We start from the raw sequence: 72,089 nt of genomic DNA, 5'->3' as shown, positions 1-72,089 counted from the left end.
ATAATTCTCAATTACTATTATAAATAATATCAAACAAAAACATATGGTCCATTCTGTATAACAAAGTATATCCTAAGTCTTTTCTAGTATGTATTAGCAATTAAATTTGAACAATTTCTCATCCATTTATTAATTATCAACTATATACTGATACTTAAAAATATAAATTCCTCTCCAACATTAATTAGGGTCTACATATCATAAAAAAAAGGTTAAGAATTATTCTTCAAAATATGAACCCAATTAATCATAAGAACAATAAATGCAATATTTGTTTCTAACATTAATTATGGTTTGAAAATTTTGCAATATGCAATATTAAATATGAACCCAATTAATCATAAGAACAATAATTATGAAATATTTGTTTCCAACATTAAAAAGGTAAGAACAATAATTATGCAATATTTGTTTCCAACATTAAAAAGGGTTGAAAATTTTTCTTCAAAATACAATCCTAAAGAATCAGTACAATGATAATTGCAATATTTATTTCCAACATTAATTAAGGTTCAGAATTAAATAAAAAAGAATCGAATTTTTTTTTTTTATAAAATCCGAATCCAAATAATCATAAGAACAATAAATGCAATATTTATCTCCAACATTAATTAGGGTTCAGATACCATAAAATATATATAACCTTTAATAGTGGTTCAGATCAGAAATAAACTTATAAATACATCAACAAACTAAAAAAAAAAAAAAAAACAAACCTAATATATTGGAAACGACTTTTAACTTACAATATTGAAAATAAGTAAGTCTTTATCTTTGTAAACCCAAATAATTTACGCCGGCCACTTTCGAAGTCTTTCTCTTCTCTCTCTTCCTTCTTATAACTTTTCTTTTCCAGCAATTCATGTACCCGAGAATTCACAGCATGAACCAGTTGCTCTATTTCTTTGGAAACAATTATCTATGGAAGTAAAAAAAGAAAGAAGAAGAAATTTTAGGAAAGAGATGAGACCTCTCTCTTGTTTTGGTAACAAATAAAAATCTGATTCTATTTTGGGCTTTGGGAGAAGAAGATACAATAAAGGGTGGGCTTTTGAAATTTCAAATTTCAAATTGGATGTAACACTGTTCTGATATATGTATATATTATGTGTATAATTCATATATATTCTGTATATAATTTATATTTTCATAAATACAAATTTTAACTTTTTTACTTTTTTACTGCTACTAAAGTGAAAATCGGCCAGAACAGGAGCACTGTTCCAATTGAGAGGATTTTGGTCCCATCGGCATATCCCATGCATTTAGATTTCATGACTTGGCATCCTATCATATATATAGGGAAAATTACACATACCTCCCACTGGGTTAAGGGTAATTACAGGCGGTATCTCTTACGTTTAAAAAATTACACCGTTCTCCCTTAAGTTTGCTCCGTCGTAACATTTGGCCCCCTCCGGTGAAAGTCAACGTCTGTCGATGGCCATTTTTGATGACATCAGCCATTTTTAAGCATGAAATACCACATTTTCCCTAAACAAATTACAAAGACATTTTTATTTTTATTTTTTACTTAAAATTACTTATATACCCCTAGTTTATATGCCCTCCACCACCACCCACCTCAAGTAGCCCTAGATTTAGACACTCAACCACAAACCCTAGAAATAGATCGAGACCCAATTCCGTTGCCGGCAAGCTTGCCATCGCATGAAAATCAGCATAGCCACCGTATAGATGAGATAAATAGTCAGCTCAACTTCTATCGTCGGTAAGCTTGTCGGCCGCACAGCCATCATAGATAGAGCTTATGCGCTGGCCCTGTAATCCGATCAGTCTGCATCAATGGTGGTGCTATTGATTTTGCAGGGCCGGCGATGAGGGTCCATTAAGGCCGGCAACGACATGGTCTCCAGTGGCGGCTTCATCCTCTGGGCCCAATGCGCCTTTTACACATATATACATAGCTGCAAATCGCCGCCGCCACCGGAATCTATGGAAACCCCTCCGCCAATAGAGCAGCTCTCTTCCTTACCTTTCTTAGCATACCAGCGCACATGTTGCTATCAAGTCATTCAAGTTCTTCATTAATCTGGACTTCGCAATTAACCCAATCGACAACATCGCCTTCTGCGAAATTGTCATCCCTACGACGATGACCAAGATGAACTCAATGAGTACCAGAAGAGCCACTACTTCAGCGTCATCAAATCGTCGTCATTTCACAAGTCTGGCAACTCTTAGTTGATCGGCAACTCGAACCGCTTCACCAGTGAGAACCGACCAAGCTTGCTACAGTTTTTGAATTCGGATTCGCATCCGATCTAGAGTTTCGACAGGGGCGACTTCGCCGGTGAATATTATGGCAATCACGTCCATGTCGGCGAAGTCTAGGCAACAGATTTTCACGTTCGGATGAGTGAATCTATGCCAGAGATGGTAGCTCTACTCTGCCCTGTCCATACATCTATATATCTATACATAAGTTTGATCGGTTGAAACACTCTCAAAATTTCTTAGATCCACCAAGTTTTCTTTTTCCCCATCTCCTTATTTTAGGTCATTACCATGGTTATGGCTGTAGCGCCACCACGGTCACCACCTGTGGTAATTGTCTATGCATGTATTGTACATGTAAGTGTATATAACTTTATTTTTGGACAGCATAGTAATTTCACAAAAAAAATTTATGTCATGTTATATTTATAAAATATTAGAGAGTATTTTATTCATTTAACATGGCCGAAATATAATACTGATTAATTTAGAGGGAGGTCAGTGTAATTTTTTAAACGTAAAATATACCGCCAATGATTACCCCTGACTACAGAAAAGGTAAGTGTAATTTTTTTCATATATATATATATTCATGACTTGATAGCAACACGTGCGCTGGTATGCTATTACACTCTAGAGGAATGGTAACTGACTGCAGTTCCACAGTCGCTACGTGTCAGCAGCCTGACTTTGGTTATTTTATTTTTTTTGTTTTTTGAGCCGGTCATGCCCGACAAAGGTCTTGTCTACTTTTCTCTCTGTTCCCCCATCTCTTTCTCCCTACTTGAAAGGCTTCGGCGACCGGCAAATAACATGCCGTTTAGACCGCCGGTCCTCTCCTCACCATATATGGCTCTCTCTAATCTCTCTCCTCACCATGGTGATTGTAATTTAGAAACTCAGTCGGTGGTTCTGTTCTACGACAATTGCGCTGAAGCCGTTGATGAGGGGTCTGCCGTATCCCAACAGATCTGCAAACCACCCTCCGGCGAACCACCACCTCCAACCACCAACCACCGCATCATTTGATTTTTTTTTTTTTTTTTTTCTTTTTTGGTCTCTCTTCCAAAATATCCATCCAAGATTCAAACTCAATCCAATTGGTTTTGGGTTCTGATTTTCCTACAATTTCTTATATAGGTTTGGTTCTTTCTCCACGCCGCACACATACTTGAGCTCCAATTATGGATTTTGGGTTGAGAGGGTGAGTAGAGAGAGAAAGAGAGCGGAGAGAAAAAGGAGACCAGCTCAAAAAAAAAAAAAAAAAAAAAAAAAAAAAAAAAAAAATATTAACAAAAGTCAACAGCCAATAGACTGTTGACACGTGTAGCGACTGTGGAACTGCAGTCGCCTTAGCACTCGTCTACACTCTAACTGTACATCTAGCTCTATGAATAGGTTTTCGCGAACCTACTACACTCTATACACATCTTTCTAGGCATTCAAAAATATACAATACATGCCATCATATCTCCTGACTCCACCAAGTGATGACTTTTCGTTAAGATTTGCATAAATCTCTTGCTTTTATAAGCTTAATTACTATATCTGTTTTTTTAGATGACAGCTTCTGGAATCCTTCTTTTAAGATATAAAGCCTTCCATCTACAACTTTCTACGCAACTACGGTATAAAATTAAGAAGTAATACAATATCATGGTTAGTCCCATCAAAGACCAAGTCATATTCACTTCCATGATATATGATCAACTCACAAAAGCTACTATTAAAAGGGCCTAAAGGTTCCTTTTATTTATTTTGCCACAAAGGTGTATAGTTCGTTCTATAACTACTTGTTTTATACTGGGGCCCTTTCTTTGTTCGCCCTAACTTAGAGCTATCCATGCACCTATATATATATCAAATGAAATATTTACAAAAATAAGTGAGAAAAGATAGGGTTGTAGCTATAGCCATGTCATTAACAAGGTACATACCATGTATATATATCCATCCACACAAAAATCTCCATTGATGACCCATGCTTGACTGGTCCCATCCGTATCTTATCTTCTATGTATGCTCTTTTTTAATGTTACAAACAGATGTTTCAATATTTAAATGCCCAGGAGTGGCTACCACAAATTCAACATATGCATTTTTGTAAGTCTCCATCCCTCGCGCTTATTACGCAATCGTAGACATAGAATAACAACTTGGCTTGCATACGTACTCGTGTCGTTGGTACTAATGGACCCAAATGTATATCCCACACTCCCCATCTACCTTTCACTTGGCTCGCACACCATCAAGGCCGCGTGATAGATTTTTCTCAATTTAACTCCATCTCACGTTGCAGTATTGCATGCCCTTTCACTTGACGTGGCATCCTAAATTTTTTTCTCAATTTAACTTCCTCTCATTTTTACAGTGTCGGTTGCCTTACCACCATCGAGGTCGCATCATATATATATATATATATATATATATATATTTCAATCACTTCTTTTTAGAAGCCAGCCACCCGTCTCGGGCAACCACCCTGTCTTGGGACTACCAGTCTTGTCGATGATAAATAGAATATTTCTATCACACTTGCTTAATGGAAGTGTTCTATTTGAGCAACCATCAACCTCAAGGAAATATTTATTCATATATTTCTACATGGAAGTATTCCATATAGCATTACATATACAACTCAGGATATATAAAAGTATCTTACAGCGCACACTTTTTTTTTTTTTTTTGATAAAATACAGCGCACGGTTTTTGTTATAGAGTAATAGCACTTTCTCTGATACACTGGTGCTTACCACTAACGCATTTTTAGACCTACAGGCCTCTCTACTTTTCTAATGAACACGTGTTTCAAAGAACCACAAGAGTGGGGCAGCTCTTTCAATACAGCTCTATTTATTTGTTGCACTCGTACTTTGACGCACAGTAACCAACTCAAAATAATTCGCCCCTCGAAAGTATTGTCGACGCCACATGAAGGTCGACATCTACCGAATCTCGAAGGGACAAGTAGACAATCTACTCTCCCTCACAGGTCGCGGCTTCACAACCCAACACCCTTCTCTCTTAGCATGAGCTATATATATATATATATAGTTGGCCACTGTCTTTCAGTGCCCTATGGCAACCCTTGCCATCTCCTCCATTCTGACTAAGTACTACCAAATCGTTCTCAACGATGAAACCTTCGTCATTGCTAGCCTCGCCATATCACTGGCGAGTCCTTCATCAACTACAAGCTCGTCGTATATATGGAGATCTGGCATATTCAATCCAATGACACTACCGAGCGCACGTTCAAAGAAGTCCAATCCTCAGCTGTCGCGGTCTCATGTCACAACCATTAAACTATTGTGAGGGAAAATATTAAATGAGCACACTTCACTATACGGGTATCGGCCTTACCCATTTTGTCCCCATCAAAATGGAATTATTCACACCCTTCTCTTGGCTAAATTCCAAAGCTTTCAGCTGCGCGCATGCATTTACATTACTATAATATCAGCCACTACCTTCCAGGCTCGACCCAATCATTTTGAGGAAATGTTTATCAGGGCAAAACAAAAGGTTGTCCATACAATTATCAATTGTTCCTCACTCACCTCGTTGGCACCATACACTTTATTTATGCACGCCTCACCTTTTACCACTTCTTCATAGCTCATCTGTATTAGGGGACTAATTTATATATATATACACAAACACACACACACACACACACACACATTCATTACCTTACTTGGTTCGCACATCCTATTTCTTTGACATACTTTGCACGACCCCCATCATTCCAAGGGACCTCTCTCGTTCCACACGATGGAGAGTACCCTTCCTTCGCTGGAAATTTTGGCGCTATATAACTTGTCTTCTCAAACTAGCTATCATTATTTGCTAAATTTTGATAACTAGGTGGACTAACTTTGATTCCTCTTTATTGCTTTTACACAGGCATCGTCAAGAGATCCAATGTTCATTTCTCCTGACAAAAGTTAAATTTGTTTTCCTAGAAAGTTAAGTAATTATTTATATCATTTCAGTACATGATTACTTCTCGCATCATAAGGGGATTTAGGTACATTACCCAAACCCCTGATTTTGTGGTCCATCCATTGTATTCTCGACGCGTTAACTCCCACACCTCGACTCAACGGGAAAGGCCAATTACATTTGGCGCAACCCGGCATCTGATCTGGCAAAACGCCATCCTCGCATGATTTATTTAAGCACTTTTTAAAATTCAAATTTTGAATTCAACTTTCTATATTTACCTACAAAAAATGTAAATGATATAATCATTTACGTTTATCACTCCAAATTTTTCTTTATGCATATACACAATCCAATTTTTTCTTTATGCATATACACAATCCATATGCGTACGTATGCTTGGTACAATATCTCATTTCTCATCTTTGTCTCATTATTTCAAAAGCAATTAACTCAAAAAGAGACGCAACCATACATGAGGATGACTTGGGTATTTATTACCCCACTTCCGATTTCAAAGTCAACGTTCTGGCATTCTAAAAAATAAAAAATAAAAACAAACAAACAAACTCACCTTTTTTAGTGACAGATGCCTCCTACTTGACTCTCGCACACACCATTGCATTCGTCTCATAGAAATATTTCTCAATTTAACTCTCACCTTTTGCAGTGTCAAATGCCTCTTACTTGGCTAGCACACGCTAGCACACACACCATTTACTTTCTCCCCCCTTTACAGTTTCAGATGCATTCCAGTTTCAGATGCATTCCATTTGGCTCGCGCACTCACTTCGCAACATAATTATTATTATTTTATTATTATTTTTTATTTTTTCAAACATGCTATACTGTCCCCTCGATATAGTGTCACACACCTTTCCACTAGCTTACGCACTCATCTGTTCAAAACTTCATTTGTGCACGCCTAACCTTCTACAGATTCTACAAAAATCATCCATGCAGGGCGGCTAAATATATATATGCATTATTTCAACACGTTCAAAATGAGTAATTATCATTTAACAAGGCATATGTATGATATACATACGCATCATATCATATTATATATATATTACTTGTCCAAAATGTAACTGATGGGAGGCAAAAACCCCTTTTATGTATGAACATACTACTAACGCGTCCCATCACCTGTTTGAATTACATGCTGAATTCAACTAGTGAACTTGATATGCAAGTGACATTAAGAATTTCACTATCTCCAGGACACATTCAAATTCGTGGAAAACACTCTACCTCCTTGACACAAGGCACAATTCACTCGCACTCTTACATGTCAACACGAACCCACTCATGTCTTAATGTCTCTCGCCATATATCCACTTGGTCTGCATACTCACACGTACTCAAACTCTCGCACTCGCTTATGCAAACATTAACTTGAATTTAAACTTTTACACTCGTGCAAGACTCATTCACACTCTCATATGCCAACAAAAACACACTTGTGTCTATCATTTGTGTCTCACTCAATCCCACTCTTTTGTGCTCGCACACTCTTAGTCGTACTTATCACTTGCGTTGTTGTGTCTCACATTATCCGCTTGGCTTTGACATTCTCTCAGGTGTTTAACTCCTGCATTGCTCGGCCCAACACTTACTCACATTAATTCATAAACCCTGGTATCACGCCTAGGTATCCAAACCCTAGCATCCCACCCAGGTCATCAAACCTTGGCATCACGCCTAGCTGGTACCCAAACCCTGGCATTGCCCCCAGGTCATAAAACCCTGGCATCACGCCCAGGTACCCAAAACTCTGGCATAGTACCCAGGTCATAAAACTTTAACATCACGCCCAGGTACCTAAAACCCTGGCATCATGCCTAGGTACCAAAACCCTGACATTGCACCCAGGTTATCAAACCCTAGTATCGTGCCCAGGTACCCAAAACCCGGGAATCGCGCCTAGGTACCCAAACCCTGGCATCACGCCCAGGCACCAAAAGCCCTAGCATCGCGTTTTGGTACCCAAACTCTGGCATCGCACCCAGGTCATCAAACCCTGGCATCGCGCCCAGTTCATCAAACCCTAGCATCACGCCCAGGTCATAAAACTTTAGCATAATGTCCAAGTACCCAAAACCTTAGCATCACACCCAGATACCCAAAACCTAGCATCGCGCCCAAGTACCTAAAACCTGGCATCGCGCCCAAGTATCCAAACCTTGGTATCGCGCTCAGGTCATCAAACCCTAGCATCACGCCTAGGTATCCAAAACCCTAGCATCATACCCAGGTACTCAAACCCTGGCATTGCGTCCAGGTACCCAAAACCTTGACATCGTGCCCGGGTACCCGAACCCTGGCATTGCGCCCCGATACCCAAATCCTGGCATTCTGCTCAGGTACCCAAAACCTTGGCATCGCACTCAGGTCATAAAACCCTAACATCATGCTCAGGTACCCAAAACCTAGTATCGCGCCTAGGTACCCAAGCCCTGGCATCGCACCCAGGTCATTAAACCCTAGCATCACGCCTAGGTACCTAAACCCTAGCATCGCGTTCAAGTACCCAAAACCCTGACATCGCGCCCAAGTACCCAAAACCCTAATATTGCGCCCAAGTACCCAAAACCTTAGTATCACACCCAGGTCGTCAAACCTTGGCATGGCACCCAAGTCATCAAACCCTAGCATTGCACCCAAGTACCTAAAACCTGGCATCGTGCCTAGGTACCTAAACACTAGCATCGCGCCCAGGTACCTAAAACCCTGGCGTCGCTCTCAGGTCATCAAATCCTGGCATCGCGCCTAGGTACCCAAAACTTTAGCATCGCGCCTCGGTAACCAAACCCTGGCACCGCGTCCAAGTCATCAAATCCTAGCATCGCATCCAGGTACCCAAAACCTTGGCATCGTGCCCAAGTACCCAAACCCTGGCATCGCGCCCAGGTACCCAAACCTTGGCATCACGTCCAGGTATCCAAAACCCTAATATCACGCCCAGGTATCGAAAAACCTAGCATCGCACTGAGGTCATCAAACCCTGACATCGTGCTTAGGTACCTAAAACCTTGGTATTGCGCCTAGGTACCCAAACCTTGACATCATACCCAGGACATAATACCCTGGAATCTCGTCCAGGTACCCAAAACCCTGGCATCGCGCCCGAGTACCCAAAATCTTGGCATTACGCCTAGGTACCCAAACCTCAGCATCGCACCTAGGTCATAAAATGTCAAGGTACATAAAACCCTGGCATCGTGTCTAAGTATCCAAAACCCTGGCATTTCGACTTGGTACCCAAATCCTGGTATCACACTTAGGTCATCAAACCCTGGCATCGTGCCTAAGTACATAAACCCTGGCATTGTGCCTAAGTACATAAACCCTGGCATCGCATTCAGGTACCTAAAACCCTAGCATCGCGCCCAAGTATCATGTCCAGGTACCCAAAACCCTGGCATCACACCTTGGTATCTAAATCCTAACATCGCACCCAGGTTATCAAAACCTGGCATTGTGCCAAGTCATCAAACCCTAGCATCGCATCCAAGTACCCAAAACCCTGGCATCACGCCCAGGTACCCAAACCCTAGCATCGCATTCTGGTCATCAAACCCTGGCATTACCCCCAGATACCCAAACCCTAGCATCACACCTAGGTCATCAAACCCTAACATCATGTCCAGGTCATCAAACCTTGGCATCGCGTCCAGGTACACAAAACCCTAGCATCGTGCCCAGGTATCCAAACCCTAGCATCACGCCTATATACCCAAACCTTGGCATCGCGTCCTGATACCTAAACCCTAACATCAAGCACAGGTACCCAAAACCCTAGCATTGCGCCTAGGTCATCAAACCCTAGTATCGCGCTCAGGTACCCAAAACCTTGGCATCACGCCTAGGTACCCAAACCCTGGCATCGCACCCAGGTCATAAAACCCTTGCATCGCGTCCAGGTTCCCAAAACCCTGGCATCGCACCTAGGTCCCCAAACCCTGGTATTATACCCAAGTCATCAAACCCTGGCATCCCATCCAGGTTATCAAACCAGAGAATCGTACCCAGGTCGTCACACTCTGGCTTCGGACATTGTGCCCAAGTCATCAAACCTTGAGAGGGCAACCACTCTTGAGTCATTTATGCACAGGTAATCTTCTACGAATTCTACAAAGTGCGCTCGCGCAGGGGGACTAAATGTTGGTGTCCAAAATATCTTAACTCGTATTGCTTGGTCAAACGGTCAACGAACCACACCACATCATCAACAATGGCCCACATAGTTTGGTTAAACAATCAAGGTCAAAATTACATGGCACTTACCACATTATCAGTATACCTCGAACAGAAGATAAAAGACTTGAAGACTTGAGTTGGGAGCAGGACTCAGGATTACTTGGGATCCGAGGAGGTTCTTGGCTTGGTGGATAAAGTTCAGGGCTTGTCAAGTTGACCCTCGACCTGACTCATAGAGAGAGATACCATTTTGACTCCTGTACATTTTTTTACCCATCTTAATTAACATTATTTTATAATGTTAATGGGCCCACATGTGTTGTCATGTGACATCACCCAACTTCTCACTTGGCCTATATAAGGAGGTGATCCAAGGCCATGTAGAGGGTAGGGCAAAAAGGGAGAGGAAATAACCTCTCAAAAAGAAAGAGCTCTCATGCTTTCTCCATACATCTTCATCAAGGGAGTCAATGATATGCTAATATGCACTGCTATCTTCACCCTCTCTTGAGTTTGCTTGTACTTCCACCTCTCTCAATCCACCTCGGATTCTATTATGTCGTCTAGATCACTCAGATTTGTGTATGATATCACCATTTATATGTATTTTATTGTGTTACAAAAATGAACCCCTACACATTTCAAGTGAACACAACCAGCTCCACGGACCAGTAAGTGTGCCGTCCATTTTCGGTGCTTCTTGCATTATTGGTGCAGTCACTCTTGCTCATCGGCATAGTTCCCGTCTCTTTACAGCCATCCTTGCAAAGTCACCTACGTTCCGAGCTCATCTTCGTCATCATCGGTAATTTCAAATAGAGTTCAGTGCTGATATCCTTGCTCAGTTTAGTGCACTCCATTTCTAGTAAGTTCAGTATACTCTATTGTTGAGCTCACCATCTTCCTTGCTCACCGGTGGATTCTTCATTGCTTCCTGGTGAGTTCTCCGTGCCTCGATTTATCCTCATCGGTAAGCTCATTTACCGTAGTTCATCATTGCTTGCTGGCCATCCTCGCTAAATTTAGTGCTTGCATCGCTGCCGGATCCTTGTTTTTTGTTTGTTACTGTCGTTGCCAGAATCGCGACTATTATAGTGGTTGTTTGCTTGCCACCGGTTTTGTTTGCCCCATGGTCGTCCCCGTTCTGTGACCTCCATGCTCTCTATGGATGTTGTGGGTTTATTACTCATTTAGGAACATTGACAAAAACAAGAAAGAAAACAATTTTTATTTTATTTTATTTTTCATAGCTGTAACGTAGATAATTTTTTCTACTGAGAGTATTATCGTCATTTTAGGTCTCCTAGGGGCTATTTGCACCAAATTAATATTATATGGGTGTTTTACACTACACATGGACTATTTTGCACTATATCGATAGTAGAGGTTTCTTTGCACTTAATTCTTTCATTTATTACAAAATAGAAAAGTTATGCAATTATAATTATAATTATAATAGTAACAAATTTAATTTTCTAAGGGGAAAGTCTGAAAAACACCCCTGTGGTTTTCAATATGTGTGAATTATACCTTTTTAGTTAGATTTGTTTATATAAATCCATACTAACAACTGTGAACCAACGATAGGGTTGTGAGCTTTTGGCTTGTTTCATGCATCGGATCTAGGAAGTGTACAACAATGAAATGGAAAGCTCTAATGCACTCAAAGTTACAGACAGAGACAATAATTAATATTATATATTTATAACTTACTTTACTAATCTAATATGATACTACGTATATCTTATACACACACACACATATATATGTTTGCAACTTTATACTTAAATATATTTTGATTTAGCCCACCCCATTGAGAAATCCTGGATCTTCCCTTGTTCATAGCTTTGTTAGTCAGATGGTTGTTTGAGTGATAGCCAGCTTGTGGTAGGGGGATGGTGAGAGGAGGGTGGCGCAGAGGAAGAGGTGGAGGAGGCGGGGTGGGGAGGAGTCATTGAGGATTCTGGTTCATACAGATAAATGTAATCCTCTTCCTTTCTAGTACAATGGTCAATGTCTGAAAAGTCTAAATCAAGCCTTTTAACTCTCTTTTCGATTGCAAAGTCAACCCAATTGTCAATATCAAATCTACAAGTTTCATCGAGATCAAATTGAACTCTGAATTCATCTAAACTTAAACCATTGTACGATTTCAAGACTTGATTTATCCAACTCAAATACAAAGGCCTTTCTACTACAAGTTGCTTATCTCCCAGTTCCAGTCCATATATAATATGTGAGGCATCAAAGTTCAAACCTTTAATGTAAGTCCAAATATACCTCCATCTCTTTGATAGGAGACTAGTTCTTGCACCCTCTTTCATGGTCAATAGTGACAATATTGAAACAAGTAAAACATCCAGAAGTCCACTAATGCAATCCTCCAAACACAATCCTCCGTTATCAACCTTCACACTATTGTAACAAGAAGAAAAATAAAAAATTAAATTAAATTAAAACAAAATGTGATAACAAAAACATCACAGTACTGTTCAATTTTTGTAATAGAATTTCTCTATGCAAAAATAAAATAAATAGAAGTCCTTCTCAGAGGGAGTAATAAATTTAATGGTAAATAACCTTAAATCCAAATGCTTATTAAAAAAAATAACCTTAAATCCAAATAAATAAATAAATAAATAAATAAATAAATATATATATATATATATATATATATATATATATATTTTAGATAAATATATTTGCTTTCTGAATATGTATATTTTTATTGATTTCCTGTGAGTATGGTGGTGGTGGGATGTGTGTTTCCATAAGGATATTTTGGTCCATGCTCAACATTGGTTGCCCTTTAGGCTCATCTTTGTATGGTAAATAATGTGTGTATTGTAATGGATGGGTTATATTCCTATAAATATTTATATATATATATCATTTTATATATTCTTCAGTGTGTTTTCGTGGGCTTCGTACTTTGTAGTGCTGAAAGTGAGATGTGTTTGGTAAATGAAAAGAGGGAATGATCAATTGTTGGCCTTTGGGCTGATGTTTATGGGAATGTAGGTGTGTGTACATGGATGAGTTGTATTTCAATTAAAAGATGGATTTATTGGAATGGAGGTGTGTACACTAAGATACATATTGATGGTATTAAACATTACAGAGTAGAGACATGTATTGAAAGGTATGTGTGTGTATGTGATAATAACATCGTCCAACCATTGTTGACTATGTGTTTGTTGTGTTATTTATTTATTAGTTTGATAGGAATACCATTGTTATTATGAAATTGCATGATTAATTTAGACTTCTGGTTTGAAATGCCAAGTTGTAAGTGGAAATGCGAAGAATATTCCAAAAGATACATCATTGTTTCAATTGATTTGATGTTTGGGTCTGAAATTAAGTTGTTGTTAACCTCATTTCATTTTCCCTGGGATTCAATTACTTTAGAACTCTATAATATGTTTCATGATACATTTCATAGGGGAGGTTTTCTCCTCCATTATAATAATACAGGATTGCTTATAAACAAAAAATATTAAGAGAGAGCATACATGAATTTATATAGAAGTAAGAAATAGTGTTGGATGGAGGAGCAGAACCCAAATCATAGGTGGGTGGTTGGAGAGAGGTCATTGGAGATGGTTGAGATGCGTGATGGTTTGTGGTTCATAGCTTTTTTACTCAGATGGTTGTTCGAGTGATAGCAAGCTCGGGGGGTGGTGGTGTTGATGGTGAGAGGAGGCGGAGTGGGGGGAGGAGCCATTGAAAGTTCCTGTTCATACAGATATTTACAATGGAAAAGTTATTTTTGTACCATAGGTTGAAATCCATGGTGGGTTTAGAGCTCTAGTTTTAAATTCTAGCCCATGTATCTGATCCAACTATAATGCAGCAGCTTGTCACTGGTAGTGAAGATCCATATTGAATTTCTTTTTTCTTGATTTATATTAACATTATGAACCTTACTTCTCTGAAATTCATGTACAGGAATACTTGTAAATAGGCAGTAAAATCTGTCTGCTTTTAGGAAACTAAAATGCAAGCCAGGTTTTGTCAATTTTACAGAACGAATAAATGGTGTGAACTGGGTTCAGGGATAAATGAATTTCTCTCCTGTTGTGTGCAAGGTATATGAGGTTTTACATTATAATAGTGACGCGGTTGGATGAGAAGGAAGAAGAAAAATTTTGAGACAATAAGACAACTAAGAAAGGAGTTGGATAAACAAAGAGCTATGCTCTATAATTTCATTACAAAATATAAATTCTAGTTCTGTAGCGTGTTCACTCCCAGCACATATAAATATAAGGCTATGTTTGGTAGGGTGGGTTTGAAGGGGGAGGATAACATTAGTTACGACGGAAAGGGAAGGGAAGGGAAGGGAAGGATAAGTTTAATCCTCAATCGTGTTTGGTTGATTAATGAAAGAAAAGAAAGGAAAGGATAACAATCATGTTTGGGAAAAGAAAAGAAAGGGAAGGATAATAATAAATTTACTATTATACCCTTTTATATTTTAAAAGATGAATTTTGAGATTTAAATATGCAACAACATTTTTGCCCCAAGAGGAGCCGGCTCAAGTAAAAGTGGAAGAGGCTCCAATATGAATGGAGCCGGCTCAAGTAAAAGTGGAGGAGGCTCTACTTTAAGTAGAGGAGGCTCCAATATGAGTAGAGCAGGCTCCCAAAAATGGGAGGCGGCTCCTTTCAAGAAAAATTGTTCTGGGAACCAATTTTAGCTACTAGAATGAAGATCAAGTGTGTGTTTTTTTTTTCCTTTCAGTTTCCATCACTGTTCCAGTTCGGGTTCGCCGTCGCCATCCGCCTCAAAAAATCAAAACCCACATCTTTTAGTTTCCATCGCTATTCCAGTTCGGGTTTGCCGTCTGCCTCAAAAAATCAAAACCCACATCTTTCAGTTTCCATCGCTGTTCCAGTTCGGGTTCGCCGTCCGCCTCAAAAAATCAAAACCCACATCTTTCAGTTTCCATCGCTGTTCCAGTTCGAGTTCGCCGTCCGCTGTTCGCAAGCTTCCCGCGCTAAATACATGTTCAATATCAAGTGCAATTTTGAGGGTAAAAGTGGCATGACAAATATTATATGAGCCATTGCCTTCCCTTTCCTTCCTTATCCTCCCATTTTTGGAAGGTTAAAGAAATTACTGTACATTGTTATGAAGAACCCATCCAAACCCTTCCCTCTCCTTCCCTTTCCCTCCACTCACCTTACCCAAACACAATTTTTTTATAACCCTCCATCACCTTCCCTTCCCTTTCCCTTCAAACCCACTCTACCAAACTGAGCCTAAGACTCCAACTTCAACACTACATTGATGAGGCTTCAACTCCCAACTCAAAACGCAAGACTCAAGATTGACAACTTTAAATTAAACACACCTTCCAATACCCAAAATACCAAGAAAATAAATATAAGTTGTTGAGGAGAACAAGTCATTTTCCAAGACATCTCATGATCTTCCAATTAGCCACTTAAGCATCCGCATGTTGTTAACAAGGCTGCCAAGTAGGCACTGCATCATCCTCCCCGGCTGAGAAAGAACTCACCCCCCAATATCCCGACAAATCTCGAACATTGAAAGTAGGATGCAACCAGCTCTCCATGATATTCCGACAAATCTCGAACATTGAAAGTAGGATGGGTATGAATATTGGGGGGAAGTTCAACCTTGTAAGCATTGTCATTGATTTTCTTGAGAACCCGACATGGACCAACCTTCTTCTCCTTGAGCTTGTTGTAAGACCCAGTTGGACATCTTTCTTTTTTCAAGTAAACCCATACAAGATATCCTTCCTTGAAAATTTTAATTCGCTGATGAACATTAGCAGCTTCCTTGTACTTCTCATTACTTTCTTGAAGTTTCTTTCTCACTTCTTCATGAACTCTTGACATGGATGTAGCAAAATCCTCAACCCTCTTATTAGGCAAAAAGGGATTAAGGATTGGTGCAAGGTCAAGGTAGTGTCTAGGAGCTTGCTCATAAACCACCTCAAATGGACTCTTTCTAGTAGAATGATTCCCCACATAATTATAGGCAAATTCAGCTTAAGGAAGAAACATGTCCCGTTGCTTAGATCTCTTTACTGCCAGCCCTCTAAGCAAATTCCCCAAGGTTCTATTCACCACTTTAGTTTGTCCATCCGTTTGAGGATGATAGGCTCTATAAAGCAAACTAGTACCAATCCTCTTCCACAAACACCTCCAAAAATCTAAGAAATTTGGTATCTCTATCCGAAACAATGGACTTGGGAACACTATGATGTTTAACCACTTCATTAAAATAAAGATTAGCAACATAAGAGGCGTCCATAGTCTTCTTGCAAGGAATAAAATGAGCCATTTTAGAGAACCGATCAACAACCACAAAAATGGAGTCATTTCCTTTTTGTGTTGTTGGTAAACCCACCACAAAATTCATACTAACATCTTCCCATGGAGCCTTAGGAAGTGGTAGTGGACTGTAAGCATCAATATTTTGTGTTTGCCCTTTACAAGTTTGGCATACCCGGCATCTCTTCACGTAATGGGTCACATCTCGATAAATGGTAGGCCAAAAATATTTTTCCTTCACAAGCAAGATGGTTTTGTCTCTCCCAAAGTGTCCTCCCAAGCCTCAAGAATGAAGTTCTTTAATGATATATTCTCTAAGTGAGCATTTTGGAATGCACAACCGAGCACCTTTAAAGAGAAAATCATCTTGGAGAAGATAATCTTGGTGTCACCCTTCTTTATAAAGTTTCCAAATTTCACCAAAATCTTCATCTTTGGCATACATGTCTCTAATGGCATCAAACCCTTCAAGTTGAACACTCATGGAATTTAGAAGTGCCACTCTCCTGCTAAGAGCGTCTACCACTTTGTTACATTTGCCACTTTTATGTCTCAACACAAAAGTGTAATCTTGTAAGAAAGATACCCACTTTGCATGTCTTCAGTTCAAACTTCCTTGGTTGTTGATGTACTTGAGAGCCTCATGATCAGAATTCAAAATAAACTTCCTTTGAATTAGATAAGACCTCCAATACCGAAGTGCTTGAACAATGAATAAAATTCCACATCATAAGTAGAGTATTTCTTCCTAGCTTCATTGAGTTCTTCACTAAAGAAGGCAATCAGATGACCTTCTTGGCTAAGTACCTCACCAATGCCCACATGAGAGACATCATAATCAACTTCAAAGATTTTTTCAAAGTCCGGCAAGACAAGAACAAGTGTGCTGGACAGTTTTTCTTTAACAAGCTGGAAACTTTTTTCGGCCTCAATTGTCCACTTGAACACTCCTTTCTTCATGCAATCAGTCAAAGGGGCTGAAATAGTGCTGAAATTCCTTATGAATCGGCGATAAAATGAAGCAAATCCAAGGAAACTCCTCACTTCTTGTAAGCTTTTTGATGTAGGCCAACTTTAGACAGCTTTGATCTTTTCTTCATCCACTTTTATCCCTGTAGAAGTCAAAACAAAGCCTAGGAAAGCTAGGCAATTTGTCATGAAAGAACACTTTTTGACATTTACATACAGTTTTTCTCCTCTCAAAGTGGTTAGAACAGCCCTCAAATGCTCCATATGCTTACTTTGATCATGACTATAAATAAGAATATCATCAAAGTAAACAACAACAAATTTACCAATGAAAGGTCGAAGCACTTGATTCATTACCCTCATAAAAGTGCTTGGAACATTGGAAAGGCCAAATGGCATGATAAGCCATTCATATAAGCCTTCACAAGTCTTAAAGGCGGTCTTCCATTCATCACCCGGCTTGATACGAATTTGATGGTAGCCACTTCTAAGATCAATCTTGGAGAACACCTTAGCACCGGCAAGCATGTCAAACATGTCATCAATTCTTGGGATGGGAAACCGGTATTTGATGGTAATTCGGTTAATAGCACGACTATCCACACATATATGCCACGTCCCATCTTTCTTTGGAGTTAACAAAGCCGGCACCGCACAAGGACTCATGCTTTCTCTAACATACCCCTTCTTTAACAACTCCGTGACTTGCCTTCTTAATTCTTCATATTCTTTTGGGCTCATCTAGTAATGAGCCTTGTTAAGAAGACTAGAACTGGGAACAAGATCAATTTGGTGTTGAATGTCTCTAAGTGGAGGAAAACCATTAGGCAATCATCAAGTGTGACATCTTGAAACTCTTCCAAAAGAGGTTATAGCTCACTAGGCATATCAATGGGTTGTACTTCTTCTTTAGAAACCAACATATATACAATACCAGTTTCATCACTGTCTTTCATAAATTTTGACAGAGTTAGAAAATTACTACCCTCCTCTTGTGAAGATTTGGGAGTTTTTTCCTCTTTACTTGGCAAGAGAACAATTTCTAATTTACCCATTTAAAGGAATAAGTGTTCTTACGACCATCATAGGTAACACTTCTATCATATTGCCAAGGTCTTCCTAGGAGTATGTGACACATATCCATAGGAACAACATCACACCACACTTGATCTTTATAATTTTTGCCCATAGAAAATGAAATAAGACACCTTTTGGAGACTTTTACCTCATTTCCTTTCTTGAACCATGCAATCCGATAAGGCTTTGGATGAGGCTCAGTTTAGAGCTTAAGCTTGTTCACCATTTCTTGTGAGACGATGTTTTCATAACTCCCACCATCAATAACAATTGTGCACACTTTGCCTTGAGATTTGCAACGAGTCTTGAAGATATTAGATCGAAGCTAATCTTCCTTGGATTCAACTCTAGGAGTGGCAAGTGCTTTTTGGATCACCAAGCTTTCGCCTTCTTCGGGTTCAATCTCCTCACGTTCAAATTCACATTCTTCATCATATATAGGCTGATTTGAATCATCAAAGACCCTATCATCAATGTTTTCATTACCAAAAGCCACACGAGCATCAACTTACCTCCTTGGACATTCGTTGTAATGATGCCCAACTTGGCCGCATTTGAAACAAGACAGGATTGTTGTTGCGACTAGATTGAGCTCCAACACAGTTAGTAGGGGCTTATTTTCTAGAATTTTTACTCGTGTCTCCAATCTTGGAATTAGTTCCTCCACCACGAGAAGATTCTCTTTTAGAACATCCACAAACTTTTTGCACCACCACGAGCTTGTTTAGCCTCAACTTTCAAGGCTAATTGGTAAGCATCATTGACCCTCCATACTCGATGGATTTCTACTTCATCGCGAATTGGAATTTTCATCCCACCAACATATCTTGAAACAAGTTGTTCTTCAGTTTCTTGAATGCCATTCTGGGCCATGAGTTTGTAAAATTCTTCGGTGTAATCTAACACACTCTTTGAATCTTGGCGAAGGTTGTTAAACTGAGAAAAACAACTTTGCCCAAAATCTAAAGGTAGAAATTTCTCTTGAAGCCTAGACTTCATTTTCTCCCTGTAAGTAATTTTAGGCTTTCCCTTGCGAAGCCTCATCTCTTGAACTTTGTCCCACCATGCCGAAGCATAACCCCAAAGCCTTGTTGCCATAAGCTTCACTTTTTTATTCTCGGGTGTTTCTTTGTAATCAAAGAATTTCTCAATGGCACTAAGCCAATCAAGAAACTCTTCGGGCTAAAGACGACCATGGAACTCCGGTAAATCAATCTTCACATATTCAGAATCATGATAGAACCTTCCCAACCATAGGCCCGCACGATTGGCAAAAGGGTTCTCATCGGACTTGTCACTAAAAGATCCACAACTTGAGCTACCATGCTCGTGACGAGCTTCTCGTTCCAGATGCAAGGTAAGTTGCTCAACTTGTCTTCGAAGTGCTTAAAATTCATCATCTCTTTCATCCCTCAAATCTCCCATCATACGGTTGCCATTTCTTCCTCTACCTCTTCTAGCCGCCATGAAACAAGAACAATAAAAGTCGGCCCGAGAGCGTAACACAAGCTCTGATACCAAATGACGCGGTTGGATAAGAAGGAAGAAGAAAAATTATGAGACAATAAGACACAACTAAGAAAGTAGTTGGATAAACAAAGAGCTATGCTCTATAATTTCATTGCAAAATATAAATTCTAGTTCTGTAGCTTCTTCACTCCCAGCACATATAAATATAAGACTCCAACTTCAACACTACATTGATGAGGCTTCAACTCCCAACTCAAAACACAAGACTCCAGATTGACAAATTTAAATTAAACACACCTTCCAATACCCAAAATACCAAGAAAATAAATATAAGTTGTTGAGGAGAATAAGTCATTTTCCAAGACATCTCATGATCTTCCAATTAGCCATTTAAGCATCCGCATGTTGTTGACAAGGCTGCTAAGTAGGCACTGTATCAAATAAAAATATGGCTATTATGGCTCACCTTAAAAGCACATTAGTTTGCACTTGTTTTTGTAGTTTTGAGAGGTTAATGTACGTTCTTAGGCTGAATACTTAAGTACTGATTCCATTATATTTTGATATAGACCGTCTTTGGTTGACAAATTTTTTTTTTTTTTTGGTCAAGGATTTTGAACAAATTCTTCCCTTGTTTTGACTTAAATTTGACCTGCATATAATTTATCTGTTGATGTTAAACTTTGTTTCGTTTCTTTCAGTATGGATCCAGAATTGTTGCACGATTTTTCAGATCTCCGTTCTGAGTTCGAACAAATGGGGAAGGCGCTGAAAAAGCTAGAGAAATAATTAAAACGTGCAAGGCTGAAAAGAAAAGGCTACAGTTAAACTTCGAGCAAAGGTAGAATGAGCATACCCAGTTGAAAAACACCTTTGACACTGCACTCCAGTTATTGCTGGATGAAGCAGTATTGACTGCCGCAAATGATGAAGATGTGAAGGAGGTTATATATCTGAAATTGCAGAAGGTTGGCACGGCAGAGTCAACCTGTCTGCCGGGATACCACGATGGACAGAGGAAAAAATATTGAAGAATTTGGCTCGTTGGAAAATACACATATATTGATTTGCTCTTTCATACTCACACGGAGTTAAGAATATATACTGATTGATTGATATAGGGGTAGATGTGGAGGGAAATCAGTATACGTGTATTTTCCAACGAGCCAAATTCTTCAACATTTTTTCCTCTGTCCATCGTGGTATCCCTGCAGACAGGTTGACACTGTCGTGCCAATGCTTCTGTAATTTCAGATATATAACCTCCTTCGCATCTTCATCATTTGCGACGGTCAATACTGCTTCATCCAGCAATAACTAGAGCGCCGTGTCAAAGGTGTTTTTCAAACAAAAGGCTGCAGCTCAACTTCGAGCAAAGGCAGAATAAGCATACCCAGTTAAAAACACCTTTGACACTGCGCTGCAGTTATTACTGGAGCGGTATTGACCTTCGCAAATGATGAAGATGTGAAGGAGGTCATATATCTAAAATTGCAGAAGTATTGGCACGGTAGTGTCAACCTATCTGCAGGGATACCACGATGGTTAGAGGAAAAAATGTTGAAGAATTTGGCTCGTTGGAAAATACACATATACTGATTGACTAATATATAAGGGTAGACATCCCACACCCCCAACCCCCCCCCCCCCCCCCCCCCCCCAAACAATTATAACGCACCACGTGTCAGCAAAATATTGAACTCACCTTATGTTAGAATGCCAAACAAGGAAGACTTAAGAAGGTCAGTTCGGCCCAATTAGCAAGAGAAGATCCGTTCAATTGCAACGGACCAAGGAATGGCCTTTAATCGGTCCATTCAAATTTCCGTAACGCCCACCATGAAAGAGAGGGCCGCCTTTTAAGGAAATCATAAACACCCACGTTCAAAAAAGAAAATTGCCAATAACGGCTCCATGTAAATCTCTGTACGAGCTAATAAATAGAGCATGAATAATAGAAGAAGAGGGTTGAATTCCCATCATTGTTTCTCTCTTGCAGAAATTGTCTATTATCTCCTCCATATTTCATATAATTTAAGTGTTCGGATATGACAAATTGCACCTACAGAAGACATGCTATAGTAGTTAAGGGAATGTATTAGGAATCTCTATTTTGCTAGTGAAGACAGCAAAGATCAATTTTTTTATGGAAAAATGAAGCTGACCAAATATCCTGTCTGAGATGTATTGCCTGGGGCAGCACAAAAAGGTCATAATTTTGACTGTTTGCTTTTAGATGTATTATGAATTTCAGGTTGGGATCTAATTTTGAATTTCAGGTTGGGATCTAATTTTGACTTGCTCTCTCATACTACATTGTGTGTTTCATTATTATTTGATTAAACTTGCATGCATGGGAGTGATTTGTTGCAAGCCATTGTGTCATTCCAGTTCTGTGTCACTTTTGTGAGAGATGTAATTTTGTGATGGCAAATTTCGTGTCCAAAATAAGTCCGATCCAATTGAAATTTTCATTTTATTTTAAGTCTTGATGTGAGTGGACCAACAAGTGCAAGCATACTTTGGTTTAAGGAGTATGCTATATATGACAAGTATTTTGAGTGAGGACACCTTACAATATGTTAAAGTTTGGTTGGGATTGCAAAATTAGAATTTTTGAATAAAATTCTGAAAATTTGCAGAGTTCGATTGGTTGCACTTTTTGCAATGGGTTAAACTTTCTCAGTGGAATTCACTGAGATTTAGTGAAGTTCAAATGGTCGGACCTGTCCTCAATGTAGTTTCCTCGATGACCCAGTGCATTAGTGCCCCCGTAAACATTGAAGTATCATTTTGACTCTCTGCATCTAGTAATCTATCATCTAACACTTCTTGCCTCGCAAAAAAAAAAAAAATCTTATCCCAAAAAGAAAGGAAATTGTAGTATTTGTAAATTTGACCAAACTTATAGCAGATATCCTTAAATAAAGGAGCAAATTAAATATATTCAACCTATTCACCCCATCTAAATTTTGTGTTTTGAATTAAACTTTCACAACCCTTCCACATAGTGTAACTCACACTTGGTATCAGAACAGATTCCTGGAATAATGAGTTGGTTCCTTTTGTTAAAATTAAAAATCATTTTTCGTTTTAACCTTATATGAAATATTCAGAAAACTCCTTATTAGATTGGTCTAATTATACTTTTCGGAAAGCCCGAATGAAAGTCTTTCTTAAGTCTCAAGTAAAAAACTATGGGCTGCTCCAACTACTACCATAGGTGTAGGGGCTGTTGAGCTTTTCCCTCTTATCAAAATCCATTCAAATGAATAACAAACATTAAAAAGAAATTTATGTACAAGTACATATGTGTGTGTGTGTATATATATATATATGGATATAGGTACACCAAATCAAAACGTTTATTAGAGAATTAACCATAATGTTTTATGTAGAATCCACTCAGCAACTCATATGGACTATTGAATGTGCTGTAGTAGTACAGATTTTTTAAAGTTCTCTATTGTTTACGAAACTGAGGGTATGTTTGAGATTTCATGATCGACAGATGCATCGATAATTCATACTTGTATTTAGTTCTATATGACTTTTCCAGGCTGTCTCGCCTGTCAAGTTTTTAGTGTGAAAAGTTAAACAATTGTAATGCTTGCTATTTTAAATATTAGTGTGACATATATATATATATATTTGTACCAATTAAAATGTGTATGACCTTTGGGCTTCCTTTGTTTCATCGTAAAATATTTTTTGAAAATTATTTTTTTTTTTTTTGGATCTTTGGAAGGCCCCAAGTTTAGAAATTTATTACTCATGTGACCTAGCGATACAAGGCTCTTACTTTTTAAAGGGAGGTCAAGAGTTCGAACCTAGTGGAAGTAGTGTGTGTGAGTCCCAACTAGGAAAAAAAAAAATTTATTTTTCATATAAATCATTTTATCCACAAATAATTTAAAATGATGTAAATAAAAAAAAAATTTCACATGCTACCATGGTCATCTAACCATTTGTATTTTTATTGAACCGCTTCCTCTAACAACTAATTTTTTTTACCCATAATCTAAAAATCTAATCTTTTAATCTTCATACATTGAGAGAGATGAGAGAGAAAGAGTGTAAAAAGAAAGAGCCACATAATTTAGATTAGTCAAGGAACAGATTTAGATCTAAATTGGTCAATAAACAGATTAAGATGGAAAGCATATTTTGATACAGAGAGAGGGTGGAGAGAGATGGTCTAGAGTAAAGAGAGAGTAATGAGGATTGAGGAGAGAGGGGAATGGTTTAAGGAGTACTATTTTCTAATTAGTAAAGAACACTGACAAAATATAAAAAAATAAAAATAAAAAAACTTAATTGTGCACAATAATTGATTTAAAAAATATTTCACGAACAGTTACCAAATACTGAAAAATAAAAAATAAAAAGAACATTTTACATAAAAATATTTCATTTAGAAAATATTTAAAAAGAAAAACATTTTACAGCCGAGCCGCACGCAACTAAACTAACTCAACTCAAAGAAGAGAAAATAAATAAATAAAGAAAGAAAGAAATTAATTAATTAATTGCATATGTAACCGCCCAAAAATATTTCTCTACTTCACCACCAATGGGCAAGAGAGTATATGTACTTCCTTTTTGCAATTAATGCTATACCAAATAAATTTGTAAGGACGTATAAACAGAGAATTAAAGGATTACAAAAGCTGCTCCAGGAGGAAGTTTTTTTCTAAGCTTCTCGGCGCGTTTTTTGGCTGCCCTTTTTCCCTTGGTCTCCACAAACTCCGATAAGATTAGGTGTGCACGGATCAAAAGTAATCTTCTCAAGCATCACAGCACTCTTAATTAAATAGATTGCAAGTTCAATATCAATTGGACGCCCAACCCATCCAATGAATTCCACCACCTTAAGGTACTGATGGGGACAAATTTTAACACTTTCCAGCTTTCTTTTCACAATGGGCTTGGACCAATCCAGCTGCAACAAGGAGGGATGGAGAACCATTAGTGCACAAAATCAAAATACAAAGCATCAAATCATAATTGTTCAGGGTAAGTTAGAATCTTGACATTGCTAGACTCAATGGAATAGCAACCGCACGCTCCAAGGAGATCGAAAGATGACTCAATGAGATAAAAATATATATATATAATAATTTATGAAATTAGTCAGTCTGTTTATTGTCAACTGACAATATAAAGATTGAGAGGGATACAATTTAAGAGACATTTAATTGATCCATAAATTTTTTAATTTTTACAAAATCAAGACAAGTTTAAATATAGCAGGCATAACAGAAGAACAATAGTATATGTGTTGTTGAATTTCTTATGGCAAATTTTAAACATAAAAAAGTATACCATAAAATATCTATATTTGTATGTACCGACCATATTTTACGTTAGTAACATCGCCAAAGTGTCCAAAATAAATAACTGAAGATCCTGAAAGATAAATTAAACTTCTGCTACTGCAGGGCACTCACGGGAAGTAGAAGAAAGGGGATGATTCCTATAGTGTCTCTTGGCTTGCATTCCACGGCATTTTTCATCTTCAAATCATGGGGTCAAATTTCTTACCGGGATTTCTTAGTTTGTTAAGTAGATTTTAATTTATTGAAGGATCCTTGTTCCTTCTCCCTATTGCAATCTCAATTTCTCCTTTTTCACAACTTTCTTCCCTTACCAATAGAATTATAAGGAAAAAGAAAAGATAACATAGTTGCCTTTGGACAGTGTGCCTTAAAACATTTCTTCGTGCGTTTATTAAATGCATCTACACTTGGGCCTAAATAACATGGAATCAGTCACGACCTCAATAAGCAAAAATGGAATATAACGCTGAGCAATCACTAAACAATCTGATTAAAGTAACCATATTAAAAATACTTGAACAATCAGAAGAATAGAGCAAACTAAATACTATAAGAGAATTTTCCTATTACTTGGTGATATTGTAATTTGTAATACCATAAAGATGCAATTACTTGGGAATAGTGAAAGCGTTTAAGCCGAAGTCCAAATGAATCAAATTTCCATTTGAAAATTCAATTACAAAAGCAATAAACCTCACGGTATTAAAATGCATGTTGTAAAGTAAGACTTACTACTTGCAACACAAATTTATTCAAGAATAGACATGCCTCTATCAGGGGAACAAAACCAGCAAGGCTTTCATTATCGCCTGCACTAATTATCAACTCCAGTTGCTTGAGCTTATTAAATACAGGAAATTTAACATCTTCAATACTATTCTGAATAAACCAAAGAAAAAGTAAATCAGCAAAGATAGATAATTATGTTAAAAAAAGAATAAAATAAAAAAAGAAGGGGGAGATAAAATGAATTAGTTAAACTTACTAACCTCATCATAGTAAGCCAAGTGCAACGTAAGGCTCTCAAGCTGAGAAAGATAGCTTGCAATCTTCAAAAAGTTACAAATTAAATTATCGCAATACTCACCCCCGATAAACATTTCCACTGGTGGCTGGACATTCTTGAATGGCAGGCTAAATTTTGGTCCGTAGTACTTAAATGACACTAGATTCATTGCAGAAATCTAAATACTTTCCACATTGAAGCAGTCAGTTATTGACAGGCGCTTCAATTTGAATGATAGCTCTGAAACTTTCAGATTGACGAGACCATCAGATTTGTGCACAGTCAATTATTCCAAAAATGGACAGTTAGTTAAAAAGTACTCGAGAACTTGTCCAGTTACATTCACGTATTTCAGTTGGACATTGGTCAGGGAATTGCAGCTAGTAAATCCACGGGGGTGATTCGTAATATGATAAATGTAATCCTCTTCCTTTCTAGTACAATGTTTAATGTCTGAAAAGTCTAAATCAAGCCTTTTAACTCTCTTTTCGATTCCAAAGTTAACCCAATTGTCAATATCAAATCTACAAGTTTCATCGAGATCAACTTGAACTCTGAATTCATCTAAACTTGAACCATTGTACGATTTCAAGACTTGATTTACCCAAATCAAATACAAAGGCCTTTCTACATCAAGTCGTTTATCTCCCAATTTCAGTCCATATATAATATGTAAGGCATCAAAGTTCAAAGCAGTAATGTAAGTCCACATATACCTCCATCTCTTTGATAGCAGACTAGTTCTTGTAGCTTCTTTCATTGTCAATAAGGACAAGATTGAAATAAGTAAAACATCATGAAGTCCACTAATGCAATCCTCCAAACACAACCCTTCGTTATCATCCTTATCACTATTGCAACTAAAGAAAAAATAAAAATAATAATAATTATAACAAAGTGTGATAACAAAAGCATGCATCACAGTACTGCTCAATTTTTGTAATAGAGTTTCTCTATGCAAAAATAAAATAAATAGAAACATACAAATCAATACATAAGTAAAAAGATAGTACCTTGCGTTTTTAGCACAACATATTGAGGCGAGTCTTGTTGTTTTCTGCATGGAATTTGATTTCACAGTTTTCTACAAAATCAACACATAAATCTACAAAGCATTTTTCAAGAAAAGGGAGAGTGAAGAAGATTAATGATATCTTATGTCATATAGAGATACAGAAGCGGCCACAAACCCTAGATTACCTAGGGATCTCACAAAAGAGACGATATTGAGAAGGAGTTGCAGTGAAGAAGACTAATAACAGATTAGAGATATGAGATAGAAAAAGAGAGCAAATTTATATACATGTGCGATAGATGTAAATAAGCTAGGGTTTCTCCGAAGTTGGAAGGTACTAGGATTTTTGTTTGTGTCTTACTAGGATTTCTCTCCTTGTGTGGGATTTCTTTCCTTATGTCTTTACTAGGATTAAGAAACTTGAAATTTGGACACGGACTTGGAGACCGTCTTAAAGGAAATCCGGTCCAATTTTTCCTACTGCAGGCCCAATTGGCTGATCGCCCAAGCCCACTTTTTTTTTTTTTTATAGAGAAAATTGAAAAAAAATAAAAATAAATAAAATTAGAATAATCCTTTAACAAGGAATGTTTATTCAGTTCAAATTAGTCTACTCATTTTTCTTTTTCTTTTTTTGAAAATTCAACTATATGGATTTCAATAAAAATGATAAAATTCTTTACGAGTATTCTTTTAGACAATGAATAGTCCCCCTCCAATAGTTCAAATATGATTTAAGATAGAGCCTTAATCTTTAGCCTTGTGAATTTGAAGAGAAGCCTTCTAAATTTGAAGAGAGACACTAAAGTAGTGCATACTCAGGGTGTGAGAAAGTACAAAACACTCGAATGTGACATACTTTCAAAAATTTTAAAATGTATTTGTTTCAATTTTCGTAAAACAATTCTTAAGGACTAAGAAAATAATTTTTTTTTTTTTAAAAAAAAAAAAAAAAAACTCTTTTCAAAGAACTATAAAATAAAATTCAAAAATGATTTTTTTTTCCTTTTTTTTTTCGGAGTTTTCATACCAGAAAACTGTGGCATATTGATCTTATATTCATAGGCCAAGTGATGTTGCGCGTCTACAATGAAAACCTAATAGTTCGATCTCTTGAGTGCAAAGAATTCCTTAAGGCCACATCCACCGTTGAAAGTCCGAGCTTTACCCAACCCATGTAGAGGGGCGCATATTATGCACACACTCCCACAGTCCCACTGCCCTAGACTTAAATATGCTACATAGACCTAACATGAACAAGAAACAACAATGCATCTCCACATCTAGCATTTTATACCTATTAGCTGAATCAATTCCATCATTTTTACAAATGAAAATTTTTGGCACTCATTAAGGAACATTTCCGCCACTAGATTGAACCCGTGATTCCCGAAAATTTTAGGCACTCGTAAAGGAACATTTCCGCCACTAGATTGAGCCCGTGATTCTAGGAAGAGTCTCACTACTGGGAAAATGAGAGATGGTTCAGCCATTGCACTATTTCCATAATCTCCGCAAGCTAGCCTCTTAGTCACGGGTGAGACTAGAGAAATTCCGCTCTATAAAAGGATTATTCCATGAAGGTGTTCGTGGCTGGCGTCACAAAGAATGGCTTACTGTAGTCCCATGCTCGCACAATGCAGGTCAGCAAGCTGTCACACAATCCCCCAGCAATCTACAGTAGAACACCATCATATCATCCCACTCGCGGAGCTCATGTGAAGTTGCGACTGCTCTTACTTGGATGGCAGCAAGTAGAATCCGTGGCTTTCTTGGAGCAGCATTTACTTCTATTTACTCCCTTTATGCACTTACTGGATCTGAGTATGCCATAACCTATTCAAAAATCCCAACGATTTTCTTATGAGTTCCTGACTTGCAATCAAACCCGAATTCCTTGTTATCATAATCAATTTAACCTATGTACATCAGCGTATGTCTAACATATCTATATTACCACTGGACATTGAACAAAACAAGACTCAATTCTTAGTATACTCTGACAAGTCTTCGTATATGAACCCTCCAATTCAAATATTGAAATTCTTGGAAAGGCGTGATAAATCTGGATCACCGAATTTTCCCATTCTGAACCAATTTTTTTTTTAGTGGAAACACCTAATAGGCTTAGGGTTCCCCCACAAAATCTAACTGTCAGCGTAAAAGAAAATTTTGGTAATAAAAGACTTATTGCATATTAATTTGAATTTCTGAACCCTCTTTTCTAGAAATCACTTCATTTCATAGGATATGTAATATAGAAATGAATGATGTATTCTCTCTCTTCCAAAAAATAACTGTGGATCGTGTAATTCTTACTCTCAAACTCTTTTGTATCTATTATAAAAAGAGTGCAATGTGCTCCTCTGCTGATCACCAATATAATCCATGAAATCCAGGTGATGTTAGCTCATGCTAGTCATTGGTCTCTTTCTTGTGTACCATGATCTCGAAACAAGGCAGCCCATCATAGCTAATATGATCTCTCTCTCTCTCTCTCTCTCTCTCTATCACCTTGGGAAATTGAGAATTCTCAGAAAAATACCCCAAAATATGTATCAGATCTTGTTCAATCTTATATTAATGTTGGTTTACTAAATTCTGTAGCTGTTGACTACTGTTTTGGACACCATTTTGGAAACAAATTATAAATTATAGCTTCAAATTGAATCTGACTAACAAAATATACCTATGACACATCACATTATCTGAACTTTCTTGTTTCTAAAAGTTTCTCTAAAAGAGTGTTTTGCAAGCAGTGTGGAATTCAAGCCCCACTAAAGTCGTCTTTTAAGAATATATAATATGATGAATTGTTTTGATGTTCTTACAGATAAACCAAAAATCCATCTAAAAAAGAAAAGAACAGATACTACAATTATATGTACACACACATAGAGAGAGGGCTTGGTAGGGGGAGAGGGAGCGGAAAGGAAGGGAGGCCAAGCCCCTCAGATACTTCTGCCAAAATTGGGCAGCGCCTTTCATATATGCACACGGTATACACATACATACAGGGCACACAACATTTTATGAATGTGTGCATATGCATAAAGGTATATTGTTGTTTAATCCTATAAAGGAATCTATTTAATGTATTAAACAGCCTTTTCAATTCTTGGTGTATGATGTTCAAATCACAAAATACCTATTCCCTTCCTTTTCATTTCCTTTCAAGTCAACCAAACAACATGAAAGAAAGGCTCATTGGTTTCTCCAAGTATAGGTGATTGGTTTGTAGTCATCTTTCATCTAATTTTCCATCCTTCATACAAAAAATTAAGCATAGGGGTGACACGGAAAAGGAAAGTATGCACATAGACTAGAGGAAACAACCACCAATGACTAAAAAACTGTTTATGGAACAAAGGAAATAACTTACCCACTGTTTGTCAAGATACACTTCATGCTAGCAGCTTTGGCGGCTGCAAGACCTATTGCGCTGTCCTCAACCAAAACACAACAGCGAAAAGTGAAGAAATATATCATAATCTTTACAGCACTTCCACAATTCATCAATAATGACAAAGTAAAAGCCAAAGAATGATGTATTAGAAAACATGACATCATAATTAATTGTGTGGTTATTAATCACAATTTATATTTTGGATCTTGAACTTCGTGATCAACACTAGTTAGTAAAACATTAATGTATGTTTGGCATAAATAATGTATAATCATAAATACCTTGATCCATATGTGCGAAGATGTTGAAATATCGAATGAACAATAATCACCTCTTTGATTAATCAAGAAGATCTAGAAGATGGTTTCTCTCCCTTAATCCCTTCTACACACTTTACTCACTTATGTGTTGTATCTATAATGCGTATAAAAGATGGCAACTACACTTCTATTAGAATGGGGTAGAGAGAGGACCGATGCTTCTGCTATTTATAGGCAACTTAACTACAGACCATCAAGTAGAAGAATTGCAAATTGGCTGATCAATTATAGCTATCATTCATAGCTTTCAGTGTAAAGAAATCATAAGTTAATAAAAGATCATAAAGCAAAGGAATCAACGAGATGGAAACAATAGGAAATATACTGAATGGAAGACAAACCAAAATAGGAAATGTCATAAAGCAAAAGAATCAATGAGATAGCTTCAATGGAAGACAAACCAAAATGGGTAATGTCGGAGGATTAAACAAATATGTGGTGTGTCATTATTATTAATATGGTGAGTCATTATTCTTACATGATGGACTTCAAAAACATCTACTAAAACTAAGTAATATATGCAAACAGTCGTCAGTTTCTTCACCAATCAGAGAGGACGTTTTTGAACTACTCAACATGAGTACATATTTGGAGGCACCATAAGGCAACAAAAATTTGGAAACATCATGTCTTGTTTACTTGGCAAATGAGAGGCATATTTTGTTTCTTATAGCACTTGAAACAAGTCTTCTCCATTGCAAATATAGCGAACTTGTAAGGTTTTCAAATTATGAAGCCATATGTTTGAGATTCACAAAAGAAAAAGAAAAAGAAAAAAAAAAAAAAAAAACAAAACAAAACAAAACAAAATTTCAACTGTGATAGAACAAAATCAAATAATATAACTTCCATATATTATTCAAACACTACAAAAATACTAGGCCGGACAAGAAGTTTACTGGATTAGGCTTTTTACAAGGAACAACATCTCCTGCAAATATCTTAATTTTTTCTGCTTGCTCGGGTCCCAGCAAGAATGAAACCATTGCAGAGACCTGAAATCACCAGAGACATTCCACTTGTCAAACCAATTAGTTGATCTGATGATTAATACTATACTTTTTTTTTTTTTAATAAACTAACTCAAACAAATAAGAAGATCAAAGCTTCTTTACTATAATCACGAAGAATGGACAACTTGACATTTACCCTAAAAGAACTCTTTGTATTGTAGTAATTTATTTTATTCACATCAAGAAAGTAAATTGTTAAAAGAGGCTAAAGGGTTATCAAATAATTAATTAATTCCTCAAGAGCACCTGGTTCTAGAACCATCTCCCAAAGTAACTTCAAAAACTCTAAACCATTGTATTTCTTAAAAACAATAATAAAATATATTAAAGCCATCAAGAGTATCTGATTTCTAAAGATGACACTTCTTAACCAATTAAACAAATAACTTGAAAACTTCTAATGAGAAGCATTAGGTCTAAGGGTTTTTTTTTCCTAAATGAATTAACCACAGAATTATTTTATGTATCATTAGGTCTAAGGTTTGACTCCTCTTGGGTGCAATCAATTCCTTGGAAGGGGGTGTATGAGTACCAATTAAGAAAAAATAAAATAAAAGGAAGAAGAAGAATGCCTACATATGTTTTCAACACCAAAATTCGATTTCTAAGCAATCTCTAAGGAAACTTAAAGACAACGCTTCTTAACCAATTGAACAATTAACACCAATGAGTCAGTGGCTTAGCGGTATCACCCTTTTACTTCCCAAAGGCAGGTCAGGGGTTCAAGTCTCAAACATGTGTCTTCTAATGAGAAGTATTGAAAAGGAATGCCTACGTATGTTTTCAACACCAAAATTATTGACATAATGGAAGGCTGGAAACTAAATAATCAAAAGAGAAAAGTGAAATCATACAACCAAGCATACTCACTCAACATCTTACACCACCTTTCAAGAGTGTGTCCGACTCTTGAATGTCTTTGTTTGAGCAGAACAGGTAAGACTCGTGAAGGAATTGTTCATTATTCTCCTTAAGGTTATTGATAAATTTGGGACCCAATTTGTCCTTGCTGGGACATGGATGTCTTACCAAAGAGGGAAAAGAATTTTTCTTTTCTTTTTTTAAAAAAAAAAAAAAAAAAAAATGACCCAAAATGGAATAAAGGAATATTTAGGTTTTTAATTTCTAAGGATTCAGGATCAAAGCGAGTTAGTACTGTATACAAGAGTGTACTTAACCACTCATGAACTGAAACAAAATGTAGTTCCTAGAATAGTCAGCACTGGTGTAAAATGCTATTGCATCATTATCCCATCAATTCATGATCTCAGGACAGCCATCATTCTGAACATTGGTGTGGTAAGTGATTATGACCAATATTTACAAGTAAATGAAAGCAACTACCAAGCTCAAAATCGCAGCTTAGCTAAGCAAAATCAAACATTAGCTTACTTTGCAACTCTAGGCCAAAGAGGCAGCAACTTTTTCTCAATAAGGGCCATGAACAACTCCCTCTTTAGCTTGTGAAGTAAAGCTATAAATTCCTTCCTTTCTTCCTCGCTCTGAGCTTTGTCCGGCCAACCCATCTTGTTAAAGTAGGCTGTCATCTTAAAAGAAATGGAATCAACCACTAATAAAAACAACTCTTGAAGTACCTCACTAACAAAAGATATGAAAGCAGCCCATTAACAAATTCAACTCAAATAGTTACACCATCTACTACATTTACCAACAAAATCAAACCATAATGGTAACACTTATATAACTCAAAAGAACTACTTATGAACTTCTTTAGAAAAGTGAAAACCTTTCTTTTTCACCTCCAATTTTGAGCAATTTGCCATATAACTCCACATCCCAGGTAACACCCAATTCCCTCTGAGCAACCAAATTCATTATGTGATCAATCCATGAGAAAATTGAGGCATTTAACACAAAACACACATATATACACAACAACCCAATTCATAAAACATCAAATTAATTCGAAAAGTGATGAGCATGATAATAAATGATCAAAAATCAAGAGAGAGTGTGTACACAAAAACCCAATTGATAAAACATCAAATTAATTCGATAAGTGATAAGCATCATGATTATTAATTAAAAATAATAATCCAGAGACAGTCGAGTGTTACTTCTGAGAAAGTGTTGCAGAAGAAATCCTATGGCCCTCTTTTTCTGTGTGGACAAGCACACCATCGCAGTCAAAGAGGAGTGCAGAGGGAAGAACAGAAGGGGCAGATTCTCACCATTTCACTACACTTCGATTTCTCTTGCTCCTTATGGTCACAGGACTTGTTTGTGAGGTTTCGTTGATGCATGGTAATTCTAAAACCGACCGAGTATGGAAGATGATAAGGTCCTCAAATGGACACGGAGAGAAGAAACAGAGGTTTTGGGGTGAGAGAGTCGCTGAAGAAGAAAATTAGGTTGTGGATGGAGGAGAGATGACGGTTGACGCCATTGGAGTCTATCCCGTCTCTATGCTTTCATTTGGAGATGAACAGAACGGCCTTGTGTAAACTTTATCCAAAGTTATGTTTGGGACGGTGGAAAAGAAAATAAGGGCTCAGTTTGGTAGAGTGGGTTTGAAGGGAAAGGGAAGGGAAGGCGATGGAGGGTTATAAAAAAATTGTGTTTGGGTAAGGTGAGTGGAGAGAAAGGGAAGGAGAGGGAAGGGTTTGGATGGGTGCTTCATAACAATGTACAGTAATTTCTTTAATCTTCCAAAAATGGAAGGATAAGGAAGGAAAGGAAAGGCAATGGCTCATATAATATTTGTCATGCCACTTTTACCCTCAAAATTGCACTTGATATTGAACATGTATTTAGCGCGGAAAGCTTGCGAACAGCGGACGGCGAACTCGAACTGGAACAGCGATGGAAACTGAAAGATGTGGGTTTTGATTTTTTGAGGCGGACGGCGAACCCGAACTGGAACAGCGATGGAAACTAAAAGATGTGGGTTTTGATTTTTTGAGGCAGATGGCAAACCCGAACTGGAATAGCGATGGAAACTAAAAGATGTGGGTTTTGATTTTTTGAGGCGGATGGCGACGGCGAACCCAAACTGGAACAGCGATGGAAACTGAAAGGAAAAAAAAACACACACTTGATCTTCATTATAGTAGCTAAAATTGGTTCCCAAAACAATTTTTCTTGAAAGGAGCCGCCTCCCATTTTTGGGAGCCTGCTCTACTCATATTGGAGCCTCCTCTACTTAAAGTAGAGCCTCCTCCACTTTTACTTGAGCCGACTCCATTCATATTGGAGCCTCCTCCACTTTTACTTAAGCCGGCTCCTCTTGGGGCAAAAATGTTGTTGCATATTTAAATCTCAAAATTCATCTTTTAAAATATAAAAGGGCATAATAGTAAATTTATTATTATCCTTCCCTTTCTTTTCTTTTCTCAAACATGATTGTTATCCTTCCCTTTCTTTTCTTTCATTAATCAACCAAACACGATTGAGGATTAAACTTATCCTTCCTTTCCCTTCCCTTCCCTTTCTGTCATAACTAATGTTATCCTCCCCCTTCAAACTCACCCTACCAAACATAGCCTAAAGCAAGGAAAGGTCCCAAAGAAAATAAAGAAAGGAAAGGAAAGAAGAAGAAAGTGTTAACCAATTTGGTTTTAGGTTGGATACGGAATTACGGATGAGAGAAAAGAAATTAAAGGACAATTTTAGTTACCAGATAAGAAAGTGTTAACTAATTTGGTCGGTTTGGCTTAGTTTGGATACAAAGAATGGAAAATAATTGAAAGGACAATATTAGTTATGATTTACTTATAAGATAAGAGAAAATAAATGAAATGATAACAATAATTTACATTTATGATTAAATAGATGGGAGAGTAAAGAAAAAGAATGCTAGTGTTGTTGTTTGGATGAGATAAATGAAAGAAAATTACTATCATACCCTTTCTTTATAATTTTATATGTGATTTTTTAAGCCAATGGTATAAAAGTATCACTAATTCACTTTCATTTCCCTCTAAATCTTCTCATTTTTAGAGCAATACAATATGACCTTCCCAATCATTTCTTTTCAACTCAAATCATCCCATCCAAACATAACATTCCCCATCCTTTCTTTTCTTTTCTTCTTTTTCCCTATCCCCCAAATCCTCCCATCCCCCAAATCCTCCCATCCAAATGAGGCCTTAATGGAAGAAAATAAGAAAAGAAAGTAATTATATTTGATACAAAAATTATTTTAGTAAATTACAACCATGACTTTTTCATAAGTTTTGTCTTTTACAAAAAAATAAAAAAATAAAAAAGTAACTTTAGTATTAATAAAGTTTCATTAAAAATAAGACATTTCATTATTGGAACCTTTATTATGTTATTGGATGGACCAGGAAAGTATTTGAGTGGGGAGGCTTTTAATAAAATAATATGGTGGGGGTAATAGTAAAGTTTTTCTATAAGTTTAGGGAGATAAAATTTAAATTTTATAGGTTTATGAATAAATTAAAAAATTAGTAGGTATAAAATAAAATAAAAGACAATTTTCCTTTCTTTCTTCCAACATTTCATACCAAAAGCAATTTATCCTCTCCATCCATTACTATTCATTTCATCCATTAGTATTCATTTCTTTTCCTTCCATTTTCATAATTATGCTCCAAAAAGAAAGAAGATAAAAGGTAAATGGATAGTCTGACCAGACTTGTCCACTGATCCTTTTAACCTTTAAATCGTTTATTAAATCGAGTAAAATGAAAAAATTGTGATAATGGCTTACTAAATTCTTTAAAATAACTTTCATTTTAGATTTTTTTTTTTCCTTTTTAATTTTAAAAATAAAAAAATTAAAATTTGTTTCAAAGTATTTTCATATTTTTATAGACCACCATTAAATTTTTTTTTTAAAAATAATTTTCAGTAGCAATATGTTCAATGAGTTATTTGTATTAATTTTAATCTTATATTAAGGGGAATAATATTAAGGGTGTGTTAAGCTGCATAGAATTGGAGTCTTGGAATTGGAATCTGTGAAATTTGATAAAAATAACTAAAAAAATTAAATCAAAATTTTCTCAAATTTAATCAATTCCAATTCCGAGATTCCAATTTTATGGAACCGAACACACCTATAGATTATTTTTAACATTATTACCTTGCAACAACTGGATAGTTCAAAAGTGGTGTGCACGGTGCACCCAATATCTACTTGTCAATGAGACCACAATCATACTTGACCAATTTATCATGTGAACTTGTAGCTGCATGCACGAGATGAAAACTTCACCTTTAAAAAATTGAAGAGAAAAAAAAAAAAATCTAAAATGAAAATCATTGTAAAAGAAACCTATTCATTATTATAATGTTGCATAATATTCAAAATTTTCTAAGTTTCTCCTTTAGGCTCGTTTACTTAGACGGCAAATTTTATGAAAAGTAAAAGTGAAAGAAAGTGAAGTGAAAAAAAGGAAAATCAAGTTTCTATCATGCATTTGGTTAGGAGAAAATATTTTGAAGAAAGTTGTAAGAAAATATTATTTTATTAGTTTTGATAGCATGAAAATGAAAAGAAAATGATTCTACTTACCGAAAATACCCTTATAATTTTAAATAGTAAAAAAATAAATAAATTTATGTTTGATATATATTATTTATACTTAATTATTTATTTTAGTAAGGAAATAGTGAAATATGGAATAAAATAATATGTGATATCATAATACAATTTTTTTGCTTTATCCTTTCTCTATATATATTTGCTTTCTCCTCTTTCTATATATATTCACTTGTTCCTGTATAAACTTGAATTCTCGATCTTTAAGGTAAGAAATATAAGTTTTTGGTAAAGTGGACTATCAAAGTTTAAGTATTTAAATTTTATTATTTATTATTTATTTGTAAATGATGTAACTGGATATTATAAATCTAATTACAACTTTCTCATTGAGAAAATAAAGTCATAGACAGATTATGTAAACTATTTACGAATCATCAATTATTTATTTCATGATAATGTTTGATGTTAGGTATGAAACAAATTGTGTTAAGATAATGTAGACTAGTTTTCACCTAACACTCTTGTTATCAACAAATAGTTATGTATATGTATAATAACTCTTAATCATTATCAATTATAGAAAAAAATATTTTACTTATTTAAGACATTTCAAAAAAAAATTGAAAAAAAATAATTCAGTAATAAAAGGAAAAAATTAATTAATTTTTGATGCACATATAAAAAAATACAAACAATTTATTTAGTAATACAAGATTTTATAAAATAAAAAAAAAAAAAAAAAAAGCAATTTACAAAAGAAATAAACTCTCATTTTCAAAGAAGCCTGTGTAATTAAGTAAAGAAGAAGAGAGACAACTAACATGGGTATAATAGAAAAGTAATATATAAAGTGCACAACTTTTGCGAGAAAGTAAATTTCCCTGTGTTTTTTGCATGAAAAATTTTGAGGAAAATTTTCAGATGCGGGAATCCTACTTTCCTCAAAACTTTCACTTTCCCTCTAACCAAACTTCCAAAAAATTTAAATATTTTTCGGTTTCTTTTCTTTTCTGGTTACTTGATGCTAACCAAATGAACCCTTATAAAAAATTAAAAAGAAAAGAAAACCTAAAATGAAAATTATTTTTAAAAAGCCTAAATATTTTTAAATTTGGGATTTTTACGAATACATGGGCTTAAGGCCCAACAACTACCATGAGATGAAGTCAACTTCTTAATTTATCAATAAAATGAGGGGACCACATAACTTTTTTCTTACAAATGAAAAGACTACCCAAATATTTCTCTAAAATGGACTATTTTCTATTTTAGACCACACAACAATTTATATTGTTACTTTGGCCCAACGAAATATGTTATTATATCATAAAAGCTTTAAAATAAGCATACTGAAAGATCCTTGAACAAATGGTTTAATATTAATATGGACTTATAGAATTCTCTAGACAAAAGATCTTATATATAAATTAAATTTAATGAAACAATATAGGGTCTCATACCAAAATTGAGTTGGATCTAACCAGATAGAAGCATGCAAAATAACATAGAATAAATTTAACAATTAAATCACAGAAATGATTGCCGAACCTGATAACGCCCTATAAAAATGCTTGAACACCGGCAAGAACGGGCCAACAGGCCAACAGTTTGAGTTAACTCATAGAAAAAATTGCTAATTTAATACTAAGGTTGCTTGTACTGGTTATATTCAAGAAAATTCTAGGATCTACAATGTCTGGCTAAATAAAATCTATATATTTAATCTTTTTGTCGACAGAAGTCCTTTGCCTGAAAATACTGAAAATATTAGATAAAGAAAAGAAAATTTTTTGAACAGGAGCAAATTGGATGATTTATTTCATGGAAAATATATACATGGATACATACTGTTTATATATGGATAAACTCTCACACACTATTGTACAAAGGAAACTGAAAGAAGTCACAAAAGAAAACACACTGAAAACTAAAGGCGGAAATGTTTAATGGTTCTAGACTTGATTGCTCTAAAACTCGATAATCGTTGCTTGAGCAGAGAAGTTCCTTTTATAGAAGAAGAGAGGGATGAATCGTCGACTGAGCTTGAAGATGCTGCATGGATAGTTGAGATTCAAGATGCTTTAGAGATAAGATGACATGAATTATTGCTGAACTGTTGATGTTGTCTTCTGTAGAATTATATCTACTTTTACTATTGAGCATCTGTTTTTGGTGGATTTGCTTTTAACTGTACACTGTTGAGAATCTACTTTTCTTGAATACTGAGGTTGTTTTTTCCTGTACATTGTGGAGAATCTACTTTTCCTTTAGAAAACTTGCATATTGGACAAATTTCTGTCGGTAGTGCTATCTGTTGGACTGTCAACTCTTGCACTTGCATGCCTGCGGGCCAAGTATTCATCAATACTATCTGATGAGCTGGCTTCTTCATTTCTGTAGGCGAGATCGAATTGTTCCAATAACATTTTTTCTTCATTTATTATTTCTTCAACTTCTGGGGATATCTCAATCTCTGGAGGAGACTTAAGGACATGAGGAATTCTTGCATTAACAAAAATTTCCATGTTGATATTATGATCGTAGAGTCTGAAACTAGGATTGTAGCTTAGGTAAACTTGACGATAGGCTTTATAGTATACCAGATGGTTAAAGATAGCTGGTTCTATCTCATTACGAAAGTTATTTACAAAATCAATATGTCGGGTAAGAACTTTGACTTCTGTGGGATTAGAGTAAATGTAAATTCTATGCTGTCCCAGAATTATAGCTCCATCTTTTACCCATTCTGGGGGAATACTGTGGATTTGAAGGAGAATTGGACTTTCTGGCATGAAATTTTGGGTTAGTTTATGTTCAAAGGCAATGGCTTGGTTTAAACGATTGGGAAAATTACATAAAGAATCTAGATATTCTAAGGGCGTGTCTATCGTAACACTGTAGATCATTCCTAATTCTAACAGCTTACTTAGATAACAAATGGCTGTTTTTGTAGAGAAAAGGGTTTTTCTAGTTATTTCAAAAGGAATGAAAAAAATAGGATCTACATCTAACAAGATAATGGCCATAGGTGTAAGGTTTCCTGTTTGTATAAATCGTAGGAAAAAATTGTTACAACGGGTTCCTTTGGGTGGACTATTGTTTCCAAGATAATTTTGGATATCAACCCATTCCTTGATCCCATCTGACTTAATTTCTTCAAGGATGAGTTCTTTGATGTCTTCGGGAAAGAGATCAACTTGTTGTCTCAGGATTTCTCTGTATGTGAGAGAAAATATGGGTAATAACTTGGCATACTTAGTTTGTATCTGCAGAAATTGAACCTTCTGAAGATTTTCATCTTTATCAGTCCGTTGCTCACAAATAGTTAGCTCTGTGGGATTTGCTGTCGTTTTTTGATAAGCTAAATTTAACTTTTTATAATGAGATATAAGTGTCTCATGTTCTTGCTGTAAATTCTAATATGCTTTATTGGATGATACAATATATTCACTTAAAGTATTTAGATTTCTGATGAGAGTTCTATAGGGGTTGTTTCTAGAAAACCAAATATTATCTAAAATAAGTTTTTTGGTCAGAAAAAAGATTATGTCTAGCGTGGAACTGTTGATCTGGGTTTTTGATAATCAAAAGAGGATTAGAAGTGTCTGGTATAAGGCTATAACTATTGTTGCTCTTTGTCTCCATTCCTGCAAAATTTAACAATCAATTAGTAAACGGAATAAAATATCTGCTAAATAATTGTCTTTTCTTTTGACATGTTCAAATATGAGTTTAAAACCTCTTCCAGTAATATAATCAATAAAGGAAATCCATCTTTTTGCAGATATTCACTGTTGCTTTGCTTTGTTTGCAAATTTAACTATGTTATCACAATTTGTTCTTATAAAAAATTCTTTATCAAGGAATATCTGAAATTTTTTTATAGAGTTAGTCACTCCTAAAATTTCTAGGTCTGTTGAGGGTAAAGTAGATTATGCTTTATTAAAAGTTCCACTAGCATGGCGACAAATTTGTTCTTCATCTCGAGAAGATTCTTTTGTAAGTCTTTAAAGACGTAAACCTGTCCATCCTTTAGCTAATGCATCTGTTTGAATTATTTTATAACTATTTTCAAGGGGGAGTTTTAAAGGTTCTAATTGAGAGACTAAAGATTTAATTTTCTTAACTAACTCTATGTCTTGGGTATTAAAATATTTTTTACCATGTTTTCCTAATTTTGAATACAAAGGTCCTACTAACTGTCCTAATTTGGGAATAAAATTGCGACTATAGTTTAATAATCCTAAAAATGCTTGTAACAACTTGGTTTCTTCTAATTTATAGGAAAGTCAAAAATCTTTTTGACAATATGAGATTGTAATTCTACTTTTCCGTCCTTTATGTATAAACCTAAAAACTCAATATCTTGTTTTTCTAATATCATCTTTTTACTACTTATAATGAGTCATTGTGTTATAAATTCATTGAATATAAGTTCAAGATGTTTTCTATGCTCTTCTTTAGTTTGACTGAAAACTAAAATATCGTCTATGTAAACACAACAAAATTTTGAATGTTTATTGAATATAGTATCCATTTTGCACTGAAATTCTTGTGGGGCATTTTTAATCCAAAAGGCATAACAAACCATTCATAATATCCTTCAGGACATGTAAATGTAGTCCATTCGATGGATTCGTCAACCATACAGATTTGTCAAAATCCTGATTTACAGTCAAATTTAGAAAACTATTTTCTATCTTGTATTCGATTTATTAAAACATCTTTATTAGGGATTTTATAACTGTCATCATAAGTATTGTCATTCAATCTTTTATAATTTATAACTATACGAGTTTTTCCTCTTTTTATCTTTGCATGATTTCTGACCATAAAAGCTGGACTCCTATATATACTATTACTTTTTCTTATTACTTTTAGTAATAAAAGTTTTTTAATTTGTTTTTGGAATTCGTCTTGATCGTTTAGGGTATGAGGATTATCTTGTGTCTTTATAGTTATAAAATGATTTATTATGTTTAATTTTGTTTCAATTTTATTTTTATATCAGTGTTTCTGGGGATCTTCGCCTAGAATCTCTGTGATTTCAGCTAGTCGTATAAGATTATCTATGTTTAGTTTGGGGTTTTTTAATATAGCTTTATTATTAAGGAAAATATTTGATTTATCTAGATGACTAAGAAACATTAAGGCTTCAGAAACATCTTCTAAAAATTCGGATACATCAAATAAATTTTCTGTAGTTTCTTCTGTCATAGGTAAAGTATTAACATAAGTAATGACTCCTTTTTTTCTTTTTAAGGAATATAAGGATCTCTAGATAGAATAAATGTTCCATTTTTAAAGAAGTATAAACCTGAAGGGGTATACATGAATCCTCCGGTGAGTAAGTTTATAAAATTTAATCCTAAAATAAAATCATAGGTGCTTGGAGATAGAGAGAAGCTTTAACCTAGGTTGAGCGCCGAGAGAAGGCTAGAGAGAGAGAGAGACGGAGAATCCTAGAGAGAGAAAGATGGTTGGAGAGAGACAGAGAGAGAAACTTTCATCTAGGTTACCTAAGGAAACTCTGGTAATGTTCTATTTGTTCTTGTTTCAGTCAATCATTTCTGTTTCTCTTGCTTTTCTCACATGAACCCTGTTCTTTAATCTTGAATAATAAAACTATTGGCAAAGAAACCTTTCAAACTTGGCCCTGTTCCAGGAAAATTAATCCTCACCTACTAATGGTGCCCTTAAGAATGATAGGGATTCAAGGGAAGTTAGTGTGTCCTCCCCTGCTAAGATTCAGGTTAAATTAAAGATTTTTCTTCATGAATGGAAGACTTTTTCTGAACAGAAAAGCCCACTAGGCTTAACAGGGGACTAATTGATGTCATTGGTACTAATCTTGGATTTTTTGTCTTTAAAATTAAAAGATGATTATGATTGTAGAATTTTCATTTAAGAGGGGGCTTAGATGTTCCTTAACAGACCTTTGCTGATGACATACATATTCTATGTTGTGGGGATCTGAATTCAGCTAAAGCAATTAAGAGAACACTTGATAGAATTATGGAACAAGGCTTCTAATGAATCCTCTGCTCTAATGAATCTACAAGCGTGTGGAAAGAATGGAATACTATGGTTCTCTATGACATCTGGCTGCCATGTGGACCACTCTACCAGGTAATTTCTAGAAATGCTAACTCTAGACAGGGCTGAAACATTAGCAAATTCATAAAAGTGGCATCCCTTCTTTCAAACAACCAATGGGTGTGGCCTAGGCAAATCACTAATCTCTTTTCGATCGCCATGATCTAAGGGTAGTTTCTCTATCTTAGGCACATATAGAATAAGAAAAAGAGCAAGCTTACACCAAATCAAATTATCTCCAAAAGAACCCAAAGTTATCCATATCTCATACATCACACTCAGAATCTAGCATGCCATTACTTTCTCCTTCCGTCTTAGAACAAGGTAGTGGATAAAAAAAAAAATCACCATTTCTAGAAACTGGTTCAAGGAATTCAAAGTCAAGCTTGAGTGGGTTAATAGCAGCAACCTTTGAGCAAGATAGAGGTTGGGCTGGTGTGGCATGTGGTTGAAGTGGATCCGAATAGGAGTAACAGGAGTTAGGTTAAGGTTAAGCTGGCAGAGGGATGTGGCAGGTGGTACTGCATCTTTCACATTCTTCCAAGGCTGAACAGAAGCAGGGAGAGGTGGGAAGTCTTTATGGTCAACAAACATGGGAATGGAGGGGCATAGAAGTTCCTTTCCTTTGTCCGAACAAGGCATGGAGTTTGGTATATGAATAGGGAAATGCTGGCTTCTATATGAGCGGGCATGGCAGGTTTTACTTTGCTTTTAAATTTGAATTGTGGCTGGATCTTCACGCACTTGGGGCTCGTGGGGCTGGTGAATGTTTGAAGCTTGGTCATGGTGGGAGAGGCCATCAGATCCACGCGGAAGGACATCCTTGGCTAAGGTTGAACATGATAAACTGATTGTTGGGAAACGTGCAAGTTTTAAAACTTTTTGAGAGATTTTGATTCATAGATCTTGATTCATCACACAGAGACAAGTTTTATACAAAAATAAAATATGATGTATCATTCAATTAACATATTGAATACTTACATCAAAGGTCTGAGTAAATCTTTAATTTTTTCCTCTAAAGTGAATGTTCTCACTTATTGTAGATCTCTTAGCAAGATGCCTTCTCCTTGGATCTCCATCTTCTTGGTACTTGTTTTGCTTGTAGGAATCACTCATAAGCCTCCATGAATGACCTTGAAAAATTAGGCTTGTGGGAGTCTCCATTAGATGAAAACATAAACCCTAATTTTCTAGAGAGAGAAAATATATTCCTTTTTCCTTCTCATAAAAAATCAGCCACAAAATATACACAGACCATGTATATATATAGGCAACATAAAGATAAGGAAAAGGAAACCATAAATCCTTCTCAATCTCTAATTCACATATCTCAAATCTAATATGATTTCAATATCAAATTGGGCTATGAGTGAGAATCCTTTAGGCTTATTATTTTTATTAGCTATAATGAATTAATAATTGGCCAGGTCCATGGACCCAATAAATTAATTCATAAATTAATTTCTACTCCACTAAAAGAAATTAATTGAACTCCAATTAAATAATAAATAACCTCTAAGTCAATGTTGCACTTTGACCCCTCTATGCATAATTAGTTATCGGATAAATAAAGCCATCAATCCGACTACTTAATTAATATATTTATTTTGGTACCATTGATTATTTCTGGCTCGATCACAATAAAACATTTGTTTGACAAAAATAATAATTTAAATAAATATATATAATAAATCATTTTGTCTAAAAACATACAAAGGCCTTCGAATTTACTTTGTGATCAACCATAATCAATACAAAATAAATACAAGTAGCAATGATGCAAATATTGAAAATATAACCATCTAACTATTAATTGCATAACTATCCAAAGTGTCGGTTTAAGGATCCCGAAGAATCCGCCGAACAAATCAAAGTAATTATTAATTAATAAAAGAGTCTATACTTTTCTCATACTTAAGAGTCAAATGCCATGACAGTGATAGGGAGTAATTGCATACGACGACTCTCGCAATATATCTCAACCTAACGCGGATCCAGTTCAAGTCTTAATTAATTATAAGTCCATCCATAAATACCGACTATGAATAATTTATAATTACTATTTATATATTATGCATTGATTGCCATCACATACATATATATAAATATTTCTTGTAATCACAGAGACACTATCAATTTCATAGTGAATCGAAACATAATACATTGAATTCACCAATTATATAAATCATAAATATTTCAGATATGTCAGGAACATATGTCACTATAATCCAGATAGGAATTTGCTATGCCAGGGCATATAAATCCCAACAGCTCCCACTTGCCCTCATAGCTAATTCAAATTGCATCCAACTCCAATGTTTTCTAGGTGATGATCAAAACTATTGATCGATAACACCTTTGTTAATGGATCAACAAAGTTGTGTTCCAATGCAATGTTTTAGCCATGAGCATATTTTCTTGCCGGACAATATCATGTAGGACATGATACTTTCCTCTCAGTGTACCTTGTTCCTCTATGGAACCTTGGGTCATTTGTTTGGACTACTTCTGCACTATTATCGCAATATAACTCGATAGGCAGGCTAGTATGCTCCACAACCTCTAAATCAGTGAGATCAAACCCAAAGGCTTCCTTTGCCGCCTTTAAGGCTGCAATGTACTCCACCTGCAGGTTTAAGTCAGCAGTTGAAATCTGCTTAACAATCTACTAACTGATTTCCCTTCCATTGAGTGAACATACACTAAGTCAAGAATCTCATAGTATCTACTTCTAATTGAAAATTAAAACTAGCATACATGACTAGGACCATATCATCACATCCATAAATGAGTATGATATCATTGGTTCTCCTTAGGTACTTAATGATATTTTTCACAATAGACCAGTTATCAAGTCCAGGATTGGACTGATATCTACTGACTATCCCTACTATATAGCGGATGTCCTGTTTGGTATATACCATAGCGTATATGAGACTCCTATATGCCAAAGCATATAGTTCCAGTCTCATTTGCTCAATCTCTTCTGTCAGTCTTGTAAAACTACCTACTGGAGAGAGCAATCCATGTCAATCAAACAAGAACTCATACTTGGAGTTTTGCATACCAAACCTGGTCAAAACTTTATCAATGTAGGATTATTAAGACAAGCCTATTTTCCTTTTAACCTGATCTTGCGAAAGCTTGATCCTAGGAATATAGCTTATATCTTGAAGATCTTTCATTTAAAAGTAATTGAACAACTACCTTTTTATTGATGACAAAACTTCCATATCATCCTAAATGAGTAGGATGTCATCAATATATATATAGAATCAGAAAAATAATGACATTCCCTTGTACACTCATGATTTATTCACTAAGAAATCTTCTGGTGTCTTTTTGTAGATTAACTTGCCTTCCATAAGTATCACCCTACTAGAAAGTTCTACAAGATCCCAGAATTTATTAGAATACATAGATTCCAACTCTGATTTCATAGTAACTCGCCAAAATGATCTGTATCCATATCGGTTCACGCTTCCGTGTAGCTTACTGGGTCCAACTCATATTTAACAAGGATATCCATAATGGTCTCACCTAAAAACATGATTCTGTCGGATTGGATGATAATCCTCCCACTACATCAATGTACCAATGCAGGAATCTGTGTACTAGATGATGCTAACGCATCAATAGGGAATTCATATATTATTCTCAATCTCTATTATAATAAGTGTGTTCATATGTGGTACATCTGGTACTCATACCATTTTCTTTAACATTATGCTACTAGGTATATGATTCATAATATGATCCTCCTATAGATAAACAGTGAGTGTATACAATTAACTTTTATCATTGAGATCATAAAATAATCCATCCTAGTGCTTTTTAGAGTAGCTATCAAATCTATCATGCGTATGATCTGTTTCCAACTTACTTGTCCATATCAAGCACACATGTGCAAGACTACCCCATATGTGCATGTGATTCAAACTAAGATTTAGTTAAAAACACAGTTCAACGGTATCCTTGAGACAGACTAAGATGGAATGCAATTCATAATGTGTATTGATATCGTCAAAGCTAAACTCTAAAATGAAAGAGATAATGTAGCATGACAGATCATAGATCTAACCATGTTAAGCGGAATTCTGTTATTCCTTTTTGACACCTAAATCCATTTAGCGTCAATTATGGAAAACCTGGTACACCATACCCTCATTGACCATATAGTCTTTGCACTATCCCAAGAAATACTTATATCCACGATCAGATCGGATTGTTTTGATAAGTTTACCTAATTGTGCTCCACATCAGTCTTGACACTTTCAGAATGTACCAAAAGTTTAAGACTCGTGTCGCATCAGATAAATTTATCCAAAACGTAAGTAAACTTGTTTGAATGTTCATAAGACTACACGTGTCTGTGTGTACTGACTCCAATTGTCCTTTATGTCTATTTCATCTGGCTGATTAAGCCCTTAGAGTTATCTATCTTTCAAAATAGGATTCACAAGTTTGGATTAGGCTCCTCTGCCTCACTAGGTAATAAACCTTCTTTGACCAATCTTTGAATCTCATTTTGATTGATTACAACCCAATAATAGACACTAAAAATACAATGAGTCAGGAATAATAATTTTTCTTTTAACATTCAATCTAGAATATGCAACATTAGTTTCTACATCCTGCAAATCTTAAGAGTTTGTGATTATAATACATTAACCATCTTTCAATGCACCAGAAACAATCGCATATCTATTCAATTTTATAAAACCAGTTTTACTAAATAACAATCTAGTTTTTATAAACCACAAGTGAAACAAGAATTAGATAACGTCTTACTTCTGTGCATAAAGATAGTTCTCTAATACTAATATCCTCATACTCTTTTAATTTCAGATGTAAGACTCCGACTGACTTAGCTACAACCTTGTCATCGGGTCAAGTACAAATATATTCCATATCATCGAGGCTTCTGGATTCCTGAAATCCTTGCAACGAATTGCAAACATGTTTTAGTGGCTCCAGAATCTATCCATCAGGAATTAATAGATACAACCACATAACATGGCTCAATGATTAAATATATATTTTCCTATGCCACGTCATTGCTTAGACAGTTCGTCCTTGAGTGTCATAGTTAGCTACAAAAGAAACAGTTTTCTTCGCCCTCAACATACACTGCCTTATTCCCTTTAATCTTTTTGAATACCCATGTTTTGTGCTAGCCTAATCCTGTTCTCATCCTTCTTCTTTACTTTGCCCTTCCACTTGGGCATAGAAGAAGATAGTATAGACTAGGTTAGATTAATAGGAACGCATATACTTTTGATTATCCCTTCATCTGTTACCAATTCTATAAGAATATCAGCGAGTGTGAACTCAAACTGATTCCTTATTTAGTTCACTCTAAAAACTGAACCAGTTTGGTAACAAGGCAATAATCATGTCAATTTGAAACTTACCATTCAAGTCAGCCCTATTGACCTCCAGTTCAATTTTTAAATAATAAATAATCATTTTTCAAAATCCGATATCAAAACTGGAGTTCCTCAGGCTATCTTGATGATATTTAAATTTGACACAGTACTTAGGCATATACTCTATCTAATCTCACCAAAACATCTCATTAAGTATCGTAAAGTAAAGGAATTAGGTATAGAAGTATTCAATACATTTTGTACCCTTACGTTGTGAATAAAATATCTAAGTTCATTTTCCAGTCATTATAAATGAGGTCCAGTTACATTGAATATGTAAGCAAGCAGATAAACTAGATTATACATAATTAATCTGACTATAAATGCATTCATACAATATGCAAGGTGAATTATTAATACTGTCATGCATATTTAAAATTAAAATGAGTTTGTTAACCACATAATATAATAAATCTCAATCGAACAAGAGATCATTATCATTATTGGTGAACAATCCCTTTTAATTAATGCGGGTCCTTCAACTCTGTAGCATAATAAATCAACCAATCAATATGTCAATAACTTATCCTGTTGGAAGAGTTCATTATTACTATTGTTGAGATTCATTTACTATTAGGCGAGCACTTCCATTAAAATAGTATGTGGGTCCCTTAACCACTGCATGAAAAATCGGATAACCAATACGTTAATAACTTATTCGGTTGGTGACGTTCATTATTGCTATTGGCGGGCAAATCCCATCATCTCCATATCTCTTAAGACAATGCCTTGTTTATCTATATGAAATGATTCCCGATTATGTTTAGCCTTTCTAAAATCACCAAGTGTAGACCACTCCGTTGGGGAGCTAACACTATTGATTTTAGATTGAGTGTATAACGTTATTAATGCTCTAATGAAAAATAAAATATTAAATATCTTGTCATTATAATCTAGACTCTTTAAATAATGCGTAAGGCCTTATTTTTAAAGATCTAATTACAATGAACATTTAATATTTTTTATTTTCATGAGACCACCATTCTTGTAATATTAAGACTCTTCAAATCATGTGTGGGGCCTTATTTTTGAAGATCTAATTATAATGGTGTTAATAACGAAGGCCATAGGGCAATGTATAAAAATCTCCGCTCCCACTCAATTTTTAATCATTCATAATTAGGGTTTTCATTTTATTCATTTACATGATATAATGCATGCAAAATGTCTTGATTTTAATCCAATTAAATTTAAAAAATATTTGGACTTCAAACGATTCACTAATATTTAATTTGCGGCACACTTCAAAAATAATTTACAAAAATAATTTTTCGTTTCCCAATAAGTGCTCTCAAATTAATTAGTAATCAAATCCAATTAATTTTCATAATTTAATTAATATAAATCAAGTCATTTAATTAAATATCATGGATCCAATGCATGAATAATAATAATAAATAATTAATTATTCCATGCATCGGTTAAATAAATAGATAACAGACAGAAGCAATTTAAATGGCCAATGGATTCAGCTTTTAACATTTATATGCTCTAAGTAATGCGCGAGGGTTTATCATAGGCTTGTATACACCTGTAAGAGGCTGTAACTCAATCCTACGCGCCACCGGACACAATTGGATGCCTCAAAACTCATCTGATGCACCTGCACGTGCTTCTGGAGGTTACTAGTGCGTGTCACGCGCTCCCACGCACCTGCACGCGCTGGGAGGAGGTAGGAGAGTCTGTCACGCGCCTTCACGCGTGTGGGAGCACTTCCACGTGCCTGCACGCGCTCGTGGAAGAAGTTAGCTTGTGCTGGCGCGTGCTTCTCACGCGCCAGCAACCTGTTGACCCTGGCGCGTGCTCCTCACGCGCCAGGTGTATCATTTTGGTGATGCACTTGATTGCAGCCCTTAATCCAGCGGTTGTGGATCTGGTTGCATAGTCTCGCGTCGCACCGGATCCCAGCTCTTACTCCGGCGCTAATGCTTGCCGCCGGTGAATCTCTGTTGGCCGAAAAATCGCCGAAAAATAATAAAAAATTCTGAAAAAATTAAATAAAGCTCAAAAAATTCCATAAAAATTCTGAAAAATTCTGGAAAAATTCCAGAAAATTCCTGAAGCCTAATTTAACCCTTTTGGACCTTCTTGAAGCTTCATAGTATCCTTTGATGAAGATTACATGGCTTTAATGATATTTATAATTTGAAATACAATGGAAAAAAAATTAAATTACATCATTGAACTGTCAAATGGCTAAATCAAAGCCTTAATTACATTAATCCAAAGATAAAATTACAATCAATATACCTATAAACTTCTTTCATGGCCCAAACACACATCATCATCCATTCACAATTATACATACATCATCATGTATCAATATATATCAATATATTAATTCATACATTAACATACATCAATAAATAAATATATGCATATCAAAAGTGGATCCATGAATGATGAATTTTGATAAAAACATGATCTCTAGTAATGAATCAAACCATGCTCTGATATCACTATTGGGAAACGTGCAAGTTTTAAAACTTTTTGAGGGATTTTGATTCATAGATCTTGATTCATCACATAGAGACAAGTTTTATGCAAAAATAAAATATGATGTATCATTCAATTAACATATTGAATACTTACATCAAAGGTCTGAGTAAACCTTTAATTTTTTCCTCTAAAGTGAATGCTCTCACTTATTGTAGATCCCTTAGCAAGATGCCTTCTCCTTGGATCTCCATCTTCTTGGTACTTGTTTTGTCTTTAGGAATCACTCATAAGCCTCCATGAATGACCTTGGAAAATTAGGCTTGTGGGAGCCTCTATTAGATGAGAACATAAACCCAAATTTTCTAGAGAGAGAAAATATATTCATTTTTCCTTCTTATAAAAAATCACCCACAAAATATACATAGACCATGTATATATAGGCAACATAAAGATAAGGAAAAGGAAACAATAAATCCTTCTCAATCTCTAATTCACATGTCTTAAATCTAATATGATTCCAATATCAAATTGGGTTATGAGTGAGAATCCTTTGGGCTTATTATTTTTATTGGCTACAATGAATTAATAATTGGCCTGGTCCATGGACCCAATAAATTAATTCATAAATTAATTTCTACTCCACTAAAAGAAATTAATTGAACTCCAATTAAATAATAAATAACCTCTAAGTCAATGTTGCACTTTAACCCCTCTATGCATAATTAGTTATCGGATAAATAAAGCCATCAATCCGACTGCTTAATTAATATATTTATTTTGGTACCATTGATTATTTCTGACTCGATCACAATAAAACATTTGTTTGACAAAAATAATAATTTAAATAAATATATATAATAAATCATTTTGTCTAAAAACATACAAAGGCCTTCAAATTTACTTTGTGATCAACCATAATCAATACAAAATAAATACAAGTAGCAATGATGCAAATATTGAAAATATAACCATCTAACTATTAATTACCTAACTACCCAAAGTATCGGTCTAAGGATCCCGAAGAATCCGCCGAACAAATCAAAGTAATTATTAATTAATAAAAGAGTCTATACTTTTCTCATACTTAAGAGTCAAATGCCATGACAGTGATAGAGAACAATTGCATACGATGGCTCTCGCAATATATCTCAACCTAACGCGGATCCAGTTCAAGTCTTAATTAATTATAAGTCCATCCATAATTACCGACTATGAACAATTTATAATTACTATTTATATATCATGCATTGATTGCCATCACATATATATATATAAATATTTCTTGTAATCACAGGGACACTATCAATTTCATAGTGAATCGAAACATAATACATTGAATTCACCAATTATATAAATCATAAATATTTCAGATATGTCAGGAACATATGTCACTATAATCCAGATAGGAATTTGCTATGCCAGGGCACATAAATCCCAACACTGGTATCAGAGGGCTCCTGATGAGAAGAAGATGAATGATTGTGGTTGTGGTTACAATAGCCTGATGGAAGATTGGATAAGGAGGTAAGATGGTCATGAGTGGTTGGAAGTGGGTGTGGTAGTAGGGGACCCGGAGGTTGAATGAATTTTGAATCTCAATGGGATGCTTGAGGTCTTTCAGAATTTGGATTTGAACTTTACTTGGGACTTCAAGCTTTTCTCATCAGGAAATTTCTGAGCTCAGATCTGTGGTCCACATTGTGTTACAGTTGCTTGAGCTTTCTACTCATCACCATTATTTTTAGAACTAAAAATCCCTAGTGTGGTAGCAGTAACATGATTGTTATGAGTGGAAATAGGAGGCCGAGTGTTGGATGGAGGAGCATGACCTAAATCACAGGTAGATGGTAGGAGAAAGGCCACTGGAGGTGGTTGAGAAACGTGATGGTTTGTGGTTCATAACTTTGTCAGTCAGATGGTTATTCGAGTGACAACCAGCTTGTGGTAGGGTGATGGTGAGAGGAGGGAATGTAGGTGTGGGACGCCTTTGGGCTGATGTTTATGGGAATGTAGGTATGTGTAGATGGATGAGTTGTATTTCAATTAAAAGATGGACTTGTGGGAATAGAGGTGTGTACACTAAGATACATATTGCTGGTATTAAACATTAAAGAGTAGAGTTATGTATTGAAAGGTATGTGTGTGTATGTGATAATAACATCGTCCAACCATTGTTGACTATGTGTTTGTTTTGTTATTTATTTATTAGTTTGATAGGAATACCATTGTTATTATGAAATTGCATGATTAATTTAGACTTCTTGTGTGAAATGCCAAGTTTTGACCTCATTTCATTTTTCCTGGGATTCAATCACATTAAAACTATCTAGAATATGTTTCATGGTACATTTCATAGGGGAGGTTTTCTCCTCCATTATAATAATACAAAATTTCTTATAAACAAAAATATTAAGAGAGTATACTTGAATTATATAGAAATAAGAAATAAGGTGCATTGATAAGCACTGAAAAGTGCATTTTAACCCCTTAATCTTGAATATTCTAGGACCTTATTTTATCTTATTTTCCCGTTTTAGTACTAATTTATGTTTTTGTCTATTTTTAGGTAAATAAGGTTCAAATGGGCTAATTTCAGTCCATTAAGGCCTTTTTGGAGTAAAAATAAGTCATGGTGAGAAGCTGGAGCAAAAGGAGGCTGATGTTGAAAACTGTCGAGTTGGCTCGATCACACTTTGAACTATCGAAAACTTGATCTATCACACTGTGAACGATCGAACCCTGAACAATCACACCATACCTTTGATCGATCATACTGTTGGTTGGATCGATCGAACTTTTCACAGAAGTTATAAAAAAGCAGATCTAAAGCTCATTTCGAACCAACTCGGGGTGTGCTTGAAAGAGGAAATCCTAGGGCCGAGTTCTCACATTTTTGGGCTCTAAAAGCCTTATATATAAGAGAGATTAAACCATTTTTGTAAGGAGATTCATAATTTTTACATTGTAATTTCTATATTGTTATAGTTTCTCTCTCTAGAAAGTTAGAGATTAGGGTTAGAAGAAAAGAGGGAAGTGGAAGCATATCTCAAGAACACATCTTTAGATCCACATACTCTCTCTCTCTAGAGCTTCAAAGAAGAAGAAGAAGAAGAAGAGGAAGAAGAAGATGGAACCATGTTTGGAGCTCGCCTTGAGGGCTTCATGACTACACCCACCTCCTTTATGATTGGCTAGGCTTCTCCTTGGGATTTGGATGAGCCCCAAGCTTGTAAACTAAACCCTTTCTTTTGACTTTTGGGGAATTCATCTTATGATTAGTGTTATAGCCTTTTGAATAAAATGAATCTAAGTTTATTTCTATGGTTTAATTCTTCCTATTAATTCTCTAGTTTATTTACATGTCTATGTGTGATTAAATTGGAAATTATATCTCACATGATTCATATGGTTTAATTCTTCTTATTGATTCTTTTTGTGATTACATGTTGTCTTATGTGTGATTATTTGGGAATTGATCTCTACACTAGTTTCTCTATATTAGTTGCATGTTTATGTGTGATTAATTAATGATCTAGTGATGGCTATGTATGGTATTTATTGAATGGGTTTATCAGTTAATTTGATGGATTATACTTAGGCTTGATGGGTTGTTCTACAATTTAATTCATGCTTGTAGGTAGGTAGACAATCTATGCTTGATTTGATATTCCATAGCTTATTCTTGCAAATTCCATAATTCTCTAGATTGATGTGTTCTACAATTGTTGACTACTTTGATGGGTCATGCTTAGAATTAATGGGTATGTTGTGCTACATTTAGTTTATTTGTTGGTGAGGTAGGCAATTCACACTTGACTTTGATGGTCTATGCTTATTATTGCAATTGATAGTCGCATTTTGTTCACAAGAATGTTTTTCCCCAATTAGTTGAAGGAAGTGGATTAGTGAATGAGCTTGGTGGTGATTCCGACGCCCTAAGCCTCTCTTCTCATCCCTTAAATTCCTATCTCACTTTAGCTTAATTTTATTGCATTTTAATTAATTACATCTTAGTGTAATCAAACAACCAACCCTCCTTTGCAATCTTTTGATACGTTAGAGTCGAAGTTAAATTCCAACTACGTGTTTAATCCCTACGAACAATCCCTACTCGCTATACTTCATTAGTAGTAGTGGTGGTTTTATAAATGTAAAATTGACTTTCTGAGCTTCCGAAATCACAATTATATTTTGACCTTGCGAAGTGACCTCTCGCATTAAAAAGTCGATTTTCTATCACATAGAAAGGGGCTCGTCATGCATGGTGATATGATAAGTTGCTTTGTCTTTTGAAAGAGGATGTGATACAGTGAACATAAAGTGATAGGGTTTATTAAGTTGAAGCATAGTGTCACAGACTTGGACCTTTCCAAGCTTACGTGCGGCCTTAGACACTTTCAAGCCCCCTTGAAGCGCTAAGTCAGCCTACTCGAGTGTGCTAGCTTAGTGAAGACTAAGGCTAGCTAAGTGTTTTGCTTACTTGGGTGTGTAGGAAGAGATTAGGCAAGTGAGCAAGAGAGTTTGGGAATGTATGAACACTTGTATTACTTGAGAGGAGATTACAACTTAGGTTGCTTGGTGAGAAACAAATCAACTCCCACCTCCTATTTATAGGCCTTTAGCCCTTACAAGAACATTCTAGATGTGTACAAATGTGTGGCCTAGAATGAGTGTCTAGAATCCTCCAAAGAACTATCTACACAATTCTAGAACTATATACAATGTTCAAGACAAGTCTAGAGAATTCTATACAACTCTAGACAAGTCTAGAAAAGGCTAGACAATTCCACACTAATCTAGAGAATTCTGGAAAGTTCCATACTTGTGTAGAGAAGTCTAGAAAGCTCCGGTCCATGCAGGCTCCATGTCATCATCTGTTAGGCATCTACGTGGCACCTGTGTGGTGTAGCCTCTTGGTTGCGGGGCATGACATTCTCCCCCACCTAAGCTCTCGACGCCCTCGTCGCGTCTTCTTGCTTGAACCACTGGATATGCTCCGCGAACTGCCAAAGTGTATCCTCATGTTCCCAACTCGCCTCGCTATCTGACAGGTTCTTCCATTTCACTAAATACTCTGTATACTTGGGCACACCTCTCCTGCTCATCACACGATCCGCAAGGATGCAATCAACTTCCTTGTCAAAGGATGTGACAATGGCCGTGGGTTCCCTTTGCGATATGCCCCGAGTAAGGTCTTCCGTGTCTTCATGATAAGGCTTGAGCATGCTGACATGGAAGACTGGATGTATCTTCAACTTGGGTGGAAGCTCTACCATGTAGGAGACCTTGCCCGCCCGCTTGACAATGGGGAATAGGCCCTCGTACCTCCTTACTAACCCCTTATGCACGCTCTAAAAGGACTTAAACTGTTGGGGTTGTAGCTTAACCATTACCTGGTCTCCCACCATGTACTTCACCCGTCTTCGTTTGGTGTCGGCCCACTTTTTCAACTTCTTTGCCGCCTTGTCAAGATACGCCCTAGCCAAGTCGGACAGCTCATGCCACCTTTTGGCAAATTTGTAGGCCGCCGGACTCTTACCATCGCAAGTCGAAGCAATGGCGTTGGTGTCATAGGCTGCCGTCTGGTAACAACCTTAAAGGGACTGTGATTGGTAGCCTCACTCCGCTGCAAGTTGTAAGAAAATTGTGCCACCCCAAGGAGTTTGGCCCAATCTCGCTGGTTGGCACTTATGTAGTGCCATAAGTATAGCTCTAGGAGGGCATTAATGTGCTCCATCTGCCCATCTGATTGGGGGTGGAAACTTGTAGAGAAGTTGAGATTCGTCCCCATCTTCTTGAAAAGCCCTATCCAAAATCTACCCGTGAAACGCGGGTCTCTATCACTGACAATATTCTGCGGAACTCCCCAAAGCTTAACCACATGGTCAACAAACAACTCTGCTGCCCTCTCTGCTGTGCAGTCTGCTAGTGCGGGTATGAAGGTGGCATACTTGCTGAACCGATCTACTACCACTATAATGCTCCCACAACCCTCTGACTTGGGCAAACAAGTGATGAAATCCATAGAGACGCTCTCCCATGGTCTTTCTGGAATAGGCAATGGCTCCAGTAGGCTTGCAGGATGCTGTTGCTCAATCTTATCTTGTTGGCACACAAGGCAAGTCCTTACATACATCTCCACATCATCACGCATCTGAGGCCAATAGTATGAATCTTCTAGGAGTGCTAGCGTGCGCCGCATACCTGGGTGGCCAGCCCATTTGGTGTCATGGCACTCCCGTATTAGCTACTTCCATAAGTTGCCCCACCTGGGCACAAAGAGTCGGTCCCCTATAGTGAGAAGTAAATCATCCCTTAGCCAAAAGTGCCGAGTCTTCCTTTTCTTAGCCAGCTGAATAAGGCTGTTGGCTAGAGGGTTATGTTGCAACCCCTCCTTGATCTGCTCCACAAGAGGGTGCTAGGGCTGACTAATAGCTGTGAGCTCGGCCTTGCGACTAAGGGCATCTGCCACAACATTGGCCTTGCCCGGCTTGTATTCAAAATGGTAAGTGAACTCCGCTAGGAAGTCCTGCCATCGAGCTTGCTTGGGGCTGAGCTTCTTCTGTGTCTGGAAGTAGCTGGTGGCGACATTATCCGTCTTGATCACAAATTATGCCCCGAGCAAGTAGTGCCTCCAAGTACATAGGCAATGGATGATCGCCGTCATCTCTTTCTTCTGCACCGTATAGCGCTGCTCGGTGTTATTAAGCTTGCGGCTCTTATAAGCTTTAGGGTGTTCTTCTTGCATCAACACGCCCCCAATAGCAAAGTCTGATGCATCCGTGTGCACCTCATATGGCTTGGAGTGGTTGGGCAAGCTAAGTACCGGTTTCTCTATAACTACCCTCTTCAAGTCATCAACTCCAAACACGCGCCTTCTTGAGAAGGTCTATCAATGGGGCTGCTCTTGCGGAGTAATCCTTGATGAAGCGGCGGTAGTAATTGACAAGCCCAAGAAATGAGCGTATCTCTGTCACCTTAGTGGGCGGCTCCCACTCTTGAATGGCCCTCACATTTACCTCATCCATCATCAGCTTGCCATCCCCTATCTTATGCCCTAGGAACAACACATCCTCTCAAGCAAATGAGCATTTTTCTGTCTTCACATATAGGTCGTTCTCCAGTAGGACTTGGAAGACCGCCCTCAAGTGCTGCACGTGCTCCTCTAGAGTGGTGTTATACACAACAATATCATTTAAGTACACCACCACAAAGCGATCCAGGTAGGGATGAAAGAGCTTGTTCATCAAAGTACAGAAAGTAACAGGTGCGTTGGTGAGACCAAATGGCATAACAAAGAACTCATAAGAGTCATACCTCGTCACACGTGCAATCTTAGGCTCATCCCCGTCCACTATCCGTACCTGATAGTACCCTGAGCACAAGTCAAGCTTAGTGAAGTAGCGTGATCCACCAAGCTGATAAAAAAGATCAGCAATGAGAGGGACGGGATACTTGTTCTTGATAGTCACTTTGTTAGCACCCAGTAGTCGATGCACATACGCAAGGACCCATCCTTCTTCATTTGGAACAGCACCGGTGCGCCATATGGGGCCTTCGAGGGTCGAATATAGCCCGCATCTAATAGCTCCTTGAGTTGCCTCTGTAACTCCTCCAACTCTAGAGGTGTCATCCGGTAAGGCACCAAAGTAGGGGGTTTGGAACCCGGTTCTAGCTCTATCTTATAATCCACCTCCCTCCTAGGTGGAAGCTTCTTGGGTAGCTCCTTAGGCATCACGTCCGTGTACTCATCTAGCACGTCTCGTATCTCCTTAGGCACCTCTTCTTGTGGGGAAGGGACTAGCTCATCATCGGGCGTCTTTATCAACGTTACAAGATAGCTAATCTCCCCCTTCCTGAAGCCCTTCTTAAACTGCATAGTTAACAAGGCTTGGGCTTCCAACTTGGCGCCTCGCTCTATCGGTACTATACATACTGTGTTGCCTTCCATAATACACATAGTGTTGGCAAAGAGAATGGGGAAGGCTCTTACCTTGTCTAAGAACTCCAACCCAAGGACTAGTTTGAAGTCATCCATGGGTACCACCGATAGGTCCATGTGGCTACCCCACTCGCCAATGCATGCTTTGACGTCGTGTGCCATACCATGTATAGCCTTTGCTGCCGAGTTGACTGCCTTCATGGAGCCCCCTTCTTTGCTATATTTGAGGCCCAACCTTTTGGCCTCATCAATACTCTAAAAGTTGTGGGATGCACCTGTGTCCACCAACGCACGTGTGGGTATCCTATTGATGCTCGCCTCCACAAACATTAGCCCCTTAGCTGCCATCTTACGGACTTTGGTCTTAGCTTTGATGGCATTAAGGATTTGCAGTGAAACCATCTGCGCATCCTGTTGTTGTTGCTCCTCATAGTGGCTCGTCATGGCATTGAGGGTCTTCCTCTTTGGGCAATCTCTCACCTAATGTGGCCCGTCACATATGAAGCATGAGCTCTTGGGCTTGGGTGCTCCTTCCTTGTTCTCCCTTCCCTCTTTGCCACCATGGCCACCACCTGGCTTACGGAACCAATCCTTGTGGGGTGCAGCGCCCTTGTCTCCCCCACCTTTGCTGGCATATCTCCCCTTGTCTTTCTCTTTGTCTTTTGGCTTGGACGAGGGTTCTTTCTTAGAGCTAAAATCAATAAAGGACTCTGCCTCTGCAATAGTTGTGGCAAGGTCTTGCATATTGCGACGCCTCAACTCCGTCTTGGCCCACAACTGCAAACCATTCATGAAGAAGAAAAGAGAGTCCTTGTCGGATAGATCCGGGATCTCAAGAGTCAAGTTAGTGAATTCCTTCACATAGTCCCGAATCAACCCAACCTATTTTAGCCTTTGGAGTCTGCCCCTGGCTTCATCCTCGGCATTCTCAGGATATAAATGCTTCTTAATTTCCCTTGTGAAATCAGCCCAAGTATCAATAGGGACCGTACCTTTGCCCATGTCACCATACTTTTTCCTCCACCATAGCATGGCATGGTCGGTGAGGTAGAGGGTCGCCGTGCGTATCTTGATGGTCTCATCTATCATGCCCGTAGCCTCAAAGTATTACTCTATGCTGAAGAGGAAGTTCTCTCACTCCCTCGCTACCCGGTTCCCACCATAGCACTTAGGCTTGGGAATATCAACCCGGGGTGCTACTACCCCCGTAGTAGCTATGCTGGACGCTACCGCCAGTTTGTACAATGCCCAATCCGCTCGCATTTCCTCCATTTGCTCGCAGAAAGTGCCAAGCTTCTGATCAACATAGCCACGTAGGGTAAGTTCTCGAAGTGCTTGGAGCTCCTGCCGAAAATCACCACTTAGGGCATTGAGTGACCCTTTAATAACATTCTAGACCTCAATGTCCTCTAACTCTAGCCCATTCATGCGCTGGTGAGCATCCTCAAGCTTCTTCAACACGTTGGCTATGGACCCCTCCATGTTTGCCACACGTGCCTCTAAGCCCGCTATGATGTCCTTCGACCTAGCCCTTGTCCTCACTCCGACTGGAGGGAGATTTGCGTCCCTTCTACGTAGCTCCTCCTCATAAACGTTACTCAAGTCTGATTGCTCCACCATAGCTTCCTCCACAGAAGGTGTAACACCTCATGACCTTAGCTCTGATACCAACTATCACGGACTTGGACCTTTCCAAGCTCACGTGCGGCCTTAGACACTTTCAAGCCCCCTTGAAGCGCTAATTCAGCCTACCCGAGTGTGCTAGCTTAGTGAAGACTAAGGCTAGACAAGTGCTTTGCTTACTTGGGTGTGTAGGAAGAGATTAGGCAAGTGAACAAGAGAGTTTGGGAATGTATGAACACTTGTATTACTTGAGAGGAGATTACAACTTAGGTTGCTTGGTGAGAAGCAAATGAACTCCCACCTCCTATTTATAGGCCTTTGGCCCTTACAAGAACATTCTAGATGTGTACAAATGTGTGGCCTAGAATGAGTGTCTAGAATCCTCCAAAGAACTATCTACACAATTCTAAAATTATATACAATATTCAAGACAAGTCTAGAGAATTCTATACAGCTCTAGACAAGTCTAGAAAATGTTAGACAACTCCATACTAATCTAGAGAATTTTGGAAAGTTCCATACTTGTGTAGAGAAGTCTAGAAAGCTCCGGTCCATGCAAGCTCTATGTCATCGTCTGCTGGGCATTTGCGTGGCGCCTACGTGGCGTAGCCTCTTGGTTGTGGGGCTCTCCTTGAGAAACTTTACTTCAACTTTGTCTTATATCAATTGAATTTAGTTCTATTACTTAAAAATTGTGTGGCTGAAAATTTGAGAATTTAGGTATGGTATAGTATAGTATAAGGGGGTGTACTTGAATTAATGAGTCATTATCCAGGTGATTCGAAACTGGATTGAAACATTAATTTTGATATTTGTTCAGCTTGATTTTACTTTACTGAGAGAAATACTGATCTAGATTTATCATTTTTTGTTTTTTTGCAGACAACATCAGCTGCGGAGTTTTTTTGTCCCTCCGAATTTAGCGTTTCAAAGGACTCAAGGTAAGAATTTCACTTTGTGAGACATTTTGAATTCAATGATATGAAGAAATATAGAAAAGACTATGTTCAGTTGCCTTCATGTTTGAAAGAATATTCCAGTAAATTTTGTTCTGAATTTTTGTATCGTTTTGTTCATTAGACCTCTATGGTCTCGTTATGGTATTCTTGTGCTTTGAACTTGTATTTTGTCTTTTTTTTTTTATTTTTTTTTATGAATGTGTTGGTGTTTAGTTTTGTTTAATATATAACATCATGATGATGCTTTGTGTGGTACATTTTGGAGTTCACTTACATGAATTATACATCAAATTCAATATTTAACCAAATTCATTTGGCAGGGGTTGAGCAGTCCATAATTTGTTCTTTCCAGCTTTCTAGTTTTAAGATGACTTTTCCCAATTCAAAAATAGAAAGTGCTTGCCTTCAGAAAATGTTGCTTATTGCAAACTTGGCATCAAGCTTACAGGAATAACAAATGGATAGAGGGATTTGGTATCCCTGTCTTAGGTCTTTAATTCTATTGAAAATATAACACAATTCCCCATTCATGATAGAGATAGAAAATGATGTTGTGGTTATGCATGTTTTGTGATCCAAGAACAGGAAATAGGAAGGAAGTTGAAAAGGTTAGGAAGGTCGACAAGGAATTGCCAATGAAAGGTTGTCATAGGCGTTGTGAAGATCAACCGTTAGGGTAGACCTAGGAGAATAGAAATTCCTATGGTTCCCTCTCAAGAGTTCATGAGCTAACACAATATTGTCACCAATTTTCCTACCCTTGACATAGCATTTTAAGCCTTGTCAATCAATTTAGATAATATTGGTTTTAATTTATCAGCCAGAAGTTTTGAAATATATGAAGGCGAGCTAGGATTAGGGACTTTAGGAATCAGTGCCTAGCATTCACTTGTTTGAGAATCCTACTGTTTGAAATAATTGTATCCTCACCAACAATAGGCCATGCTTTTTTGAAAAAAGAGTGTGTTGAATCCATCTGCCCCTTTGACTTTTGGATTTGATTAGAGATTACGAAATTTTTTAATTTCAAGATCAGTAGGAATTGAGCAAAACCCTTCCTTAAATTCTTCAGGAACTGTTTTTAAAACAAATTCAGAGGAGCCACGATAACCTGCCTTATATCACTTACCGGTAAACAAGACCTATGAAGTTGTTAACGCTTACCCCCCACAATGATCACAAGCCATTAAGGGTAAGAAAGCCCTTCACTTATTAACATTATTAAAAAAACAAGCAACCGGGATCATTCAATGAGCACATGCGCGAACACACACACTTGTATGTATATGTTTGAATGTCAAAACCAACAGACTTTCAAGATAAATAGTCCTTAACTGTCCTAATTGGTACTGTTAGCTTGGTTAATGGCTTTAATTTTCTTCAATGGCGTTATTCTAGATGATGAAATTATGTTTTCTACCTTCACAATTCACACACACACACAAACACATGTATATATGAGAGAAGAGGCAGTTATAGTCTTATTGAGTAACCATTGAACATATATACGAGAGGATTGGTGATTTCTATCTTCACAATAAATATTCCATTTGTTTCTTTTGGTGTCAAAAAAGGTGGTTGTGGTGTCTTATTTATAGAATGATATGAGCAGCAAGACATGTTAAAAAACCAAATGCTTCAGAATAAAAATTTAGATTGGTTTTTGAGAAAAGAAATGATAAACATTTCTCTATTTGATGGAAAAGTCTAACCTTCTCCCTAGCTTTCTAATAATTGCATAAAAAGATAAGGTGTCATAGAATAGTGGTATGTATTACGAAACCAACAATAAATGTAGTTTTTGTGATCAAAACATAAAAAATTTAATATTAAAACAATGGAAAAGTTCTTTAGAATTAAAAAGAACTAAGATATACTTATTTTTTTCAAAAGCAGGTAACTAAGATATACTTATTTTTTTCATAAGCAGGAAACTAAGATATACTTAAATGTCATTAATTGCCGGCCAAAGCAGTTACTTAAAGGAACTTTATGTTAAAACAATGGAACAGTTCTTTTAGAATTATATTTTCTTAAAAGATGATAAAGTATACGTTGTGATAGAAAGGCAATGATAATAGCTAAATAGAAGCCAAGATCAACTACTTTGAATATCTGCATATAATGATCATTAAGGAGATAGATTTGTGAGGGTGTCTCCTATTGCTGGATGAAATGGATATATAGTGTTTTATGACTGAGTTACACCTGTCATATTGGAGGATAAATGTGATGACCTTATGGGCGGGTGTGCCGTGGGCGGGTGCGAGAGACACTGTTAGGCTACCACACTGGCGAGTTATGGGTGCACAATCCCACATCGCTTGGGTAGAGGAAAGGTGAATTGCTTATATATAAGTGTGTCACCTCCAATTGGTATGAGGCCTTTTGGGATGAAGCCCAAGAGCAAAACTGTGCGGGCTCAGGCCCAAAGCGGAAATTGTGATGACCTTGTGGGCGGGTGTGCCGTGGGCGAGTGCGAGAGACACTGTCAGGCTACCACACTGGCGAGCTACAGGTAGAGGAAAGGTGAAGTGCTTATATGTAAGTGTGTCACCTCCAATTGGTATAAGGCCTTTTGGGTGAAGCCCAAGAGCAAAACCATGCGGGCTCAGGCCCAAAGCGGACAATATCATACCATGTGGTAGAGTGGGTCGTTACAAATGGTATCAGAGTCTGACCCAGCCAGAAGTGTGCCGACGAGTATGTCGGGCCTCCAAGAGGGGTGGATTGTGATGACCTTGTAGGCGGGTGTGCCATAGGCGGGTGCGAGAGACACTATCAGGCTACCACACTGGCGAGCTACGGGTGCACAGTCCCACATCACCTGGGTAAAAGAAAGGTGAAGTGCTTATATGTAAGTGTGTCACCTCCAATTGGTATGAGGCCTTTTGGGATGAAGCCCAAGAGCAAAACCGTGGGGGCTTAGGCCCAAAGCGGATAATATCATACCATGTGGTGGAGTGGGTCGTTACAATAAATAAGGTAAGATGAACATGTGATAAGGCTTTCTTTTATGGTAGAAAATATTCAGCAAATAGAAAACATTTTTATCGAATATAGTAGTTGAAATGAAAATAATTTATTATCTACAAGGATCTAAGAGTGTGCATCAGTTAGGCTAAGATGAAATCATTAGAGGAAATCAGTTGAAATGGTTTGATCATGTGAAATGATGTTTAATTGCAGTTTTTTTATTTTATTTTATTGGGGGGACAAGCTCATGTTGTTTGAATGGATTTTTAAATGAAGAATGTCTTCAAATTCAGAGAAAGAATATGAGAATCAAAACTCAATTCAATATTATTTACGATGGTGTTACATTCAATTTATAGAGTAATATCTAGCTAAAATAGGTAACTAAATATACAATAATCGGGAAACTAATTACCTACCAATTAGCCCTAAATCACGGAGAAAATTATTCAATCATACAGCTATACAATGGGTAAAATCTCAACACTTCCCCTCAAGTTGGTGCATAGATGTCACACATGCCCAACTTGTCTAAAAATTTTGAAAACACTTGATTTGAGACTGCTTTGGTGAGAATGTCGGCTAGTTGATCCTCAGATCGAATCTTAGGCAACTCCACAATTTTTCTATCCAACTTCTCCTTAATGAAGAATCTGTCTATTTCGACATGCTTCGTACGATCATCTTAAACTGGATTATGGGCAATATCACATGCTGCTTTATTGTCACAATATAGTCGAATCGGTCGCCCAGGTAGATAACCCAAATCCCACAAGAGAAATCTTAACCAGAAAGTTTCACAAAGTCCAAGCACAATACCTTTGAATTCAGCTTCTGCACTCGAGCAAGCAACAACGTTTTGTTTCTTACTTCTCCATGTAACAAGATTACCTCCTACAAAAGTGAAGTAACCAGAAGTAGATCGCCTATCATCTATAGCTCCAGCCCAGTCAACATCAGTATATGCATCTATGTTTTGATAACCAGCATTTTTAGTGAATAAAATTCATTTTCCAGGAGCAGATTTCAGATACCTCAAAATGCGATTAACTGTAGTCATATATTTTTCTCTAGGATCATGCATAAACTGGTTAACAATGCTCAATGCATAAGCCAGATTCGGTTTTGTGTGCGCTAAGTACATTAATCTCCCTACAAGTCTTTGGTATCTTCCTTTATTAGCAGGTACTTAGTTGGACTCAATACATAACTTCAGTCATTCTTCCACTGGTGTCTCAGCTGGTTGACATGCTGTCATGCCAGTCTCTTGTAATAGATCTAAGGCATATTTTCTTTGAGATAGAAAGATTCCTTTATTAGACCGAGATACTTCGATCCCAAGAAAATATCTCAAAGGATCTAGATCTTTCATTTCGAATTCTCTAGACAAGTACTTCTTGAGAGCCTTCATTTCTTTAGGATCATTCCCGATAACCACCATGTCATCTACATATACAATAAGTGCAGTGATCTTACCCTGTTTTTTCTTCATAAATAATGTGTGGTCTGAATTGCTCTGACGGTAGCCAAAGGCTATCACCGACTTTGTGAATCTTCCAAACCATGCTCTCGGAGATTGTTTCAACTCATATAATGATTTCTTTAACCGACAGACTTTCTGACTATACTTTCAGGTATCATGCATCTTGGTGGGAAATCCATGTAGACTTCTTCAGATAATTCACCATGTAGAAAGGCATTCTTCATATCGAATTGTTGTAATGGCCAATCCAAGTTTGCAGCTAAAGACAACAAGACACGAACTGTGTTGATTTTGGCTACAGGTGCGAATGTCTCTGTATAATCAATTCCATAGGTTTGGGTGTAACCTTTTGCCACCAATCTTACTTTAAAGCATTCAACTGTGCCATCGGCTTTATACTTCACAGTGTAAATCCAACGACATCCTACTGGTTTCTTTCCTGGTGGATGATCAATGAGTTCCCAAGTTTTATTTTTCTGTAAGGATTTCATCTCCTCGTTTATAGCTGCTTTCCACCTAGGGTCAGTTAAAGCTTCCTGCACACTGTTAGGAATAGGTACAGTAGATAATTGATTTACAAATGACAAATTTGATTCTGACAAACGATGGTTCGACACATAATGACTCATGGGATACTTAACTTTACTAGAAAGTTCGGGTTCATATGTGGGTTTAGGAATACCTCTAGTATGACGCTGTGGTAATTGTTTTCTAAGTGGCTCAGGCACTGAATCAAGAACATCCTTAGTAGGCGATTGGTTTGATATATTAGTTGTGAGGGACTCAAACTCGGACAACTGTGGAGTTGGCGCCATACTTTCTATTTCTGGGTGTTCATCACCACTTTGATCCAAACTTATACCACTTGAATCCAATTCTCCCGATTCCTGATTAGCTGGTCCAACTTGTGAGTCATCACCACTAGAATCGCCATCACCACCCAAATTGCCATCCTCAAAAATGTGAGAATCATAATCTAGAGTCTGAATTTCTTTCTGGTACTCCCCCTAAAGTTTAGACACAAAGAAAAAATACATCGAGTTTTCATGGAAGACAACATCCATGGTGATAAACATTTGTCGAGTTGGAGGGTGATAACAGCGATACCCCTTTTGATGAGTAGCATATCCGAGAAAAATACAGCGCAATGCTCGAGGAGTTAACTTGTTACGTTGATGTTTATGGAGGTGTACAAATGCTACACAACCAAATACGTGAGGAGGTAGATTTGGGACGGTTGGGGCAACAATTGCGTCAGTGAGAGCCTGCAATGCTGTCTGGAAGTCAATAGAGCTAGAAGGTACTCGATTGATTAGATATGCTGCAGAGACAAGAGCTTCTCCCCAATACGATAACGACATATGAGCATCTATCAAGGAAGCACGAACAACTTTTAACAAGTGGCGATTTTTTTGCTCTGTAACCCCGTTCTGTTGGGGTGTATTGGAACAAGTGGTTTGATGAAAAATTCTATGTGTTTCCAAATATTGTTGAAGGTCAAAACTCTGATATTCTCCACCATTGTCACTACGGAAAACCTGAACATGTGCATTGTAGTGAGTTGCAACCATTTTATGAAACTTTTGAAACAATAAGTTTACTTCACTTTTGGATTTCATCAAGCATAACCAGGTCATCCTAGTACAATCATCAATAAAAGTAACAAACCAACGTGATCTACCTAAAGTAGTAACTTTGGATGGACCCCAAACATCAGAATGTATAACCATAAAAGGAAGTGGACTTTTATTCAAACATAATGGAAACGAAGTACGGTGGCTCTTTGCTAGTTCACAAACATCACAGCGTAAACTAGAACCATCAAAATTTTCAAATAAACTAGGAAATAATTTTTTAAGATAACCAAAGGAGGCATGCCCCAGACGTCGATGCCACAGCCAGATTTCAAATTTCTTTTTCTCCCTCTCAGAACCATCTACTGTCAATGCTTGTCGTAGCTTGTTAGAACTTTTTGACAGCAAGTCCAAGTTATACAGCTTCCCTCGCCTAATACCACAACCAATCATCTGCTTTGTTTGGATGTCCTTAAACAAACAAAAATCAGGCCAAAAAATTACAACACAAGATAAAGTTGTGGCTATTTGGGAAACTGACAATAGATTATAAGATAAAGATGGAACAACTAAAACAGAATCTAAATTTAGATTATCAGTGAGTGTCAAAAATCCTTCCCCAATAACTTGGGTCGAAGTACCATTAGCAATAGAAACAAAATGTAGTGAAGAGGAATTAAGTGGGGAGACCTGTCTAGAATCAAATGTCATATGATCTGTAGCACCATAATCAATTATCCATGCACTATTAACAACAGGTGTAGAAATATTTAAAACCTTACCACCATGATCTCCAGTTACTACCAACCCCAAGGCCTTGTCAGCATCATTATCATCTGTCTTAACAACTGCTGCAGCGGAGGTCTTCGTTGAATTCTTCTTCCAACAACTATGATCCCACCATTCTGGATATTTCACAAGTTCGAAACAACGACTTTTGGTATGACTAGTCCGATTCAATGGGTGCATTTATAGGTAAACTTGTCTGCACTGTTGGTGGCTTTAAATTGATTAGGTTTAAAACGGTCCTGCCAGTTTTGCTTAGACCTGTTTCGAGCCATCATGACTAAAGCTTCAGAGTTTTCGGATTCCCCTTTCAGAGTTGCACGACGTACCGCTTCTCGTCGAACTAAAGAGTAGCAGCCTTCCAAGTCTGGAACTAGATCGTTGCGTAGAATTTCTCCACGAACTTGTTCAAAATCACCATCTAATCCGGCAAGAAAGATGTGAACCCTTAGTCGCTTAATAGACTTCCGATATGCTTCAATGTCATCTGGATCTTTCATAACCACTTTATCTCAATGGTCCATTTCTCGAAAAACTTCAGTTAGCTCTCCATAATTTTCAAATAGAGATTTGCCCTTTTGTTTGGCGGTGAAGGCTTTTCGGTTCAAGGCGAAAACTTACAACTCATCATTCCCATCATAAAAAGCCTTTGATAGAGCACTCTAGATTTTGCAGGCAGTGGGTAAGCGTAAATAACGCTTCATAATTTCTGGAGTCATGGACATTAATAGCCACCGCTTCATTTTCTAATTTTCTGCATACCACTTGTCATAACCATCTTCTGATTCAGCAGGTGGCTTAGTCTTGCCACGAATATAGGAGAGTTTCTCCCTTTCAGCAATATGCATCTCCATTAGTTGGGACCAAACATCATAATTGGATTCAGTAAGACTAATCCCTGCATTAAAAACACCTTCAGATTGAACAAAAATAGGAACTGATTTCGTCCCAGAGGATTCACTATTTTTTTCACTCATTTTCTTTTCTTTTCTTTTCTTTTCTTTTTTTTTTTTTTCCCTTCCTTTGTTTTTTTTTTTCTCTTTTTATTTTTTTCCTTTTCTTTTTTTTTTCCCCTTTTTTTTATAGTATATTAATAAAATAAAATAAACAAAAATAAAAAAAAATATTCAACTTCTCTATTAAGTTGCAATAGAGACACAAAAAAATAAATAAATAAATAAATATCAAATACAAGAACAAAACTAGATGAGAGGGGCAGTGGCAGAGAACGGCAGTTTAGATCCGGCAATGGCAGATCGTCAGCAGCGACCGGCAATCAGTGGTTCACGGCAGTTCAGATCCGACGATTGCAAATCGTCGGCAGCGGTAGGCAGTAGTTCCGTTATAGGTAGCGGTTCGGTTCGGCAGCGTCGGCATCAGTTGGAGAGCAACATCGGCGTCGTCGGTTGGAGACAGTGACGGCTATGGCAATTCGGCGGTTCCGAGATGGCCGCAGCGTCGTCGTCGGCGGTTGAACAGCGGTGAAGGTCCGGCGATGGCTATGGTTTGTGATAGCAGCGGGTATGGGTCTGTGTCTGGATATGGTGAATGTATGGGTCTATGTATGGGTATGTGGATGTGAATTTATGTGTATGTGTATGGGTCTGGTGTTGGAACGTATGTGTATGAGTCTATGAATTTCAAAGATAAATTAAAAGAGATTCAAAGAATACGATTCAATGATGGCTCTAATACCATCTTCATATTCAGAAAAAGAATATGAGAATCAAAACTCAATTCAATATTATTCACGATTGTGTTACATTCAATTTATAGAGTAATATCTAGCTAAAATAGGTAACTAAATATACAATAATCGGGAAACTAATTACCTACCAATTAGCCCTAAATCACGGAGAAAATAATTCAATCATACAATTGTACAATAGGTAAAATCTCAACAGAATGTACTATTTACCAACAATGATGAGTAGTTTGCAGTTGAAGTTAAGGTAATATTTAAGGTGTTTAGTGATGCAAGACGGTCATAGAAAAGGATGAGGCTGTATACATTCAAGGGAAGGTGGATTGAAAGTAGGGTTAAGAGTGGAAAGGGGGCTAAGTAAGTTGAACTTTGATGAAAAGTGAGAACCTCTCACATGCAAGGGATTCATCCCCATTTAAGTATGCTCTCTCAATCACTTCTACAGAAGTCAGTCATTTTAAGTTTGTTAGAAAGAAACCCAATTTGGAAACTTCTCATTGACCTTTCTTTTATATGAAGAAACCTTATTTCCTCCAAATGAAGCTATTGAAGGAAAGCTAAAGCTTTGATTAATACAATTTTGGCATATCCTCTTCTCTCAATATTCAGTAAATTTAAACTTTTGAAATTTTGGGGGTTTAGGTTTTGGAGCAGATGAGCAATGATTAAGCTAGTTAAAAGGGCACTGGTGTTAGAAATTTTTTAATGAGCTTGTAATTAAGAGTTTGAGAGAGATTGAAGCAACAATGGATGGTATTGTTAAATCAGGGTCTTAATTAACAAGAGAAGTAGTGCATAACAGAGCCAAGAAGGCAGTGAAAAACATTTTTGAGAGTTGATCGGATTTTTTTTATTATTATTTTATTTTATTTTATAAGTGGGAGGCGATCAGATTCAAATTTGGTTGAGATTATAGGATTTGTCTCTTTTTTTTTTACTTGTTAAGTCTATTCTAGGTTGGATATTTTTATCGTAGGGCAGTATGGAAATTCAAAGCTGTTAATGGGTTTAAGGGAAAAGTGAAGAAAAGACAACCGATATCTTTCCTGGTAATGCTAAATGATTAGATAAAATTAGTGACATCTATTTCATGGGCTCTCATATTCCTTTGCATGTAAACCATGTCGACACGACATGGGTATGGGTATGGGTATGGGTACAAAAATTGACAATTTTGTTTGGGATGTTAAATGAAATTGAAGTGATCTTCTATGGTTCACATCACCTTTAAATGACAAAAAAAAAAAAAAAGATCTATTTTTTATTTCTTGGTTGAAGCTCTGAACCA

General features: G+C 36.8%; 1 protein-coding gene across 2 annotated transcripts; it reads right to left on the bottom strand.

Annotated features, from left to right (window-relative positions):
- Positions 1-31,233: 31,233 nt before the first annotated feature.
- Positions 31,234-34,754, bottom strand: LOC132303828 (CBBY-like protein). Of its 2 annotated transcripts, none has more exons than XR_009481354.1 (3): positions 34,506-34,754; positions 33,706-33,853; positions 31,234-32,295 (listed from the first exon to the last, which is right to left on the bottom strand). XR_009481354.1 is itself a non-coding variant. In XM_059801261.1 (3 exons), exons 1-3 carry the CDS (start codon positions 34,453-34,455, stop codon positions 32,196-32,198), a joined length of 312 nt encoding a protein of 103 aa, XP_059657244.1. In that variant the 5' UTR covers positions 34,456-34,754; the 3' UTR covers positions 31,234-32,195. The 2 variants fall into 2 exon arrangements, 1 of the variants encoding a protein (XP_059657244.1); XM_059801261.1 differs by having other exon boundaries at positions 34,392-34,754.
- Between the last annotated feature and the right edge of the window lie 37,335 nt (positions 34,755-72,089).

Source organism: Cornus florida, unplaced genomic scaffold, assembly GCF_030987335.1.
Source record: "Cornus florida cultivar Cherokee Brave unplaced genomic scaffold, ASM3098733v1 CherokeeBrave_3.0.0_Hap2_Chr04, whole genome shotgun sequence".
Taxonomy (NCBI): Eukaryota; Viridiplantae; Streptophyta; class Magnoliopsida; order Cornales; family Cornaceae; genus Cornus; species Cornus florida.
Note: the sequence above shows the minus strand (reverse complement) of the source record. Positions and strands in the feature narration are given on the sequence as shown.

Bases quoted from the DNA above. Each gene is read 5' to 3' on its own strand.
- LOC132303828 (XM_059801261.1), bottom strand. From the start codon at position 34,455: ATGGTGTGCTTGTCCACACAGAAAAAGAGGGCCATAGGATTTCTTCTG. The intron at 33,854-34,391 runs GTAACACTCGAC...TTAAGATGACAG, and splicing joins TCTGCAACACTTTCTCAGAA to CCTACTTTAACAAGATGGGT. The intron at 32,296-33,705 runs GTAAGCTAATGT...TGGTGATTTCAG, and splicing joins CTTTGGCCTAGAGTTGCAAA to GTCTCTGCAATGGTTTCATT.